Source organism: Pinus tabuliformis, chromosome 5_2 (genome assembly GCF_031772625.1).
Source record: "Pinus tabuliformis cultivar Carrire ecotype Pingquan chromosome 5_2, CPIR1, whole genome shotgun sequence".
Lineage (NCBI taxonomy): Eukaryota > Viridiplantae > Streptophyta > Pinopsida > Pinales > Pinaceae > Pinus > Pinus tabuliformis.
The window spans coordinates 929,309,483-929,381,571 of record NC_142306.1 but is presented as its reverse complement, the minus strand read 5'-3'; positions in this window follow the sequence as shown (position 1 = coordinate 929,381,571).

Sequence of the window (72,089 nt, the reverse complement as noted above, 5' to 3'; positions counted from 1 at the left end):
ATCTGCATCAACTGATCACTAAAACTCAAACATCACTTTTTGAATCAATCACTTTGACAGTCAATCTGATACTGTCACTAGATCCCAAATCAGAACCCAGAACTCTGCAACAGTAAACAGAAACAACTAAAACATACTTTATAAGGTATACGCTACTTCCATATGTCAAACCTGTGTGTACGCGCTTTTACCAAAGTGAACTAGCATACAGATCTGCAAATCAAATTTATCATGTATACACTGCTTTGGTATGCAAAACCAACGTGTATACGCTCCTTTTCTAAAGTGAACCTGCGTATAGATATGTAAATGATGATTTAAACATTACAACTATTCCAGACTCCAGTCATACCTAGATCATCACATTTACAGACTACAACATGCGTCAGTTATTTAGATACATGATCAAACCACATAAAGATAATTCATTTCAAGCCTTAAGATCCCGATACATCCATGGAAAATTTTAGGGGCAAATGTTCGCCCTTTGGCGAAATTAAGGGGTTTTAAATTTTTAGTGGGCAAATATTTTGTGTCATAGTACATTTTTACAAATCACCTCAAATAGCCCACCTTATTTTAAGGGAGAGGGTAAAAAAAGGTAAATTTAGCCCTTGAAATTAGGAGTTACAACCTTCCATTCACCATAATTTTCAAGAATAGGTTTTATTTAAGTGAATCCTATGGGCCAAATACCATATTTATAAAAGAGGTATGGTAAATTAATAAAAATATAAATAAATGAGAGGTATGGTAAATAAATAAAACATCTTTTTATACTTACTCGAAAGGTATGGTAAATAAATAAAAATATAAATAAACTAGACGTATGGTAAATAAATAAAACCTCTTTTTATATTTAGTCCATAACCCTCGTTCTATTTATGAAGGCTCAAAAAAGAGGCTTTATTTAAGTGAATCCTATGGGCCAAATACCATATTTGTAAAATAGGTATGGTAAATTAATAAAAATATAAATAAACGAGAGGTATGGTAAACAAATAAAACATTTTTTTATATTTACGAACACTCAAAAAATGTCATTATATTTAGGTGAAACCTATGGGCAAAATACTATGGGACAAATACCATGGGCTAGATTATTATTAATACCATGCAAAAAAACATTATTAACCCTAATATTAGTATTAATAAAAATAAAAATGGCACACGGTATTGACCCATGGTATTCACCAAAATGGCACATGGTATTCGAATGTAGCCTATTTAAATTGGGAAATTAAACCAGCATAGATCCATCTTTACTCTGGATCTACTAACCCCCGAGAGGTATCAAATATCGTGATATGCGAACTATAGCATAGAGTGAAAAAATATTTGATCCCTCTCGGGGCTTGGTGGATCAAGAGTACAAATGAATGTTGTAATTTACCGTATGTTAAACATTTTAGCTTAGTTAAAATAAAAAATAAAATAAAAATCAACTATTAATTTTATTAATTTTTATAAATTACTAATAGTAATTTTTAAGCTCCAGGTTTATGATAACCCATGGTATTGACCCATGGTAATACCATGGTATTCATGTGAGCATAGACTATTTAAAGGGGAAATTCTATCATCTTAGATCCATCTTAATTCTGGGTCTACCAAGTGCTTGGAGGGATAAATAGATTTCATCCCCCTAAGAGTGGTAGATGTGGAGTTAAGATGGATATAGGTTGGTTTTTATGATAATGAAGATATTAAATAGACTTAGGAAGTTATATTGTAAAAACATCTTAAGGTGAATGGTTAAAGCATAGAGATTAGACAAGTATATTTGTATACTTCTATTTTAAACTGAAACAAATCTAGGGCTAAAAGGAATGGATTGATGACACTAGTCATCCTTCTATAACTTTCCAACATAGGCTGGAGTATACAGATTGTAATTTGAGTAATTTTTCTAACTGCAAACAGGAACATACTTGTGTATTGGCAGGGTGGTTATGAGGTCCCTAGAAGTGATGAATTTGATTTTTTTTTGGTTTTATATATAGTATTAGGTTTTTTCTCATGCTTTCTGTGAATGACACGGATGAATTTTATCCTACACCCACTAGGTTATCGATATGTAATTTTGGTAATTTTGATTTCAAAAGATATTTTAAAAAAATGCAATGATTTCATTTGTGTATTCAATAAACACAACATTCTAATGGAATTCTGCATTTGTGGTTTACCTATACAGATTCCATGGAGAAGTATTAGTGGTGTGACATCAATTGTCCTCAAGCAGAGGCTTTAGTTTTATTCTTTTCTGGAAGCAAATACTTTCTTCCAACATTTTTGAGTTCCATGAAAAATTTGAAAGTCCTAATAGTATTCAATTATGGGTTCAATAGAGACATAGTATTCAATTATGGGTTAAAGAGATCCACATTGAATGATCTATCGGCCTTATCTTCACTTATTTTAAGGCTATTCACTTGGAGAGGTTGCATGTGCCCCCACTTCAAGAGCATAGTAAAGTCACGTAGAACTTAGAGAAGCTATCGTTAAGCTTTTAGTGAAGATTGGAAAAATGTCTGGGTTCAATAACACCCAGTCGAGCATTAAGCTTCCAATAATGCTAGATTTTAACCTGGAGCACTTTTGTGATTTGGAGGAGATGCCCCCTCATATTTGTGACACATTTTCAGTTGTGAATTGGACTATTACTAACTGTCATTTCCTTCGAAAGTTACCTGATGACTTGGGGAACCTCAACTCTTTAAGAATGATAAGGAAGGAAAGAAAGTACATTATGCTAAGTTCTCTTATGCTTTTGAAGTTTTTCTTGGATATCTACAACGTTTCGGGGAGGAAATTACATTCTGTTAATGAAAATTTGTCTTGATAGAAAGGCCCAATTTCAAATTCTAATGCTTTCAAAAAACATTGTATAACTGTAATGTTTCTAAAAGGAAATCATATTTTTCAATTTAAGTATCATGATCCCATATTCCAACTTATTTTTTAGTAACCCATTAGGCTTTGTAGCTTTGAATAAATCCATGTCTTTTGATAAGATCCTCTTCCAAATTAGAACGCAGATTCCTTTTGGCAATAACCACATACAATGTTTTGATTTTGTTATTGATAAAATAGAGGTTGTGAAACAAGCCTGTGCCATACAAGGACTTGATTCATTGATTATGTATCAATTATGGCTCTTGATGTAATAATTTCTTGATTTTGTTGCTTGAAAATATAGGTTATGCTTTACTATGTCACAGAATTTCTTACAATCTTTCCATAAGTATTTTTTCGTAATCTCAGTCACTGAGGGATGACAGTAATGACAAAGGTAATATTCCATGGTTTGAAGTTCCCCTCTTACTAAATATTTAAATATATCACCACAATTTAACTGTTAGTTAAAGGAATTGTATTTGATTTGTAAACAATTCATTGCTTGATTTATAGATTTTGATTTTTTCCCTCTTTTATTTTTTTCTCAGATTTGGTATGAGATATCTTCCAAGATTTGTGTTCCCTAGTTTCCCCACCATAGCTATGAGGTTCAGATGCTATCATTAAATATTCTCGGAACGTTACAACTTTTCCAGTAAGTGTGCTTTGAAACATTGTTGTTGTTTTTCCATGGTGTTAATGCAAATAAGCACAGCAACTAGTGCCATTATTGAGATTAAGGGCCGAAATCTAGGTGGTCCTGTAATGATGGAGTGATTTTTTTATATCTACTAAGGCCATATGCATTTTTAACTCTTATGTTGTCCTAAGATATTCAAATTCAGAATAAAAATTGAGGTCTCGTTTCCACTGTAGATTGCAGTCAGTTTCTTGAACATAATATATAGTAGATTATCTTTTACTAATCAACTGTGGATGTGATCCCTCGCAGGAAAGGAAATTCAAAGTGACTTTGATTTCACATTGATTTGTCAAAACATCCACACAGGAAAGGAGATTCAAAGTGACACTGATTTCACACTGATTTGTCAAAATGGAGGCAAGAGAAAAGGAAACTTTCTATTCAACAATGCTCTTAATTTCATATGTACATGCAAAGACATATTAGTAGAAAATATTGAAGGGTTGCCTAAGTAATATTTTCCATTCCACTACATTCTTTACAGGTAGTAAATAAATAACTCGGAACAATTCATTACACTACTTGTTATTCTTTATTAATCAGTGGTTAAGATTTTGATATTGAACTGGCTAAGATTTTTGTTCCTTCTATGAAATTGTGTGTTCTATAATGCTTCTTTTCCATTCACTTTGTATAGCATATAAAGTGTGTCTAATGGAGTAGGAAGATTGGAAAGTCTTGTGATCCTTGAACTATCTTACAAGGCAGAAACCCAATGGGGCAGGGTGGGTGCATCCCCACAAAGGGGTCACAAATACCAAAGTTGGTATTGGCTAGTGCCTTGAGTTAGAAAATTTCATTTGGACCTTTACCCTTGTATTAATAGTGAATCTGGAGAGGATTCTAATAGTATCTTTATAAGATTTATATCAGTTAAGATTAATGAATAAAATTCATGAGACATGAGCTAGGATGTCCTTGCATGGTGGTTGTTGATTATTGGAAGCTATGATGGCCATTATGTCAGGCCAGGTGGTCGCACTCCCTTGATCGTGAGCGCGATTGTGATCAAGATGGAAGACTTCATAGTCTAGATTGATTGTTTAGAAGTGATAGTTAGTGGGCTCATTCACAAAAGCTTCTATTTCACTAATCCTTTTGATAGAGTTGTCAGATTCAATTTCCAAAGGTTTTAATTACACTATAGAGTTGAGTTCTGAGAGATTTGTGATTCACAGTGTTAAGTATAGCAGCTATGACACTTGAATGAAGACAAGCATAGTAGAGGTATCAAACTCTGTTATAAGCTTACCTGAATATTATAAAGGACTTGGTTGGCTTTTTTATAATTTTATAAACAAGTTCCATGTCGTGGAAATGTGAAAAAAAACAGTGATATTGCCACCATGTGGCTCTTGTCATATACGGTTTTATACTTTTTCAAAAAATTATCTAAGAGTTCACAATTCTAAGATTCACTAGGACCTTACAAAGTTCTTTTATTTAGTGAAAGACTCGCCAAGATCTTACAAAATTTTATAATTGAGTAAAATATTTTCCATGCCTGGTGAGAGATTCGAAAAAAAATTATATATACATATTATATTATTGATAAAATCACCTTCCATTTTTCCTATATACCATGGAGATTCACCCATTTATTATACATATAAATTTAGGGGGGGTTCTTAAAATTTGCCCTGTGAATCATGGGTCTGGGTGGGCGAACTATTAATTCTTGGGACGAGATGAAAACCTCCTTCCTCAAAAGATACTAGGACTTTTATAAGACTAGGGAACTGAAAGATGAAATTTTTAAGATGACTTCAAAAGATAATGAAACACTAGAATAATATGTAGAACGATTTAAATATAATTTGTAGAGGTCTCCACACACTACCTTACCGAAAGAAGTCCTAAGAGCTATCTTAATTAAAGGAATGAAAAAGGAATGAGTAGAAACTCTAAATTTAATGGGAAAATCAGATATTTCTCAAGAAGATTATGGTGAAATCATTCGCTTGTGTATCAGTTGTTCACAAGGAAGCACACGTATAGGAATAGGAAGTTGAGATCCCATGAGTATGGGAAGAAAACCACACACTGGAGGCATAAAGCGAATGGAAATCAGTAACATTCTGGAAGATTTTAAGACGGACATCCTGAGCACTCTCACAATGTAGTTGGACATCTTACAGGATAAACAAAAACAAGCCTTAGCATAACAAAACTTGGCCATCCTCTGTCCACATTTTTGAAAGAAGCACAGCCAATGGGAATTCCCATTATACATGGTGCAGACATGCACTATATGTACTAAAGAAAATGCCATTGAAAAATGTCCATCATTTTCAGGGCTGAAGGCAGTATTCAAGGAAGCAGAAGAAGAAACAGAGTTGGCATATCAGATGAACCAGTGTCGAGAGTGGCAGGCTAAACCTACATGTATGTCACAAGATGCATCCTAGTTCTTTCCTTCTTCATAGTTTAATTAGCAACAGAACCTTGGGGTAGCATGGTAGGACCAATCACCCTACCCAAATTGGAAAATCCAGCCATTCCCTATGACATCCTGGCCAACACAATATTTTCCAGGTAATGGCTGGCCAAATTCTCCTTTTACTCCTGTTTGACAAGGCAATCCCTATCAATCCTAGTGGCTTGCCTCCACCTCTCAAAATTTGTATTGATCTACAAATTGGAAGTGACCTCTAGGGATATCTAATGCACCTATGGGGGCAGGTCCTTAGCCTCAACCTGCAATATCAGCACCATATACATTACGACAAAATCCCCAACCTCTTCTACGGCCTCAATTTCCAGCTCAAACGAATCCAAATCCTAATAACAGACCAGTCCAGTTGGTGCAGATTATTGAAAGCTCAGATTATGAGGTTGAGCAAAAAGAATGTAATGAACTCAGATTGAGGTCAAGGCATATCATCACCCCTGAGGAAAACAAGGTTCAATCTTCAACCAAAATTGAAACCCCACCTGTACATATACCACCACCTGTAATTAATACCAAACTAAAACAAGAAGAAGGGACAAATTAGCATGAAGACCACGAAAAATTTACAGTCACTTCTCCCCATTCCCCGAAAGGTTAACAATACCCAAACATATTGTTTATCTAGATTTCGATCTTGTAGGGGAACTAAAAAAAAATTGTATTAAAATCCCTCTCCTCCAAAGCATTCAAGACATACCCATATATGCTAAAACAATTAAAAAGTTATGTGTAAAGAAGCCTGCGAGGAAAGCAAAAACCTCACCCACCATTCACATTGTAGGGACCTTATCTGATTTACTCTTGGGAGGGGAAACTCCAATAAAGTATGAAGATCCTATAAATCCCATAGTGACAGTTCAGATATATGGCCGCTCTTTTCCCAATACTCTAGTTGATCTGGGTGCAGCCATTAATATTTTAACAGAATAAACCTGTCGAGCACTTGGTATTATAGCCTTGGAACCAACCACCACTTTATTAGAACTTGTTGATCATTCGGTGGTAAGGCTAGAAGGAAACTTACAATATATTACAGTTTATATTGATTTGTGGGAATATCCAATAGATTTTCTTGTCATAAACCCAAAGGGTATATTAGATGGGCACCCTCTGATTCTGGGCCGACCTTGGCTTACAACAGCTAATGCTTATATTGGCTTCCGAGAAGGCAGCATGACTATTTCAAATGGGGATGTTGTAAAAAATCTTTTGTTGTATCCTCCTGCTAAGCCAAGTCTGCCCATTATAAAAATATGTAAACAACCACCAGCGTACCTAGAGGAAAGCATCCGTTCACCACTCATAGTAGTAGAGGCACTAGAATTTCAATATCATATTAAAGATGAAATTACCAGTAATTTTATAAATCAGCCTCCTAATGTGAGCAATGCAAACTGTCAAATGATGAAAGAAATCCTATATAATGAAGCCATGGAGGATACTCTGAAGGATACCGACAATCAGCACATTCAGACGATTATTTTTCATAACAACAAACCTGTTGAGATCGAACTCGACAAAATTCTAAATATTAATGATGGTATGGATAGCGATCAGTAGAAAAAACTCATACAGGTCCTGCAGAAATATAAAGGGGCTTTGGCATGGAATTATCTTGATATGAAAGGAATAGACCCACAGCTATGTACATGCCACATCTATACTGAGAGGGATGCTCGACCCATCCGGTAGCCTCAACGAAGATTGAATCCGCATCTCATATACGTTGTGAAAGAAGAGTTACAGAAGTTTTTGGATGTAAACTTTATTTATCCTATCTCAGACAGTAAATGGGTCTCTCCATTGGTGGTCGTCCCTAAGAAAAATGGGAAGTTGCATATTTGTGTAGACTATAGGGAGTTGAACAAGGCAACATAGAAAGATCATTTCCGCCTCCCATTCATTGATCAAGTCCTTGATACTTTGGCATGGAAGTAGTTCTTTTCCTTCTTAGATGGTTTCGGCGGCTACAATCAGATTTAGGTTTCCCTTGAAGACCAAGACAAAACAACCTTCACATGTCCCTGGTGTACATTCGTGTACAGAGTATTACCATTTGGCTTATGTAATGCCCCAGCTACATTCTAAATGGATATACTTGACATCTTTGCTAATTTAATAAATGAAGGACTTGAGGTGTATATGGATGATTTTACTCCATATGGGGATGACTTTGACCAAGCATTTCAAACATTAGAAAAATTCTTAGACCGATGCATTGCTACCAGGTTATTTTTAAGCAATTTCAAGTGCCACATGATGATGATTGAGGGCGTAATCTTGGGACACTATATCTCTACAACAGGAATACAGGTAGACCCAACAAAAATTCACATAATTCTTTTACTTCCTACCCCCTGCACTTAGACATAGGTCGTAGCTTCCTAGGATATGTAGGCTATTATTGTAGTTTTATTAAAAAAATTTCACAAATTGTTGCGCCTCTATATTCTTTGACTAGAAATGTTGATTTCAGTTGGTTTGAAAAATGCGACACAACTTTTATAGGTTTAAAGAAACTAGTCTCAACAACACCAGTATTACGTGGACTAAATTGGGAGTTGCCATTTCACATATCCACAGACGCATTAGATGTAGCCATAGGCACTGTCCTTGGCCAGGACGATGACAAGAAACCTTATGATATATATTATATTAGCAAAAATCTCACTTCTGCAGAACTTAATTATACAGTGACAAAAGAAGAATTCTTATTGTTATCTATGCAATAAATCGATTTAGAGACTATATAATTGGTTACCTAGTCTTTCTGTACACTGATCACTCTGCCATTTGGTATCTAGCTAATAATGATCCAGGTGGATGTTGGTGGCCACCCACCTATCCCACTTGGACCCCCACAACTATCTCATTCAGTTTTTCAGTTTCCTTAATTGTAGCATAATTTACTATTTTTAGCATTTTTTCGGGTCCTGAACTTTCGAAGTCGTTTTGAGGCCCTAAACGACATTTTTTGGGAAATATGGAAGCAAAATGGGTCCATGAACCAATATTTATCTTTCCAAAGTTGTAGTACTCGGATAGATATTTCTAACAAGATATTGTTCACGTCAAACGGATATTGTATGCCAAAGTTACGACCCCGTAAAGTTAATGTACCAATTTACCCAAATGGGGCCCACAGTTTAGTGTTTCATCTTCTAGGGTTAGGTTTTTGAATGTTTATGGCTTTCCATTGTTTCCAAACAATAAATAGGCCTTCGAGCCTCATTGTAACATAGTTCAAAGGCATTTAGCCGCCACATTTCTTCTCAGAGATAAGCTACCATCGCCCTAGCTGGTTTATTTCCATTTCTATTTGTAAGCATATTTCATTATTTTACATGGTTATTTCTGTAATTTTTTGTGTTCCTATTTAAATCCGGATCAGTGGTATCAGAGTGGTTTGTTTCTTCTCTATTTCTATTTGCATGTCCCCAACAAGGTTGGGATATAAGGAGTTAGGGCTTGAACTGGTCGAACCTTTGCAAGACCAGCGTTGCAAATCCCGACGGCCTCCCATGGCGAACGAAAAGAAAGACGAGGGGGCAGGAGATCCTATCAAAATCTTGCTCGAGGAAGCCCTTGAGTGGAAAAGGAATGCGATGATGGACAACTTTTCCCAAATTCTTCAGCGGCTACCCAGAGGCGACACATCAGCTTCCAACAGCTACTCTGGAAACGTCACACCCTTTAAGGTATAAGTTAATTTTGAAATCCCCATCTTTGAGGGTCAAATAGACGTAGATGTCATAGATAAATGGTTAAATCTGCTAGAAGGGTATTTTCTTGTTCATTATTTTTCGAGTTGGGAAAAGATTATTTTCACTCTTCTCAAAGGAGCCCCCCACATCAAGGACTAGTGGGAAACCTACTGCGAGCAGAAGGATGAAAGTAAAGGCTCACTATTTTCAATTGCACCCACTTGGAATTCATTCCGGGATGCCATCAAGGAATAGTACTACCCTGCCAAAAGCTACGAGGACAAATACATAAAGTGGACCACACTGTGGCAGGGAAGGGATCAAGATGTGCAGGAGTTCACAAACCTTTTTCATACCCTTCACACATAGTTGGGTGCCAATGATTCCAAGCTGCATTTGGTACTCAAATACTGTGGCTGCCTATACAGGTACATCCAGGAAGAGATGGAGTTCCTGAACATCTCCTCACTCGGCATGGCGTACCGATACGCTGTCAAAATAGAGCAGAAGTTTAAACAGAAGAAACGAGACTTTGGATCTGCAAATCCAAAGCAAGGGAAAGGTTTCCCCAAGTCGCAAAACCAAGGACAAATCCAAGATGGGGCAACCCAAGACAACCCATCCAAGCCACAGGAAAATAACAACACCACGAAGTCAAAGAAGGACACTGGAAAGTGGTGTGAGTTCCACAAGAGTCCCACTCATAACACAAGTGAGTGTCAGACCAAGTAGTCCCTGGTGGTCGAGTTGAAGGCCTCAGAATCAGATGCATGTTCTGACCATGAGTCAGAACTCGAGAAGGGGAATGGAAAAGGGAAGCAGATCATTGATGCGGAGCCTAGCGCCACTATTTCCACCACCAAGATCCAAAAGAATAAGCTCGAAGGTCCAAAGGAGGGGGAGCATATTTTCCACTCACAAGTGTGGGTTAAGGGTTCGCCGCTACAATTCATTGTCGACAGTGGCAGCCAAAAGAACCTCATTTCATCAGATTTCATGAAGCGGTTGGGCCTACTGACTACACCACACCCGCAGGCATACAGTATCGCGTGGCTTCAAGAAGGACGAGATATTCGAGTCCGCCAGCAATGTCGCCTTCCCTACAGCATCAAGCCCTTCACAGATGAGGTATTGTGTGATGTTTCACTGCTTGATGTTTGTGATGTCTTATTAGGCCAACAATACTTATGGAGGAAACATATTGTGTATGATTCAAGGCCTCGCACTATTATTATTTCTTTGGTTAATTCATTATATAGTATACCGGAGGTAGCCCCACCTACCCCCACCTCTTTTGGCACTGCTAAGAAATGCAGCAAGCTCATCTCCCAGACTAGGAAATTCATTTTCTGTCTGGTTCGCTCCGAAAGTAAGGGGAAGATCATTACCACATCCATGACCCCCGTGAAGGGTTCCTCCATGTAGCAGCAATAGAGGGATACATTCATGAAAGAACACAGGAACAACTTCTCCTCACCCATAGGGGCACCACACAAGTTTCAGGTGGGAGACAAAGTTTGGTTACATATGCAAAAAGAATGCCTTACAAGAGCCCATCAAAAGCTCAGACCACTCCAATATGGTCCTTACAACATTACCAAGGTTGTGGGAAAAAATTCTTTGGAGAAAATCATTCCTCCATTCCTTCACCTGCACCAAGTGTTCAATGTGTACCACCCTCGACCATGCTTCCCACCATTACTGGACACATTCGAGATTGCAGAATAGGTCACCATGGACCAAGTTCAGCAAATGGAGGAACTGAATGCAATGGGGAACATTACTTCCTAAGGGGGAAGGAATGATCCAGGTGGATATTTGTGGCCACCCACCTATCCCAATTGGACCCCCACAACTGTCTCATTCAATATTTCAGTTTCCTTAATTGTAGCACAATTTACTATTTTTAGCAGTTTTTCGGGTCTTGAACTTTCAGAGCCATTTTGAGGCCCGAAACGATGTTTTTTGGGAAATATGAAAGCAAAATGGGTCCATGGACCGATGTTTCTCCTCCCAAAGTTGTATTACTCGAATAGATCTTTCTAACGAGATATTGTGTTCTTTAAACGAGGATTGTATGCCAAAGTTACAACCCCGGGAAGTTGATGTATTAATTTACCCAAATGGGGCCCACAGTTTGGCGTTTCATCTTCTAGGGCTAGGTTTTTGGATGTTTAGAGTTTTCCATTGTTTCTCAACAATAAATAGGCCTTCGAGCCTCATTGTAACACAATTTAGAGGCATGTAGCTGCCACATCTCTTCTCAGAGATAAACTACCATCGCCCTATCTAGTTTATTTCCATTTCTGTTTGTAAGCATATTTCAGTATTTTACATTAATGAAAAGAAGTATTATTTCCGCTGCATATCTATATTTATGGTTATTTTTTTAATTTTTTTCATTCCTTTTTAAATATGGATAAAATAAACCTATCATAAATGGTCGAGTAACCCAATGGCTATTGCTTTTGCAGGAGTTCGATATTACTATAAAGGATCGTTCGGGGAAGGAAAACCTGGTTGCTGACTTTTTATCACGAATCCTGAAGGTGAATGATCCACTGGTAGTAGATAATGAATTTCCAGATGAACATCTATTTGTCATGGCAGTTAAGACGCCATGGTACGCAGATGTGGCAAATTATTTGGCAGTCAGGAAGCTACCTAGGCATTTGGCAGTAAGAGAAAGGAAGTTGATCATTCAGCGCGGCGCTCGATTCTCTTGGATAGGCAGATATCTTTTTCACATAGGGGCTGACATGTGTATATGGAGATGAATTCACAAGGATGAGATTCATGACATCCTGAAAGCTTGCCATGACGAGCCTTGCGGGGGGCATTTTGCAGATCGAAGGACAGGGCATAAGGTATTACAAATGGGCTATTTTTGGTCCACCATTTTTAAGGATGCTAAGAAATATGCCCAGGCTTACGATAGCTATCAAAGGATGGGTAGGCCTGGCCGATCTAATGAAATGCCTCTGCAACCCCAGCCCTTCAAAAGGTGAGAATTAGACTTCGCTGGCCCATTCCATCCACCATCCAATCATAAGGCCTACATACTGGTTTCCATAGATTATGTGACGAAATGGTTGGAAATAGTGGATTTACCAAGAGCCATAGAGGAAGTTGTGATTAGCTTCCTTTTTGGACTGTTTGTGCAGTATGGGTTACCACGAGAAGTGATCACAGATGGGGGAGGGAAATATACAGGACATAAGATTACTGCCACTCTCAGGAATCATCATATTACGCATAGGATAACTTCCCCATATCACTCACAGGTGAACGGGTAGGTCAAAAGCACCAATAAGGTCATTGAAGCAATTCTGACCAAGACAGTCTCAACACACCAGCGAGACTGGGCTGCTAGACTTCCAGAGGCCTTGTGGGCTTATTGCACGACTTGGAGGAATACTACTGAATACTCTCCATAACAGCTCGTATTTGGAAAAGCACCTATTTTTCCATTCAAATTCGAAATAAAGACTCTAAGGAGTAGAAAAAAGCCCAGACCAAGCGACTCCGGTAAATTAACAAACTAGACGAGACTCGACTGCTTGCTTTGCAACAGATTGCAATTATTCAACAACAAAGGGAAAAATGGCATGATAGCCTTATCAAGAAGAAAATGTTTCAAAAATGACATTGGGCACAGATTTATGACTCCAGATTCCAAGATTTCTAGGGCAAGTTGCAAACAATATGGCTCGGCCCTTATGAGATTCAAGAAGTGCATAACAATGGTACTCTTACCTTGGCTACCATTGACAGATCTGGCTATTCTTTTAAGGTGAACAGACACCGAGTATGCCTCTATCACAAACTGCTCACCAAGGAATCTTTCTGTGAGCAGGTATGCGAGGACCCCTCCATGCAAATCTTAGCTGTAGTGAGTGATGACCCAACAACTTTTCTTTCAAAAAATTGAGATTTCATTAGAAATTGTAAATAAAGTATATACTCATTTTGATTGGTTGCAATTAAGAATAGGCATTACCATGTAAATATGAGAACTTTTATGCCTTGTGTGCTTGATAAGTGTTATTCAATCGATTGAACAACATTTTTTCATTTTGATTTTGTTGTTCGAATGATTGAACAATTGTCGTTCAATCGATTGAACAAAACATTTTCGTTTTTCTATTTTTTTGTTCATACAATTGAACAATTTCCATTCAATTGATTGAACAACACATTTTCATTTTTTTATTTTACTATTCAAATGATTGAAAGATTGTCATTCAATCGATTGAACAACACATTTTCATTTTTTTATTTTTATTTTGTTGTTCAAACGATTGAACGATTGTTGTTCAATTGATTGAACAACACTTTTGCATTTTGATTTTTCTGTTCAAATGATTGAATGATTTCCTTTTAATCGATTGAACAACACATTTTCGTTTTTTGATTTTGCTGTTCAAACGATTGAACGATTGTCATTCAATCAATTGAACAACACATTTTCATTTTTTTTTTTTTTTGTTCAAACGATTGAACGATTGTCGTTCAATCGATTGAACAACACATTTTCATTTTTTTTATTTTGTTGTTCAAACGATTGAACGATTGCTGTTCAACCGATTGAACGATTGTTGTTCAACCAATTGAACAACACTTTTGCATTTTGATTTTGTTGTTCAAACGATTGAATGATTATCGTTCAATCGATTGAACAAGCACTTTCGTATTTATTTTTTTTTCTATTTAAACGATTGAACGATTGTTATTCAATCGAATGAACAACACTTTTGTTTGCAATTTTTGTTGTTCAAACGATTGAACGATTGTTTTTCAATTGATTGAACAACACTTTTGTTTTCGATTTTTGCTATTCAAACGATTGAAAGATTGTTGTTCAATCAAGTAAACAACACTTTTGTTTGTGATTTTTGTTGTTCAAGTGATTGAACGATTGTTGTTCAATTGATTGAACATCACTTTTGTTTGCGATTTTTTTTTGTTCAAACGATTGAACGATTTATGTTCAATCGATTGAACAACACTTTTGTTTGTGATTTTTGTTGTTCAAATGATTGAACAATTGTTGTTCAATCAATTGAACAACACTTTTGTTTGTGATTTTTGTTGTTCAAACAATTGAACAATTGTTTCTCAATGGAGTGAACAACACTTTTGTTTGCGATTTTTGCTCTTCAAATGATTGAATGATTGTTGTTCAATCGATTGAACAACACTTTTTGTCTTTTTAATAGAATAAATTGTGAATTTTTCTTAATGGTCATGATGCCATATTTTCTTTCTTTTCTCCTTTGTATTGTGAATAAGAACCATTTGAATGGATTTGTGCTTGAAATAAAAAATAAAAAGTAATGACAATACCATTATGACTCACGAAGCCTTTTGATGGTTATCTTTGTTCAAAAGCTAATACGGTGTATATTTATAATGATTGACTAAACATCTCTTCTTTGGACACATCATAAAATTATTCATTATTTTCAAACCATGTTGGCTTATGTTTTACGTTGTCAACTAGATAAATCTCATTGACATGATGATATGGGGGTAAGAATATAACCTTTCATTGGCATCTTCTTACTTCTTACACCATACTTGACTCTTAAGGAGAAAATGAGCCTCCCTCTTTTTAACAAATAAAAATTTCACCAAAAAATGGACATAATGAGATGTGAAAATGAATCAAACATTGTCTTAAAAAGGATAGGGGGTCTCATCACGAACCAGCCTACCATGATCATAAGGATCTAACAAGTGACATTCCAATTTGGCTACCAATCTAAGGTAATGACCTTCTTAATGCTTAAAACTGTCAGAAGGGAAGGGGGTCTCATCACGAGCCAGCCTAATCACTTTGTTATATCTTGGTGAATGGCACTATGATCATTTGGTCACCATGCCAGCATAGTGGTCTCTTTATGACAAGAAAAAGAAGAACCATCTATATCCTAAAAGGAGGACTCTGGCTCAATTGTGGAGTTAAAAAGAAACCATTTCGAGGCTATGAACGCCTGCTGGTAGCAGCGGCTCTACTTATCGTATTGAGGTATCATCTTACACTGCCAAATGTTCTTAAAGCGCTTATCACCTGTGGATTTGTTTCTAAAGGGGGTTTCCATTTGAATAACCCTCTTACAAGCTGATCCGCATGGTAGCTTCTATCATATATTCATTATATTCTAAATTGTCCAACCATTTTACATACGTCATTAATATATACCATCGATTATGCATTTGTCACTAATACTACTTACGATGAAAATCTTTTGACATAATGCATTAAAATCTCTGTTTTAATTTCTTTTCGGCCATTTCACATCCGATGACGTGTATTGCTTTAATTTCTTTATTGATTAACACGTTGTTTTTGGGATTGGTTGCCGACATTTATGTATTTTTAATGCTTTCTCTTGCTTTTCACATCCTGAAAGGATGTGGACGCCCTTTTCTCGTTAAAGGGGGGATGGCCTACATACACAGGACATGTGTGACAGTTATGAACAATTATGTGATAATCATTTGAATTAACTTCCGGGGAAGGACTGTATGATGATTATGAATGAGTAATAATTAGCAAGTATTTCTGATTGGGGAAAGGATGGAAACCATTATGGCTAGCATGTAGACTCATGATCCTGCATTAAGTTTGATTGACGGGACTAATGACTTAACTAAATATGATATTAATTCCCAAAACATCATCATTTCTCTGTTAATTGTTGTAACGTTTTCTACTGTTGTTCTGAATTGTGGAAGTGTAAAACAATTGCATACAAGTGAACTGGTTACAGGTACAACAACCATGGGAGGAAGATCTATCTGGAATGAACCGCTAGGGCTTATGGTATCAGATCAAGCTCGTGAAATTCTCGAGCATGTAAGATGGCTGCAATATATGAATAGGTTGGAGGATTTTCATGAGAAGCTGACGTTGGAATTTCTGCAAAATTTGCAGAATGGCAACACCACAGTCAGAGGCAGAAGTATAACAGTCTCTAAAGTACTCATAGTCAAAGTCACTTGGGCTTTCGACTAAAGGAACCAAATGGACAAAAAAACATGTCCTTCTTCACAATGCGATTGAAGTATTCTAGGATTCAGGAGAGCAACTGGTGCGAACAGGAAAAAGGATCCATCCTTCGGCGTTAAGGCAACAATGGAAATAATTGGCTATCATCATGCAAAGATACATTACCTGTGACGGTCGACATGATATGGTAAAGCCCCGCCAACTGAAACTTCTAGCCATTTTAAAATAAAAAAATTTAGCTAATTTGTTGTTTTATCTGAATTCCCTATTACATGATGTCACCTGTCCAGTTAGGACAGCTAAGGACCCACAAAAAGTAATCAGTCATCACTAATTGATTAAACTAATTATTATGAATGGACTGGCCCAGTAGCAGTTAACTTGGGATAATGTTGTAAATCCTACTTTAGCTCCACCCCAAGAAAACACAGTAACAGAGCAACAAGGGCCAAGAACCCAAGATCCGAGAAGGACACTAAAAAGAAAGAATTCCTCCATGCCCCTGAACCCAAGAAAACACAGTAACAGAGCAACAAGGGCCAAGAACCCAAGATCCGAGAAGGACACTAAAAAGAAAGAATTCCTCCATGCCCCTGAACCCAACAAAACGTAGACACTCTATGCGAGTGAGACTCGAACGAAGTATCCCAATTCAAGTAGATGAGGTTGGACCATCCCGCACACCACCTGCAAGTCCGCAAAATTCCCCTTTGCAAGACTATGAGGAGGAAGTGGCCAGGGTATTGGAAAACATGGGAATATTTGGAGACGGTAAAGAACAATCTGGGAATGCTGAAGAACAGATACACCCCCAACCATTCTGTCCCTGTTGACAGCCTTGGTCATGAGCAAACCCTACCATTGATTGATTCCATGGAAGAATAGAGGGAACTAATTCCTTCTGTGGAAAAACCCCTTAAAGTGGAGGTACATGAAGAATATGTCACTGGAGGAGGAAATTAGGTAGTAGACACTAATTCATTGGACCCCCCAGTTGAAGAAAACCATGTAGATGAAACCTTGGTAGATGAAATTCAACCAAGTAATAGTATTTTTTCTAAGTCCCTTAAGGATGAGGCCTACCCTGAAGAAAACCCAGAGAATGACAATTGTTCAGGAGACACTGTTGTATTGGGATCTCCTGAAAGAAAAATCCATTATAAAGCAGAGCTAGAAGGTGAAGCTCCATCAAGATATACAATTCCGGATGGAACCCTCCTTGATGCTGACACATTACCACCTGTACAGGAACCAGAGGACAATGCAACTAACCCATCACGGGTTGGAAGTCCCAAGATAAAGAATTCCTATAGGGACAGGCTCAGAAAAGTGCTTAAGAAGTATAGGAAACAGAAGTGGATAATTGGGCAACTAAGGCAGTGGTTAAAGGAGGCCAATAGAGCTAAGAATTTGAAAGTAGAAAAATATACCACAGGCACACAAACAGAACATTGTTTTGGAAAGGATGTTGAGACCCAAATTGAGGATAATTTGGCTTGTCCAAGGGAAACTCAGACAGAGTTGTGCCTTGTAGAAGACACTTAAATGCAAACCGAGGACCCCTGTGTTTTCTCTTGGGAGACCCAAAAAGACCACCCTACCATGGATATTATTGTTCAAATAGATGTTGAAGAGGACATTCCAATTAGTCATTGCGTGATTCAAGAGGTAGCTGAAGTTGTTGTTCAGACTGATCCCATGGAGACCCAGGAAGGAGAAACCCAAATAGAAGAGACACCTACTTATATTCCCCTAATCAGAGAGGCATTTATTAGCAAACTGTACAATGAACTGCTGAAGGTTCAGTAGGAATTAGCCTAGCACAAGGAGGAGGTAGTACCCTCGAGGATACATCAGGAATTAAATAAAATGTTTACGACACTAACCATAACTAACGATGAAACCTTTTCTCAGTTCAGGGATGAACATAAAAAGGTTGAGAAGCCACGAGAGAAATTACAGAGGGCTAAAGAGCAGTTGGAAACTGTTTGCTCTCTTTATTCAGATACCTTGTCATGTAGAGCCCCTGCTACAAATTTTTTCCTATTCCTCTGGGAAAGGTTCATCCTGCTAAAAATCAAAGTTGCTAAGGCCGATAAGCCTCTGGAAATCAAAACCACCCTATATTTTGTCAAATGCTTTAGAGAACAGAATGAGTAGGTATAGCTCCTCCTCTGTGAACTTTATATGCACAATTTCTTTCTGGAAGACGACAGGGACATAAACATTGGCCCCTTTATAGGCGATCTACAACTCCAGGCATTTCTCTCTTTCACTACTAATCAACTCAAGTGGGCCAAGGCCCAAAATAATTTTAGGAGGCATGAAGAAGGAATTGACCTATGGGTGAGAAGGGAACCAACCAACCCCTTGCAGCTCTTGAGTAAACACAAGAAATTCATGAAGTGAGACGGTGTTATAGGCCAACTGGGGCCATTTAATACAGATGTTATACAAGTTGGAAAGGAGTACTTCCAAGAGATTAAGGAGGAATCCTTGTCTACAGCTAGACAAAGGTGGGAAGCCTCTAACATTACTGTTAGAAATCGAGAACCGTTTGGATATTAGAACTTTAAAGCCACCTCCTCTCGTTTCTATAAATACAGTAACATGATTTTGACTATGGGACCTGAATGGATAGGATGTCGGTATAGGACTCCAATCATATGGTATCCTCCAGATAAGTATCGTTGTGATTACACCTTGAAGGATCAAGATGTTACCCAAGATTTTGCTATATTAAAGAAGAAAAATGGCTTCAGACATTATAAGGAGGAGGTATATCCTACCTACTCCCTAACTCAGCTACACATCAACTATTTAATTGCATGAGGACATGCAACAAGGTAAGCTGGGGAGTATGTTGGGTCAAGAAAAAGGTATATTTTCTCCTCAGTAATTTCTTTATTTCGTATTTATCCTTACACGATGTTATAGACATTTTTGTGCCTCGCAACATGAAGCATGAAATGACAATAATTACAGGGATCCTCAGTCCCTAATCATGTTGTTCTTACCCCTAGAAGAACAAGGTCAGCAAACCACAGCACTTCCCATCAGTTCTCGACCTGAAAACACTCAAAAACAGGCTATTTTTGGATCATGTCAGCTGCTCCACTGAGCAACTGCGCTGAATGTCAACTGCTCCTCCTTGTACCTGCGCTAAAAGTCAACTCCAATGAAGGCTACCTGCGCTGGGTGAGATTGGCCAAGTGGCACAGTCATTCTGCAAGGTGTCAACTGCCCAGGAAGCTTCCAAACTGACACTTGGTTCAAGGGATTCTCCCTGTGATGAGTAAGAAGGTCTTGATCTCCAAGTGGAAGCAAGATTCTCCAAGTGGACTCAAGAACTGAAGATTAACTAAAGTGGGAGAGGACACTAGTCAGCTTTATGCCAGCCTCAAGCTGACTCATCCTTTCTCCAAATCTCCTATATATAGAGCTCTCTCTTGAGGTCTAAGGAGGCTGGAATTTTGTGCAAAGCAAGGAAGTGCTGTTGGTTTACAGTTAGAGCTATTGGGTGATTGCTTTATAGAGGAGAAGAGGAGATTTCTTGCTGCTAGGGAGGTGCTGCTGGATTGGAGCCATTGATGGTTGTAACCTTCTCAGAACCCTTTTACTTCTATCAATAAAGCTTTGAATGTTCTCCTATATACTTGTATTACATTGATGTATTGTATTTACTTGTATATCTGATTCACTCTAATCCATGCATCAGTTATGAGTACATGTTTCTTGTAGTTTCCCTCTCTTGTTTGTGCAGGATCTTTGTGTAGCTGGGCTGGCAAGGGAACAAGGAGCTGGGAGCAAGGGACGAAGAGAGAAGGCAAGATCGACAAAAGCGAAGGATATCGGTTGGTCAATCTTTTCTTCCTTCTCTGTACTTTCATAAAGGAAAATATCAAAGCTTTACTTTCAGTTGTTGCTAAGGAACTATCGCCCTTAGAGTAGGGATAGGGTCATTTCGAGTCGGATACTTTTCCCCACAACAAACTGGCGACTCCACTGGGGAGCCTAGTATCTTTTTGGTGTTTGTAGTATCTTTGCTATTCATTTCCTGAACCAAAGAGTACCAAATCGAAAAGCTTTTGACTATATCAAAAGCGAAGTAGAGGGGCTGCTACTCTTGCTCATTTTCTGAGCAGATTCATGATTTGAAGAGCTGATCTACAAAAGACTCTTGTACTCTTTGTGATAGCTTTTCATCTTCTTGATCATCCCTTAGCTTGTACTTGACCTATATCTTTTTATTTCAGCAAAAACAGTGCATTTTTGAGCTTTTTATGACCCGGAAATCCTTGTAAACGCAACTCTCGTGTCTCAGTGCAGGCTGTCCACAGGCAGTCTGCATTTCAGCGCAGGTACTCCCTTCGGGAACTGCGCTGAGAGTCAATTTGACAGACCAGAGCCTGCGCTGATCCAGTTAGGCTATGTCTTCCTGAGGTTTCCCACTGTGTCTTAGCCCTGTTTTCACTGTTATTTTGCTGCTGATTGCTTGTCATTGTACTTGCTGTAAACCAACTTTCCTTCACATTATTCCGCCTCAGTTGTGTGATGAAACTGTGATTGTTCTTTCAGTATTTCTTGCTTCAATTACAGTTTCCCATTGTGAAAAGCGAACCAGTATAGCTGTGGCCTCTTAGATCCTGAACTGTAAAAGTGTCTTTGTGATCTTAAGAGCTAGTTTTATTACTGTTCATGGCTGTTTGAGTTTGTTTGTTTTTCATTTTATGGTTTGAATCTATACATTTCCAGTGTCTAAACAAGTCGATCTTAAGGTGTCTTTTGATTTTGGACAAGCTTGTTTACTTCTGCTTGAAATTAGATTCAAAGTTATACAACAGTTTCCTTTCTGTCTTACATCAACATTAAGGATAACGAAAAGAAATACATGCATTGTGCATTTTGCATTTGACTGTGTGCTTGACGATTTAGGAAAATTTGCATTTTAGTGTGTGTTCTATGATTTGTGAGAAAAGTTGATATCCTCTTTTCCCTCAGTAGATTAAGGTTTTCAAAGTTGAAAGATTGAAAAGCTTTGCTTCTCATCTTAGATTGCATTTAGGAAGTTGTATATATACATCTCGTGGTGATCCTTAAAGGCAAACTGCTAAGCAAGATCAACATTAAAATAAACCCAATTTACATAACAACGCTTTGTAACATAACACAAACATCTAGAGGTCTAGGTAGAGACGTGTTCCGGCGTTGTTAAACATAGTGACTGTCGATCTCTACGAAGGTGGGTGATTCCTCCTGAGAGTCGGTGGCACTAATACGGATTTGTGCTCCCGCGTACCATCGCGTATATTGGGAGACCCCTATAGGCATTTATCCTTTATCCTTAGGAAGCCGTGTCGGCCGCCCTACTGATCGCGATGCAGTGAACACAGCATTCACGAAGATCGACCACCCGTACCGTAAAACGTATTCTGTGGTTTCGCGAAAGGTTTGGCACACCCTCTGCCTAGATCTCCAGAGCAGTTTCTTTTGGCCTTTTTCAAACTCTATAACTGAAAAAGTCCAACCGAGCATTTGCCACTTCGGGCTCGTTAATACATCGAAGGCGACTAGAGTCATCTTTAGCTTTTTTCGACTCTTAAAACATGAAAAAACAAGTTTGTGTCTAAAAGTGTCGTTAATAAAATTTATTTTAAGCGGAACAAAATCACCTGTTATTCCCACGTTGATCTTTCAGTTGAAAAGTATGGAGCCCACCAACCAAGGAGGCAACCTTGGCGGAAGTCCAAATCCCTTCTCCTCTTGGGGAGATGTTGGTGTGCCTCATATGGCAACATTGTCACTTCCAGGATTGACAATTGGCCTACCTGTATGGCTCTTTTCAACTAACGTAGTCCAGATCGCCACTAATCCTGAGCAGTCGAATCAACAGTCAGAATAGTCTAGAACTACCCACCAGCCTTCCACTTCTTACAATACTTCCTCTGATCCTTCATCTTCGCAAGGTAGAGCTAGCAAAAGTCAACATCCCAAGGAGAAGAAGGAAAAGAAGAAGAAAGAAAAGAAGCAGAAGGAGCCTATGGCGAAGGCAACTGGGGGCAAGCAGAAGACAGCTGACAAAAACCCACACACTGCACCGATCGGACCTAAATCGCCATGTGTCATTTGCAAAGGGACCCACTTCCATCGTGATTGTCCTTGTATTCCCCGGATACTGAGGGACTGGTCCCCAAGGTTGCACAATCTGGTAGCATCAACCTCTGATAGTCATGTTGATTGCAGTCCGTCAACTAGCGAGAGTGAAGGACGAAGAGGGAGACCAAGATCACCCTGTGTATTGTGTGAAGGCAAGCATGCCATCCACAAATGTCCATTCTTAGATGAGGCAAAGAGAGTTTTGGAAGATCGTCCGGTTTCACCATTACGACTTCCTCCTGGATACCAAAAACTCGCGCCTAATCCCTTGGTAGTTGAAAATCCAGCTGACCCGTCCAAGTGGTCAGCTGAAGTGTCGGTCATTGAGAATGAACCTACTGAATCCAGGCCAGACGAAAGTCTAAAGGTCGAAACGGCAGTTGACCCGGTTCTTCCTTCAGAGGTTCCATCATCCAATGACTCTGTCATTGAAGACCCATCTTCAAATGACACCGTCGCCGAAGAGGCATCTTCATGCGACACCCTCACTGAAGAGAATAAGGATGACACCATCCAAGTTCTTTTCATTAGCACCGACTCTGATGAGCGTCAGGGCAATGCGCCCATTCCTTTATCGCAGGAAGGAACATCATCAGGGTCATACCCGGCCGTATATTCGGTCCCACCACCAAGCAACCTGGTTGTATCCTTTGATTGGAATCAACTAGGCAGACCCCGGTTACCAGCCAGTATACCATTCAGAATCATTGTCCAGATCTATAGAATGATTATGGCTGGTACTATCATTGATGAAGGGGCGTCTGTGAGTATCCTTTCCTCTGTTGCTTGGAAAGCACTGGGTTCCCCGGCGCTTTTACCTGAGTTAAGAAATCTCTCAGGTTTTGATAAAGGAACCAGTCGACCATTAGGAATCCTCCCCAATGTACCTGTTACATTGAAAGGGAAGACCGTTAATATGAACGTGTTGGTCATCCAAGGACCCTTGGATTATAACCTACTCCTTGGACGCGACTATATTTATTGCATGGGAGCGATAGTCTCCTCACTCTTTAGAGTAATGTGTTTTCCACACGAAGGAAGGATGGTCAAGCTCGTAGACCAACTTTCGTTTCCAGGATCTCGCATCGCAAATAGTCAAATACCAATCCTAAATGGTCTGTTCACTCAAGATACGCCTCCACCCCCAGTCCTCCTTCCCGATGAGTGCGAGTGATTCGGAAAGAAAGACTAGGACCCAGGGGGCATGCACCCTGGTCTGCTTCGGGCAGAAGAAACCCTGGATATAAGGTAGAATTTCCGCAGAAGAATATGACTAGTCTTTACCCCATCCGTGGATGGAAGAGGGGTTGTTCTGGAATAGTATTCTTTTGTTAAATTTATGTGTTTGGCAAAAGAGTCATTCACCTTTGTCTAAAGAAGTGGGCAATGCCCAAGTAGGAATTCCCTTATTGCAACAAGTAGTAACCATCTTTAGGGAAAAGCAAGCCTCACCCATTAAAACAAATGTTTTGAAGGATAAGTAGGGGCAGCCTCCAAAGAAGGAGATTCTATTGTTGTGACAGAGGGTAACCATCTTTGAGTAACCCAATGATAGACATCGTCGAAGAAAGAGATTGATTTGCGGCAGCAAATAGAACCCTCTTCGGATAATAAGTAAGAGATGGCGGTATCTCGAAATTATACTTTATACCTGGGGGCATGCAAACTTTTGGAATGTGAGCGAGGGACGACTATTTATTTTTTAAATTTTTAGGTCCTCCCTTTAAACCTGTAGGTCTAACCCTTTAAACTCATAGGATTAGCCGATTCCGACCTTGCATGAAGAAAGCCTGTGGGGCAAAGGTAAAAACTTGCCAAAATTGGAGCATAGCTTCGTGAGATAAAGCTCCTTAAAAAATAGCTATCTCACAGGAGGCGTTCTTATTCGACGACTGGTATATCGAGCAGTTTTAGCACATAGTTCATGCTCGTTAAAAAATAAACGCAAGATCCGAGCAGTTTTAGCACATAGTTCATGCTCGTTAAAAAATAAACATAAGTTTATGAGCAGGCTTTCCTTTAGAGTTCAAGCTCATTCAAAAAAAATGAACCGGTAAATAACCTTTTGAGATCATAAATTCATCAGCCATAAAAGCCTTGGTCGTGTTTGTGCACCGTCACCTCCACTTTTCATTTGGCCGATCATTCACCTCCATTTGTGTGTTTACCTCTTTTGAGAAACAGCTGCGAAGAGTGATTTCACCTAGCCATCCTTGTGACACTGCCGTGATTGGGAAATTCCAACCTGTACCTGGAATCTGTTGCTATCCCTGTTCATCACTCGTTCCTCAAAAGACGAGTCTTCTTTGAGCTCTTTTCACTGACTCGTAAAATATGAAAAGTTTGCCGAGTTTTGGCCTTCCAGCTCGTTAAAGCGACCGGAACGCTATCCCTCCTCTAGATTTTAATCTTTTTGGACCTGAGGGATTATTGCACAAAAAGATCGAGCGCTTGTTTGTTCGGCTCGTTAAAAGTACCGAACACCCATCCCTTCTGTATTGTTTTATACTTTTTCGGACTTAAGGGATTAGATGACGAAAAAGGAATCATGGAGTTAACTTTTTGTACCTTTTCAAACTCTCTAAAAATGAAAAGGACCGAGTTTTCCTTGTCGTTAGACTCGTTAAATTCATTAAATAGCGACAAACTTGTCTTTAGACGAGAACGAGTTTCCCTATCGCTAAGCTCGTTAAATCATAGTGATGGGCTTGCCCGAAGGGCAGGTTATAGAACAAGCATATGTTATCCTCCTCAAGCTTGACAAAAATAAAGAGGTACTGGTCAGAAATGACTGGGGAAAAATTGGGAGAACATCAAAGTTTAATGGTAGCAAGTCGCTCTTGAACATGACACTTTTCCTCCGTACCACATCGGGTTGGGTTGTTTCATTCACCGGTCTCATTACCATGGTCTTCGCCAAACCATCCACATTTGGGGTAATGCTACCGATCCATCGCATCAGTGTCGTTATATGTTCAAGAGAGGTCATTCTGAAAGTGTCAACCGTGTCCCATCCACTGCCATACATTATCCTTCATCCATTCATGATCACCACCCTGAATCATATGTCACAGTTTGTTTTCACCTCCACTAAAATCATTAGCTTCGTTCCGTGTCATTGATGTGGGATTCATTAAGGCCCTCCTTTGACGGATCGCTTCTTGTCGACTTCAGCTCATTATCCAAGAAGTTGATCTAGGAACACCCCCATCAGTACTTTGAAGCTTGCATGCCTCAATGGCAAGTTTCTCACTTCCGGCGACAGGTATACATCAATGACCTTCGACCAGAAGATTTTGCGTGGCGTTCAACGCCAAGTCCTTTATTCACGCCACGTGAATTGTACTGCAGTACCTTGAGGGTCATTATCATTATCGGTGATTCCTCTCGCGCTTGTTAACGGTTTTTCATTATTGGCCGGTAATCAAGCGATGTCTTTCCATGTTCGACTTCAGCGCAATTCTCACATGGATCGACTTGTACTTAGAGTGAAGATCGAGCGAGTTTGAAGACCCCGGATCTAGTTTCATCCATCCGGGCTGCGATATATATTCAGGAAATATAAAAGCATTTGTCATGTACATCATTGCAGCAGATGATCATCCTATTCAAAGGATGATAATTTCAGCAGAGAATTATCAGTCTACCATCAGACAATCGTCTGTTCTATGTACCAAAATGTATTTATAAAGCTGAGCATGGGAATGCCCGCCTCAGCTAGATCATGAAAACAGAATGAAAAATAATGTATTGTATTGTATTGTATTACAGGGCACCTCCTCAGCACTGGAATGAACTTCGGACCCTCTAGATAAATCATTTCACCCGATAAACGGCCTCATACTTTAGGGGGCAACTGTTATAGACATTTTTGTGCCTCGCAACATGGAGCATGAAATGACAATAATTACAGGGATCCTCAGTCCCTAAACATGTTGTTCTTACCCCTAGAAGAACAAGGTCAGCAAACCACAGCACTTCCCATCAGTTCTCCACCTGAAAACACTCAAAAACAGGCTATTTTTGGATCATGTCAGCTGCTCCACTGAGCAACTGCGCTGAATGTCAACTGCTCCTCCTTGTACCTGCGCTGAAAGTCAACTCCAATGAAGGCTACCTGCGCTGGGCGAGATTGGCCAAGTGGCACAGTCATTCTGCAAGGTGTCAACTGCCCAGGAAGCTTCCAAACTGACACTTGGTTCAAGGGATTCGCCCTGTGATGAGTAAGAAGGTCTTGATCTCCAAGTGGAAGCAAGATTCTCCAAGTGGACTCAAGAACTGAAGATTAACTAAAGTGGGAGAGGACACTAGTCAGCTTTATGCCAGCCTCAAGCTGACTCATCCTTTCTCCAAATCTCCTATATATAGAGCTCTCTCTTGAGGTCTAAGGAGGCTGGAATTTTGTGCAAAGCAAGGAAGTGCTGTTGGTTTACAGTTAGAGCTATTGGGTGATTGCTTTATAGAGGAGAAGATGAGATTTCTTGCTGCTGGGGAGGTGCTGCTGGATTGGAGCCATTGATGGTTGTAACCTTCTCAGAACCCTTTTACTTCTATCAATAAAGCTTTGAATGTTCTCCTATATACTTGTATTACATTGATGTATTGTATTTACTTGTATATCTGATTCACTCTAATCCATGCATCAGTTATGAGTACATGTTTCTTATAGTTTCCCTCTCTTGTTTGTGCAGGATCTTTGTGTAGCTGGGCCGGCAAGGGAACAAGGAGCTGGGAGCAAGGGACGAAGAGAGAAGGCAAGATCGACAAAAGCGAAGGATATCGGTTGGTCAATCTTTTCTTCCTTCTCTGTACTTTCATAAAGGAAAATATCAAAGCTTTACTTTCAGTTGTTGCTAAGGAACTATCGCCCTTAGAGTAGGGATAGGGTCATTCCGAGTCGGATACTTTTCCCCACAACACACGATTATCTCTGTTTATGGATTGAAATAAAGGAAATTACAGTTAACGTTGGATGAAAGCACTTGGTAACAAATTAGATAAATCTAGCACAGGGAAGTGACTTTTTACTATCCTTGTGTGCAGAAGACATGGATTGGTCAATAGTCGTTCACTTGACAGAGTAGCACCAGGCCGTAAAAGGGAAAGACGACGTATAAAGAAGGAAAGGCAGTGAGAGACCAGGAAGACCAATACTATTTCATGATAGAATTAGATTATGTGTTGCGAAATCCTCAGGATCCCCCTGATCCTGAGGATTCACTTTTATCTAGTTTACTCTTTTACTATTATATATAAGGCTGAAAGGCAAATGAAATTCAGTTCAGACTTATGTAATTTATAATTATTCTTTTTGATACATATAATACTATTATCTCATTGAAGCTATAATCTGGTTACTTATATTAATGAAGAAATATGCATTTGATCTTCACTTATATTCTGAGTATTCCTTAGCGGGGACTTCTGGCGACTCTGGGCCTGGTCAAGAGAATTTCTATTGCTTTCTTGTGTTATAATCTTTACATTTGAATCTTTATTGATTATTAATGTTTAGTTAATATTATTTCACTTATTGTGAGGATTGACGATTCCAATTCATATTGCTATTCATTTCGATTCATACTTAGTCGTGTGATGTATCTGAGTAATGCTTTGATTTGATTGGTTATATTACTTTTAGTAGTAGATTGCTTTTCATTTTGAGTTATTATATCATAGATCTTAGAGACAGTATTAATTGATTTCCATAATCTTCTTACAGATAACAGTTGTTGTTTAGAAATCATTTATCGTATTTGTTTGCTTCCCTTTAAATTAGGAATTGTCGTTCAATCGAGATTGTCATTCAACTAGGATTTGTTGTTCAATTATTATTTTATGTAGATTAACATTTTTTTTTCAGTTGTTATATTTCTCTTTCTTGATTGAGTGAGTTAGTTTTAATTCTATTTGAAGGTTGTTGGGCGTGATTCTTTGCACTCGCATTCAGATTCATTTGATTTTGGAATAAGTAGACAGAATTGCAGATTGTGTTAAGAGTTCTTTCAGTTTCATTTCTTCCTTAGTTATTTATTTAAGAGTTGTGTGAATTGAGTTGAAGAGATAGTTATTAGTGATTGCAACGATTTTCCTTTAGCTAACCTCTGAATTCACTACGTAGATTATGGTGACACTCTTGAGATAAAAATACTTACCCTGGGTTAACAATTAATGTAGGAATTAATATTTCCTGTAAAAATACATCTTAGTGCACCAATAGCAGCTTTCGAACCAAATTCTAAGCTCTGAATACTCCTCCAGCTGATAGATCCTCCTGATGTAGGATTTATGTAATTTCGTCTTTTACCTGTTGTTAGTGTGTATAGCTGGTCTAGCATTCCTGGCTCATCCCTGTCATCTATAGGTTCTATGAACCTGGGTCCTTGATATGGGTCCAAGGGTTATATCACCCTCATTCCTTCTGCTTCTAAGATCATTAATTATTTCTGCAATTCAATGACAACATAGTTTTCATCGCCCAGTCGATCCCAAGGAGTGTTGGATATGGGTCCTTATCACCCATTATCTCAATTACTTCAAATTCAGTGTACATCCTTACTCCCACCACATCCACCTCTACATTTTCCAACCTTTAAATGAGTAAGATACAATACTGGTTCACCATTCTCAATTGTATCGGTGAATACTTCAGTTGTGGCTTCCCCACTGCCTACAATGTTTTCCTAGGGAGGATGTTTACATCCGATCCTAGGTCTAGCATTGTGTCCTTGATTTGGAATCCTACAACTTGAGCATTGATTCGTAATTCCTTTCCACTTCTCTTCTTATTCCACCTCACTCTTCTTGTATTCCTTTCTGGTAAGTTGGTAGATGGTTGTTCCACTTCCTCTTCCTCCTCTGGCAATGATGCTTTTAAAATTTTGCGCAATTCTTTCAACATGTTCTCATCCTCAACGATTTGCACAAATAACTTAAACCATTCTTCTATAGGATGAGCATTGTTGAGCACATGGTTATTCTGTTTTTGGTTTTCCTTTAACTCAGTCATCCCTTCAAACAATTTAGCTGCCTCATGATAATATTGTTTTTGTTGCACAAGCTTGTATGATTTCTTCGGGGATGTTTCCTTAACGAACAAGGGTGGGTCCACCGCACCTCGATCTTCCCCCATCTTATTTCCCCCTATTGTAACTATATTTATATTAGTTAGGGGAAGAGCATCATACATACGAGGTTCAGCGTTAACTAGGTTCTCCCTTCTCTGTCTAATCCTTTCCTCCCACTTTGCGGTGACTTCTGGGCAATCCTCCATGGCGTGTGTATCGATTCTGCATTGTGAACACCACGACCTCCTAGGGAGCAGACATTCCCTGGAAACATTCCCCTCTTAGCCACATTTGTAGCAAATTATGGGACCTCTTCCTCCCACTCTTCCTCCTCTCCCATTTCCTCCTCGTCCTCCCCTGTTGGACTCATTGATTCTGAATGTTGACCTATCCCACCATTCTTATAAAGCATCCAATGCCCTGCATTGGTCAGTGTGATGCGTCGTAGATGCACAAAACTCACAATATATGTTATTAGGGATGTTGGAGTACTTCTGTAGTATTGGTCACATCCATGTTAGATGTCCATACATCCTACAAATTTCACAGTATTCTTGATTTTTCCTTCTGAGGAAAGCTCCTTGCGCTCCTACTATTGCAACTCCTATTGTTGGTGGGGTTCCTAATGATCCTGAAATCCCCCCCGAATGGTTAATTCCCCACAACCTTAGAAATTCTGTCATGACATGTCCCTCCACCATGCATTGTGTGCACCGTACATTGGGTCTAACTCGCTAAATTGGTTGTAGATCCTTCAATTTCTCCATTAAGGTGGAAACCTAATTTTGAAGGCCCATAATTGAAGGATCCTGCAATCCCGCACCCCCGCCCCCAATATTCATGCGGGTATCTAGCCATAGCCTCTATTCGTGATGCTTAATCTAAAGCATCCTAGAGAGTCTCGATCTTGTGTTGTGTCAATGACGTTCTTGTAATGGGCAAGAGTGCCTTAATGAACCATTCTCTCTGATGATTAGGATATAGGGTGTAACTAAACTAGCAATAGCATCCTTAAACCTTTGCATTAGTTCCCAAGCAGTTTCACCTTCCTTTTGCTTGATTTTCCATAGCTCTGATAGTCCCTGCTAGCCAGTCTGAGGTACTTTAACTTCCTACAAGAACCCTCTCTTGATATCTTCTACAGTGGGATTCTGGTCTTGTTCTGCCCATTTTATTAACCAATGTAGAGCTCTCTCCCTCAGCGTGGTTTGGAATTCAATCGATTTAGCATTGTCTGGTGTCTGTCATGCTCTCCATATAGCTCCGTAGAGATGCCAGTGTTGTTCTACGTCTTCATTTCCTCTACCCACAAACTTTGGGTATCTAGTGAAAGACCCCACCATGTTTATTTGAGTATGTGCCAACAACACAAATCCCTTGGTTCTAGGCTGCTGAGATCCTTGTAGTCCCAGATTAGTAATACCACTAATTCCCCTATTATTTACTGTATTGAAACTGGCCTTATATTTCTTGTGTACGTTATGTACTCATATTTCTTTGGATAATTTAATAACAAATTTCTCTGGATTATAGTAGGCACCAGGGGAAGGTCGGGAGTAATACTACTTTTACCTTGGGGATATGGATACTGACCTCTTGTGGATGTTTCTCCTTCGGTAAATAACCTTCTCATGATGCTACCCATTTCCTCTTAGTGACTGCTTGGCATCTGTTCCTCTGTTATCCTTCTCGCAACCTGTAAGGAAGGATCCTCTTTATTATTCTGGCTCCTGTCTTTCCGATTGCCATTATTATCTTGTCCTACATATTATTTTACTCTCCCTTCCTCTTCTTTGTTCCCCAACACTGCTCCTACTTAGTGGGGTCCCATATTTCTCTTCTTTAGAGTCTGAACCACTCTCGCCTGCCACTTGTCATCTAACAACGCTCTCTTCTATGCCCTACCATCTTTGGCTTTCCAAAATCATTCTACATCCATTCCTTCAGTAGCATCTCTATTCCCCAACCGGTAGCATTCTCCCCTTAGGTCCTTCCCCAGTAGTGGGGTTTTATGCTACCATTGTCTTGGTAGGTGAGAGCAGTAGTCCTTCTTCTACCATTAACATCTTAATCCACAATGGCACTTCCCTCACCAACCTTCCTCGTAACCCAGACTTGAACATCACTTCCTAGCTTGAAAAGGATTGATAATTTTCTATGGAAAACTTGACTATGTACCCCTCTACTGTAATCTGTACCCAAAATTCAACTGCCCTTGTGTTGTGCCCTACAACAACCCCCCATTTCATATCATTCTTATTTACAAAAAATTAACATATGGAATGGGTCCCTTTTAAAAAATTTGGCATCAATGCTTGTATGTTCAAAAAGGCCGGATAATCAAACGAGTTTTCATGTATTTAAGCCTTTTTGGGATATTAATGTTTCAAATAATAAATAATCTTTTGTTATTGCGATAAAGCGATCGCAAGATCGCATATCGCAACAACATGAAAGATGCATTCAAATGGCATTTTGATCTCCGTCGCTGCGATATCGCTATCGGCGATCGGCAATGTTACATGCACACCACTAACGGCACATGACTCATGCCCCGACGCGACGTGATATCGGCAATCGGCTATCGGCGATACCTCATATGGAACCACTTTATTTTATAAATCCCGACCCGATGCGATATCACTATCGGCCGTCGGCATAATTCCATACACTTCAATAAGGCACCCAGTTCCTACCCCCAATGCGATGCGATATCGCTTATCGGCTGTCGGCAGGATCTTTTGGTGATAATTGTGCAGCACTTATTTCCCGAGGTGATGCGATATCGCTCATCAGTGGTCAGCATTCTTAAAAGCCATTACTTAAAGCTCTAATTTTATATTCATATCCGGTTGACAGAGCGCGAATCCCAAAATGCCGTTAAATGCAAGGGATAAGGTAATGCGTGCGTATTTAAAATATTTTGCCCCTTCGATTAACGAATACCTGAGCTTAACCTCCAGGATATCTGTTGCATGCTTAAGGGGGTCATTCAGCCGGATAATGGTGTGATATTCATTTAATGAGTAGTAGCCCTTAAATCGCCATTAATGCATCTGCAATATCTGCCCACTAATTGGATCCGCAACCACTTTTGGGAATTAATCTCCCCACACTTCAAATGATATATCTTTCCCGTTATGGATTGTCATCGTCATTTCTGTTGTTATGATTTCTCTTGCAATTGTGTAGAATTCGTCTTTTGAGAGAAGCTTAAGCATGATGGGGAAAAGATCCAAGAGGACTACGGGCTCTGTTGTTACACCTGTAGCAGGTCAAGCTGCCGCAGATAAGAAAAAAGGCCTCATTTCAGATACTACGTGCACTGGTCTTAACAAGACTACATGGCAGGGCACATATAATTTACTAGAAGCTGAGCAACCGGAAGTTTCAGTGACAGTGGCTACTGCAGACTCACTCAAAAAGTCTGATGCAACTCTCAAAGAGTTGGCTGATTCCTTTCTTCACAGAATAGCGGCTAGAGAGCAAGTCCTTCCCTACACTGATGTAGTGCGATGGGCAATCGGGGAAATTCCAATCATTGACAGAACATTCCACACAAGAGACGGACGGATTTTCGGGTCGTTTAAGCCAGAGCACCTAAGGCAAATGTATCATCTGCCTGAGCCAGAGAAAATCTACAACAAAGACTTTGTGGAGAAGTTTGTAGCTGAAAATGAAGTACCATCCGAGCCTATTCGGGATTGGAGGCAGAACTCGGCCAAACACAAGCACGAGAGCTCGGGTAAGTACTCCGTTGATTCTTTGGCTTCTCCCTATTGCTATGCGGGAATTATGATGTGTAGGCTATGGGGATTACATGATTCTGCCAACTTCGATATAGAAATGGTTCCCCTGATGGAGGCCGCTGTTAATAGTATAATCATGGATTGGGCCACCATTCTTTCTGATAAGTTGACTGTAGCTGTTCGGGATTTTAGAGCCAAATCTGTAGTCACCGAAAGGAAAATCCCCCCATTTTATTATAGTGCCTACATTATGGACACATTGTGTTTTAACTCTGAGTTTCCCATCCTCGGTTGGAAATGGACCACCCAAGACCCTTCGCCCATTCATTTGTATCATCGGAAATTGTGGAAGTCCTCTTATAAGGACCATTTGTATCAAATTTGCAATGGTTTTATGGTTCCCATTCATTATTCCATTTTTGATCAGCCTATTCCCAAAATTTCCTATCTCGCTTCCTTCGACTTACCTGTTGTCGCAAGTTGGTTTGGAGAGGAGCATTTTACCTATATTAGAGTTTATGGAAGCCAATCCAAGCCGCATGTTCTCCCTCTATATGTTCCAGACAAACTGTTAGCCCGAGAGATATCCTACCAAATTATGGCCGAGAGTGTAACCCAAACTCTCAAGAAAGAGAAGAAGAGGGGCTGGCCCCCTTTTCCCTTGAGGATGGGTGTTTTTACTCTGCATAATCTTCAGCATGCAGAAAAGGAGGCTATAAAGATGCAAGCTTTATCCCTGCCCACTATGCCAGCCAGACTCTATGATCCAAGGAAGACTGCTTTCATTGCCCTAGAACAGGCCAAACTGACAAAGATTGACCATCAAGAGGATGAGTTTGATGACCTGTTCGCAGCTGCCGATACAATAAGCCAAACCAAGCAGCTTGCCAAGATGAGATACAATGATGAGAATTTAACTGAGTTCAATAAACTTAGAGAGCAGAGGTTGCAAACTCTGCCTCTAGATTTATCGTCATTAACCTCAGCGTCCTCCTCAAGTGAGCATGGTCAGCAACAGACAAACCAACCTCCTGTTACAACTAATGATCAAAAGAAACAGTAGGAGGAGAGGCAAAAGAAGCAGCAGGCAGAGAAGCAGAGGAAGGAGCAAATAGAAAAGCAGCAGAAAGAGCAGAAGGAACAAGAACAGAGAAAGCAGAAGCAGATGGAGGAACAGCGGAAGAAGGAAGAAGAAGAAAAACAAAAGAAAGAACTGGCAGATAGGCAGAAAAAGGAATTGGCAGATAGGCAGAAAAGGGAGCAAGAAGAGAAACAGAGAAAGGAGTTAGAGGAGCAGCAGCGGAAAGAGCTGGAGGAGCAAAAGAGGTTGGAACAAGAAAAAGAAAAGAGTAAATCCCAAATGGAGCAACACAAACAGACCTCCATAGATCCTGAATTGCTTAAACAATGGAATCAATTCGATTCCATTATCAGTGGAAAGGAAGGCTCCAAAGACACAGACACCTCTAAGACAAGCGACGCACCAGACACCACTTCTTCTCAGGTTCTAAGCGGAACCAGCGGCCCACCCACTTCAAAGGAGATCGAGGTAATCACCAAAGACCCTTCCGATCAGATTGTGCTCCAGGTGGAAGATATTCCTCCCCTGGATGTTTTCTACAGCCCTAGGCACAAAGCAGTTGTTAAGCGCTCAAGGAAAAGACGAAGGCTTGATCAACCTTCCATCTTTCCTGAGCAAACAATCACGGGGAATGTAGTCTGGAAGGAGGAATTGGACCCCTCCGATGATCTGACAAAGCTGTCGCAGTATGCGGGAGCTTATTCCGCAGCGACTATTGATAAAGCATCGGAGGTAAGTCTTTTGTTAAAGACTAAGGACCAGGAGATTTGTGCATTGCAAGCAGAAGTAGCAGAGGCGCGAAACAAGGCAGCACAGGTAGAAGAGCAGTTGCTGGCGCAACATCAAGCAAACAATGTATTAACCTAGCAACTGCAGACTGAAAAACAGAGGATTGATCAGAGTGCAATCCAGAAGCAGAAAGAATTAACGGAGGCATTGGCACAATTGAGAGCGGCAAACGAGCTAATGACGAAGTCAAAGGATGAGCAAATCGCTCAACTGTTAGCACAGCTCGAAGATATCAAAGGCACTAAGAAAGTCGAAGATTTCAGAGCAGAGGCAGCTCAAATAAATAGTGCATTAATCTCTCTGGTTAGACTCCTATGCCGACAACTTACCGAGGTTGAGCCATTATGTGAAGTATCTACAGCAGTATGTCAGCAGATAGAAAAAGCCAGAAATGAGCTAGATCAGGCCGAAGAAACCATAGCCTCATATCTTGATTGGCAAGATACTGATGTGGGGAAAGCAGCAAATTTGCCTAGGATCTATGAGCCATTCAAGGACATACTCTTCACGGAATGGAACACTCAGATGATGAAAGCGGAGAGGGCAGCTTCAAGGTGTAAATTGATTACTAGCAATATTGTTGATTTAGTCAACAATACACTCTATTTGGCCAACATGATCTCTCAGTGCACACCTGGAAGCATGACCACGGCGAACATGATTGAACAAACAAGTTATCATGAACTGGAGGAAAAGAGAAAGTTAATCGCTGGAGTAAATACTTTAACCTCCGACGCATATTGGCTCTTTCTAATCAAGCCGCACACTCAAAGGTCGGCTCTTAAGTGTTTAACAGATGCTCTCGGATGCCTAATCCCCGACATTCAGGATGCCACATATGATGCCCAGCTCACGTCGCGTCTCAACACTCCACCGGAAGTAGAGCCAATGCTGGCGATATGTCAGCTGAGTGTTAAAGGCAAAGAGCCCACCGAATGAAGCATTGCTGCCGACTGCCAGATCGCCAAAAAAGATGGAAAATATTTATTGATGCCAATTTAATAGCTTTTCAGTTTTTTCTTAGATATTTAGATTAGATTAGTATTTATAGACCCTTTCATTGTTTTGGAAAGGGTCGTAAAATTTTGTAATAGACTTAAAGGCTGAAGTTTGCACTACTGTGCTTCAGCCTATATTCTTTTGTGAAACTCGACCGATAGTCCTTAATTTGATAAGAAGGTTGTTTTATGCAATTGCGCACTATTGTCTCTTGTTTGGAATGCTTTCTGGTTTGAAGGAAGGACTGCGACATAGCGATTAATACATCGGATTGTTAAACAACTTACATGGTACTTTTATCTGCATCTGTTTTCTTTCCTCTTATATGAATTGCTGTGTTATTATTTTTGCTATTGTTGAATACATGTATGCGCTGTAACAACAAATCTTCATTTCATTCCACTATTGGATGTTTTGTGATATGCCTTTTCTTTTAATCATGCATGTAGCAATGATATGAATGATAATGTGTAGTAATTCACTATTATCGCTCTGCATAACTAATTATGCAGAGCAATTTTAAATGATTTAAACGTCTATGCTTTAGTGTTAGAGTCATCTATATGCCTGCCTTAAAGCACAGATTATCAAACGCTACGCTTTGAAAGATTGATAAGTCCCAGGATTAGATTATAGTTAATATATATTTCGCCGATAGTTTTAGTTGTTTACTTATCACTATCATACCTCATAGGTTACTCATCCATCCCACTTTTATCCATTATTGGGAAACTGGTCCCATTATCCCCAGTCAGAGCCACTATTCCAAACGGAAAAGGAGCTGTACCAAGGTCCGGACCGGGTGGTTTCCCCTTTGTTGTGGCAGCGATTTTCGAGGCCTCAACACCTTGTTAGATCATTGTCTAACTATTGAAGCGATACAAGGTCTAAAGGAGTCAACCTATAGTGAGCTGACATTGTTCCCTTTGATCGATTCTGCACTTTTAGCCTTCCTATCCAATTATACAAGTCTTCTGGGAACTTGCACCAGAAGATCTCGTATTGGTCACTAACATCCTCAGCATACAAAGTCTCCGTACTAAATTTGGCAATTAGTTGACCCCTTTGAGTAGCTTGTTCTACTATAAACTGATCTACTCTGTTATTCCAACAATCTCTAATCTCTTTCTTGAATATCCTCGACACCATGTTCTGAATCAGTTCTTATAAATTTGGGTCTCGGCAATGGAACCATTTGTTGGAATAAAAGTGTCATCAGGGGAAGACCCTGGGTTCAGGTGCAGAGGGCACACAATGGCTCATTGTAGTCTAGGACAACGTCGGCACTTTCACCTTACCCAATTGGTAACGAGTCTCACTCGAGGCGTGCCACGACCAGAAATAAGAGGGGTTCAACATGGGGTCAAGGTTATATCAACCATTAGTATGTAAGCAACATTATACATAGACTTAAGATAAGAGCATATCATTCTGTACAATGAATCTACCACATACATAGACCTGCAGTACATTTAAAATTTTAGTAGGTCTGTGTATCATAATTAATTACATACATCATACCAAGAAACCAGTCCAGATCTGCATTCATCTTAAGTCAACTAGAGAAAAATACATAATACATTGGCCTTAGCCACAAGTAACTACATGAAATACCCAATTACATGATCTAACTTCCTATGACAGACTCAACGTGCTTCTCGGCTACTGGTTCAGTTCTTCAATCTAGATGTTCTGAACAACTGCATCTTCCTCTTTGCTCGTTATGACTAGAAGCTGCTACCAATCCATCAAAATGCAACCAACTCCTTTCTCCTTACGCCTTTCTCCTTTTTTATTCCTTCTGTCGCTTGCACTGCTAATTCCCGCTTAGTTGTTCCTTTCGTTGGCTACCTCTCATTCGTCTTGTTCGCTTGATTTCCCCTGCCTTCTGCTGACACCTTTCCACAACCATCCTGCAACTACCTGTTCCTGCATTCCGCCCTAGCTGTCTTCGCCGCAACCTAACCATTGCTGCCACCACCCGTATCCTCTTCTTCATATCTTCAAAATCTTAAAAAATATTTTAAAATGAAAATGAAGGCTCCAACATCCTAGTAAAGAGCTAGGTTCAAATCTAATTAGCCTCCAAATATTTTATTTTTCCAATGGCTGCTTAAAAATATGTGTATTTCAAATCACCAGAAAATTGACCACTCTTCAATTAAAAAATTAATTTGAACCACCAAAAATATATATATCCTTCATTTTAAGTTTCCTTCAAAAATGTATTTTAATGTAATTAACTCCGGTTTGCAGCAGTAAATTTAAATACTATCCTTCAGAAATTTTGTTGTCATTAAACTCTTGTTTACTGTTATAAATCTTTTAGAAATTCACTGTAAGTAAATGTAATATCCCCAGCGGATTGGCCATTGGAACAAATAATATTAATAATAATAGTAGTAATAAATAAATAAGCAACATTAACCCATGGTTTTTGTTTTTGACCTCAAGTATTGGCCCATAGTTTCATTTGAGCAGCCCAACTATAAAAGGAGGAAGATCGAGGGAAAGATATGGAATTTGGCTTTCTCTTCATCGAAAGTGTGAGAGTTTAAGTGAGTTTTCAAGTGAGGATTTTTAGGTGAGGTCCCCAGCCTCTCTTTGGTGTAATCAAATCTCTCACCCTACTAGGAAACCCAACTTCGGTGGTTCCTCGAACCCCCTAGTTAGTCAAATATATTTTATCTTCTTTTTTTTCCTTTTAATTCAAGAGAGGGTTTATGCATCGCATATCCAACGGATCAAGAGTATAAGTCTGAATCGTCTCTACAATATTATCTATGATTCATGGGGAGCGCACCAACAACATTCTGATAATTTGAGGATTGAACCTAGGCTAGTTAGTCATTCTACATGTAATGTTTTCTTATCATTCCATGTGCAACCGAAAGGGGATCACTACTTCGTTGTCTCTATTTGTAGCAGGAGAAGTTGGTCTCTGTTGAAATCATGGCCTATTGTAATCATCACAGTTGTTGGGTCAAATATCCACCATCGCTGGAGTTTGGGATTTTTGAGTTCACAGAAGAGAGGAATCACTACTTTGTTGTCTCTGTCTGTAGCAGGAGAAGTTGGTCTCTACTGAAATCATGGTCTGCTGAAATTATCACAACCATTGGGTCAAATAACTAGCATCGCTGGAGTCTGGGCTTGTTGAGTTAGCAGGAGAGACCAAGTGTGTACCCAGATAGGTAGCGTGTGACCATTGCAACAATGCAACAGTGGAGAGGTCAACCATTGCGTCATCTATTGAGGAACGTGTTACTCTGTCACACATTAGTGGAAATTGTGAACCTCTATTACTCTATCATGCGTTGGTGGAAATTGTAAGCCTCCTAATAAGCAGCTAGTCCGATTGTTTTTTTTTTCGTTGTGTAAAATAACTTAGTAAATTATTTTGTTGTGTCATTGAAGTATTTAGCAACCGATTACATCTATGGCATCTTTCTATTAAGTGTAACGAGCCAACATATTGTTAGAGATATCTTTAATAATAAGAAAATGATTTTTTTGTCTTAAATGGTGATTATGATTATTTTTGGTATGTTGTTTACGGAATTTTCAATGATTGAGGAATCCATTCTCTAAATATTAGCTAAAGGTAATATCACAGCGGTATCGGAATCACTATCTTGTTTAGCTGTGGGATGCCAAGGAAGGTGAAGAAAAAGGGGATCACCATCAATTGGAAAGGGAAAAGGGCCCGAAGTCAAGGCAAAAATGAAAACCAAGGAGAGTCAGAAGAAGGAAGGACAATGGGTGATCACGAAAGTACTAAACTTAAAGATGCATTGAAAAATATTGTTGCCACTCGAAATACAATTGTGGAACTTCTTAAATTACACATCAAACAACCAATATGGAAAGAAATAATGGAGAAGGTGAAATAAACTCCACAATGAAAGAGCATCGTATTAATGGTAAAATTACTTATTTATACATGTGCAATATAGGTATGAGAGAATTGTGTATAGGTAACTTATTAACTGTAAAAATGGAATGCAAATCTAATTATGTATTGTATTTGAAAAGTATAAGTTTTAAACATCTTACTCACATTATTTTATTTTTTCTTTTTTATTATAGAGGAAATTGTTTTCTATTTAGAGAATATTTTATTTTTATTTTAAGAGGGACGAACATACTTACACATAGCGAGCCTTCACACTGGGTTGTAGAATGAGTCTCTTGACTCAATAAATTTTTAATGTCCACGAGGAGCCTCTCGACTCAATAATTATGTTAATGTCCATGGGGTTTTGGATAGATGGTGGTACATTGTTAAGGAATTCCTAAATTTTAAGTGAGTTATTGAATTCCGTTGAAATTAATGGAGAATGTATTATTGGAGAAATTCGGTTCATTTTTTATGTGTGGGTCTTAGTTTAGGAATTAGTTCCTACATTCTAGGTGATTGTTCTAACTCTCCTATTTGCATGTAAACTATATATTCTTGCTGATTAATTATGAATGTGTAGAATGTTCTTCCATAGGCAGTCTCGAGGTGAAGTTCCTCATCTGTGAGCTACACAGTTTCTTGAATATATCTGTGTCTTCCATTTTTTAACATGGTATCAAAACGTCAGGGTTGAGTTGAATCAGAGCCAGTATGATTTGGTGATTTGGTGAGTGCCTAACAAGGAGAATTGTGACCCTTAGTGGTGATATGAAGGATGCGTGGCGAGGAGGAAAAGTGTTGAGAGAAACAAAAATAAAAAAATCCTAAGGATAAATTGATCAACATGTTGTTTTCTCTAATAGACACGTTTCTCTATGTTGTGATCATTGTGTGGCTTGGAGGGATATGTGCATTGTTAATCCCTTACTCTACATAATTTCCCTCAGCACAGCCAATCAACATCAGAAGGTTGTGGACACACTCGCGCTGCACTTGGTCGAAGTGTTGGCTGCCTATTGGTTGACGTGTTGGTTGTGTGTTTGACTTCAACATCTTTAGGCACGTTATGTGGTGGTCCACTCTGTCTGATCTGTCGACCAGCGTGGTGGATGTGAATACGTGGTGCATGAATCATCTACGTGGAGCTTGTGGAGGTCGGGAAAACAAAGTTTCAATTGCATGTGATCGTGGAGAAGATGCATGTCGAGGTATTTTTTTTGGATGTTACCGAGGTGTTGTCCCACTGAATGTATAAATTATTAGTATCGTGGAGCAAATGCATGCCATCAGGGTCCCGTTAATTTCTGCGGGTCATGGAGCAGCATTGTGAATTGTTGAAGGTCATGGTGTTGATCGATCTGATCTATTGGTGCATGTATCAATTAGGATCTGCTGGTACGTGGATCTTGCAGATTGAAGGATCATACCCTGTGGTGATCAACGTGTATCATTCTTAAAGGGTGCTCAGGGGAGAAAATTCATTGTGTGGTCCTTGCACGGGGTCATTGATCTGCGTAGCAGAAGCATGGTGGTTGTGGAGATTTGTCAGAGGTAGGATCCGACCCGTAGAGACCTGTCGGTTATTGTTGGTGGATCTATAACAGTGGATGTATAGTTTGTGTGTGGATTTATCTTTGCTAGAGAGACATCGAGCCTTGAGGCATCTACATTGAGAAGAGGAGGCATCAAAATCGAAGGTATTGTTAGAATCATTTTTTTTTCTTTGAATATTTTTTTTAGAGGGAAAACTGTTTTTTTTGTTTGGGGCGCCCATTTGAAAGGGGTTCTTATTTTGTAAGGGGGTTTCTATATCCTTAAAAACGATTTTTTTTAAGAATCCATCTGAAGGGGTTGTATTTTAAAGTTTTTTGTATTAAGAGAGCACTAATTTTTTTTTGAGATTGCTCCTCTGGATCTGGAGATAGATCCATTTTTTGAATAATTGTTGGAAGTTGAATTTTTTTATGAGGTAGACCTATCAAGATGAATAATCAAATGGCAGAGGCATACTTGAATGAGAGCAATAAGCTCGATGGATCCAATTATTATAATTGGAAATTCAGGTTGTAGACTATGCTTAAGGGGAAAAGTGCATGGGCGATTGCAAATGGAGATGAATTGAAGTTGATAGTAGTAGGAGGCGGAACAACTACAGAAATCCAGGATTGGGAGAGTAAGGAGAACAGGGAAAAAGTGATGTTGAAATTGTCAGTGAAATATTGCATTGTCCCTCACATCAGAGAGTGTAAATTAGCAAATGAGATCTGGAAAACTCTCAAGCATTTGAATGAGATAAAAAATACAAATTTCTTATTGTTCCTGAAGAGTAAGATTCTCTCCATTGAAATGGAGGAGAATGAATCAGTCGCTGCATTCATCTCTCCAATCAAGGAGCTGAGAAATAAGTTGGCCGATATAGGGGAGACAATGTCAAACATTGATCTTGTCGCGTTTACCATGAATGGTATGATTGATGACCATCAGATGTTTATTATAGGCCTGACGCGAGGGAGAAAGCCCCCAATTTTGAAGAATTGATAGAGATCCCGATGCAAGTAGAAGAAAGGTGGATGACTCTTAAAACCTAGAATTCAAATCTTGCATTAATGGCAAAGAAAAATCCTTTAATGGGAAAAGAAAGCATAGGATAGAAAGGTACTGGTACACCACAAAGAAGGCCACCTCAAGGTATGTCTTCGACCAAAAATGATTCAAGGATCAAATGTTTTTACTGTGGTGAATCTAGTCACGTTGCTAGGAATTGTCATAAGAAGAAGCTCGTTGAACGTCGACATAGACATAAGAAGCATGCAGGGCACTTTGCTGATGAAGATCAGAATCATAACCTTAGATTGTGTGTATCTAATTCTGCTTTCTCTGCTGAGAATGATGAAGCAGAAACTTGGTTTGTGGAATCAGGAGCTTCCACCCACATGACAGGTAACAGACATTAGTTTTAAAGTTTTAAAGAAACTAGCGGTGGTGATAATATATACCTTGGTGATGACAGAGCCTACCAGATCAAAGGACATGGAGACATTCCTATGATTTTTCCTGAAGGATCAGGAAAATCCATAATTTGATGTATGTACCAGGAATTAAAAATAATTTAATTTCTATTTCAACGATTGTAGATCAGAACTTGAAGGTAGAGTTTTTAAAAACATATTGTATCATTAAGGATTTGATGGAAGAACATAAACCAATTGCATTTGGAATTCGAGTTAGACACCTATACAAGTTGAGCGTCACAAGTGTATCGCACCAAGATTTGACTTCAACAACGATGACAACAAAGAATCTTTGGCACCAGAGATTCAGACACTTCAATCTTCCTAATTTAGTGCTGCTACAAAAACAAGGTATGGTCAATGGTCTCCCTGTCTTAAAAAATGTTCATGTTGATTATGAAGGATGTACCCTTAGGAAGATGCATAGGGATGATTTTCCCACAAGTTTACATAGAAAGAAGAGATATATACTAGAGCTTATGCACACTAATATATGTGGGTCGATGCAGACAAGGTCATTAGGAGGTGCATATTATTTTTTTATTGTTTGTTGATGATTGCACAAGATTTACCTAGGTATATTTTTTCATAAAGAAGAGTCATAATTTTTAATATTTTAAAGAGTTCAGAAGCATGGTTGAAAAACAAACAAGTAATTTCATCAAAATTATTCGCTCAAATCAAGGGGGAGAATACAAGCAGAGTGGCTTCATCAAATATTGCAAGGACCGTTGGATAGTTCAACAGTTCACAGTACCCCACTCTCCTCAACAGAATGGGGTTGTAGAGAAGAAGAACATAACCCTTATGGAGTGTGCACACAGCATGTTAAAAGGCAAGAACATGTTTAATGGTTTTTAGGCATAAGCAATAAATACTGTAGTGTATTTAATGTCCAACAAAAATTCTTGATCTTAAAACTCCATTCGAAGTTTTAATAGGTTTTAAGCCTGTAGTTAATCATTTAATATTTTTTGGCTTGAAATATTTTGCTGATATTCCAAAAGAGGATAGGAAGAAACTGGATTCAAAGGCTATTAAATGCATTTTCATAGGGTATTGTACAGAGTTTAAATCATATAAAATGTTTAATCCCTCTACTCATAAAGGGTTTGCGAGTAGAGATGTAGTATTCCATGAGCAGATTGATGATGGAAACCGTAAAGAAATGAAGAGTGGCACGTGCCTTTGCTAGTGGAATATGGAAGTGATGAAAAAGGGACATCCATGACCAGTAGCAGGATAAAAAGGGAGAATCAAGTGATGCAAGTACAATTAGCAAGCCAAGCCCACCAAGGAATGAGCAAGACAGATTTGAGGCAAGTTCACCATTAAGGAGATTAGGTAGGCAAACTCAATTACCACCAAGATATAAGGATCATGCTCTTATAACTATTTCTTTAAATATTGTTGATCCGTCAAATTATAAAGAAGAAACTCAATATGATGAATGGAGGGAAGCCATGGAAGAGGAATATGAGTCAATACTTAAGAACAAAACTTGGGATCTAGTTGAACTACCTGAAGGAAACAACCCATAGGTTGCAAATGGTTATACAGGCCTAAATTTAAAGAAAATGGTACTATAGACAAATATAAAGCTAGGTTGGTGGCAAAGGGATACTCACAAAAAGAAGGTATAGATTATGAGGAAACCTTCGCCTCTGTAGCTAAATTAAACACAATTAGAATGTTAATTGCTATAGCTACCAAACATTATTGGATTATACACCAGCTAGATGTGAAATATGCATTCTTAAATGGTGAATTAAAAGAAATTTATTTAATGAAACATGAAGGATTTATTAAATGGGGGGGAACATATAGTCTGTAGATTGAGAAAAACACTGTATGGATAAAAACATGTATCCAATTTATGGTTTGATAAAATTGATTTATTTTTCTTAGAGCATAGTTATAAAAGGAGAAAGAATAACCCTAATCTGTATACTATTGTTGATGGCATTGGACCCGCCAACATTCAAGGGATCTCCCATGTATGAAGTCTCAACTAGACCTCACATCGTTTGTTGTAGGAGTCCCATCTAGTATGATGGCCCGGTTTCCATTATATTAAAGATATGCCTTAGCTCTTGATTGTCAGCACATGAGAGTGGTATACTTAGTCTTCAAGTGGCAAGGTTTGTGCACCTAGTGAGTGCTTAGTGTAACTTGTGTCTAAGTTATTTCACTGCAAAGGGAGAGGGTGAGAGTGAGTCTCAAGTCGAAAGGGAATAGTCCCAACTCTGTTAGAGACACACAACACAACAGGATCTACGCAGCTTTCAGCGAAGTAGTCCACATGGATGCGGCAGTCACAAACACAAAGGTGAACATATATGTTTTGGATAATTTGGTATCTATGGATAAATACTAATTCCCTAGATAAATAGCCATATCTAGAACAATAGTTTAAAGCACTTTAGCCTTTCCCTATAAGCAATAGATAAGACAAAGAAGATGAGAAGACCTACGTGTAGTTCCACTTTCCTCTTGTCTCCTTCGTATCGATCCTGTCGCTCCTTCTCGTACTTAACATGCTTGAGAAGTACCTGTAAACACAACAGAAGACAAAGAACTGATCAAAGCAAAATATCTATTAAATGCAAGTGAATGGAATCATTTACATTTCACAAATATAAGCATCATAAGACAATACAAACATATGGGAGAAAGGGTTCATATACTTTATTGAATAGAAGAAGGAATTACAACAATTTGTGTCTGATTCAAAGTCATTCCTCCAACTTGGATCCCATCCACATCACATCAAAAGCATGACAAACTTGTAGCATTACAATACTTGCTTCAAAGCCAATTCTCATAGCAACATTATCTCCTTACAATTCAACATAGTCTAGCCCCTGATCACTTAGATGAGTGGTCAATTTATAGGGAGATGAAGGAGGTTTTCTCATAAATGGTGGCCTTGAAGGGCCTTCCATACTTATAATTAGTTCCATGGAGGAAGGGATGAGAGGATAGGATGCATCTTAACTCATTCCTCATCCATTTTCGAGCTCATAGGAGTTGATAAGTGAGGGAACCTTCTAGATGACTCCAAAAGATAAGAATATTCCCCAAACCCTATGTGAATTTCTCTCAAACTCACCCAACGCAGGTGAAAGGAAGCCTAAGTGCATTGTATAGCACACTGGCATGGGCTTAACTTCTCTACAGCGCACCCTTACATGGGTCTACCTGCACTGTTCCCTTATGAGGCCATTTTTGTAAGTCTTCAAGTCTTGAAACTGTTTGGGAAGGAGGCATTCAAAGGGGTGAATTGTTTAGGGCATGTAGCAACTAAATTTAGGGTTTGATGAGCCCTAATACACTGATCTAGATGATGGGATTGGTGTGCCCAAATGGATCTGTAACAGTTGCCCCCTAAAGCATGAAGTCGGAAAAATGCCAATGTCGAATGAAATTCTTTACGATGTGATGAGAAGGTATCGAAGTGGAAGGTGACCTGCATCAATTATAATACATATATCATGTTTTTGTTTTATTTTTACATGAATTGCTGAGGGAATGCATACCCATTCTCAGCTTATAAACTTTTATTACATGTACATAAAAAATCGTCTACAGATATAAACCCATGATCAGAATGACCATCAATGTAAATCCATTGTACATATGATTTAGTACTCTTCAAATCGCAGCCCAGATGGATGAAACTAGATCTAGGGTTTTTTATCTCGTTCAATCGTTCACTCAAGTATGAGTCTAACCATGTGAATATGTGATCTGAAGTCGAACATGGGAAGACACCATCTAATTACCAGCTGATGATGTCTACATGGTGTGAATGGTTGATTTGATGTCGAACACCATACAAAAGCTTTCAATCGAAGGCCATTGATGTCAACCTATTGCCAGAAGCGAGAAACCTGCCATTGATGTATGCAAACCTCAAGGTACAGGAAGGGTGTTTCTAGGTCAACTTCTTGGATAATGCGCTAATGTCGACAAGAAGTGACTCATCATGGGAGGGCCTTGATGTATCCCACATCAATGACACGAAATGAGTGTAATGATTTTGGAGATGGAATTTGACTGACGACACAAGGTTCAGGAATGGCGGTCATGAAAATGAAGGTTTATGGTATTACAAAGGATGAATTTTGACTGAATGACTTCTCTTGAACATGTTGGCGACACTAAAATGAATTGGTAGCATTGACCCAAAACAAAGTGATGGATGGTATGATAGACCAACAGTGTGATAACCATCAAGCTAATAACCCAACCCAAATAGTCACAGTGATGGAGTGAAAGTGTCATGTTCAAGAGCGACCTGCTACCATAAAGTGGTTTTCCCCTTTTTCCCATTTTCCCCAGTCATTGTTGACCAGTACCTCTTTATTTTTATCAAGCTTGAGGAGGATAACATATGCTTGTTGTATAATTCCACCCTTTAGGTGAATCCATCAATATTTGATGTTTTAACGAGTCTAGCGAAGGTGAAACTCGGTCTTGTCTAGATGGACAAGTTTGTAGCTATTTGATATTTTAATGAGTTTAACAACAAAGATAACTCATTCCTTTTCATGTTTAGAGAGTTTGAAAAGGGAAAAAAAGAAAAATCCACAAGTTCTTTTTGTAAATTAATCTCTCAAGCCGGAAAAAGCGTAAAATAGTACAAGAGAGATATTGTTTCCAACCTATTAACGAGATGGAAAGGACAAGCACTCGATAATCTTTTCATGTTTAGAGAGTCTGAAAAGATCTTAAAGAGGAATCTAAGGGGGTTCCTTTTTCGTTTTTAACAGAGATTGAAAAAGAGATGAAAGTGTGCTCTTTGTTTAAAGGTACAATTTGCAATTGAGCACGTCGAATTTTGTAGGTCAATTGCAAAACCTGCTCAAAACAACACCAAATGGATTAAAAACACCTGTTTCATAGGTAAAAAATAGGCAAATACTAATGTTTACTCGATTAATGAAAATGAAATAAACATAAAACAAGTTTTTACCATGACATTTTTACCATTTGGAACTTACCATTCAGTTTTGTGCTCTGAGCTATTTTTTTACCTCGAACTTCATCAGCTGATTGCGAGAGATTCTGTGGACCATTTCTCGAGTCGTCTAGACTAGGTAGGAGATTTACCTCTCTTCTTTCTTTTTAGGTCATTCTTTTGTCATTTCATGCAAGTTTTAGGGTTTTTTGGGGCCCCTGGGGTTTCATTCTTTTCACCCTGGGATCAACGCAGGCTTTCACATCGAAAAAAGCATTGAAGAGCACCTAGATAGAAGGTTTCATGCTCTGTGGTGCACTGTCCCTGTTCTTGGGCTATGCTGGGTGAGTTTTCCAAGTTTGATTTAGTTGTTTGCTCCAAAATTTGTTCTGTTTTTTGCATGGAAAGGATCCTAACTAAGCTTATGATTGTGTTTCAAGCTTTCATCGGATCATAATGTTGATTACATGGTGAGAAAGAGAGCATGAAGAACAAGAAATGGTTTCCCTAAACAATCCAGGTACAATTGAGGCCCTCAAAAACTGTGGGTTACTCAAATACTTCAAGTTGTCTAGAATGAGGCAACAAATAGAACTACTGTAGTTCCTTGTTCATGCATGGGATCTAACAAATTAGACTTTTCACATTAGGGACAAGATGGTCCCTATTACCATTGATGATATTTACTTTCTTACTAGACTTTTGATGCGAGGTGTCGCAATATCACTTTCTAGATTAGGACGTGGAGGTGAATCAGTGAGATATTATATTAGATAGTTTTGTCAGCCAGGTACATAGCCTAGTAGGGATGGGAAAATAAACATCAAGGATGTAGGTGATTTTCCTTTGAGAACGATCCTCTTCACAATCGAAAAATTATCTGGCAGTTTGACACTACATCTGGTGAACAAATCATATATGCAGTATGTACTAGAGTGTCTACAACCTAAAGTTTTCAAATGGTGTGAGGTTGTGCTTTCCTCACTGAAAGAACAACTGACTAAGGTAAAAAGTGGTAAGACAAAGAATTTCTGCTATGGTTTGATCTTAATCACTTTTACCTTAGAGAGAATCCCATTGATGCAACCACAACATGTATCACTAGGTGTAGTTAGTCCTAGAGATCCACATATACAGAGGTGGGTTGAATTGATGGCTCGACATGCAAGTCAGTCAACAATCATTTTTTCCACTGCATTATTCAGTTGGCTTGAGCGACAACACCTTGTCATCGAGGAGCATCCATACTCAGTAATGGATTTCTGTGGAGATTGGTGGGCTCCAGTATTGCAGCAATAATGTTGCAACTCCTGGGGCTTCCTTCTTTACTCTTATCAACCCGGTAATTCGTAACAAACTTGGAAGTGACGGTGTTGTATGCACAAGTACTAGCTCTTACTGCGGGCTGTCACTTGGTCAGCTGGTGCAAGTTCACTAGGAGCGTAAGCCAACTTCTATGAGTTCTCAGAAGAAGCTTTTAACTGTGATGAAAGGAATCTAACTCTACAGGGGCTATTCTACTTGTAGAAAGAGAAGGAAAGCTAAAATGAAACGCAAACCCTAGCAAACCCTAGTTTACCTACTAACCTTACTTTTGCAAGAAAAGAGATGTAAACTAATGAAATGAGTGCCATTGACTACTAAAAGGGTAAATTTTATTTATTCAGGCTACTTCTGAAAAGAAATGAGAAGAAATCATCTTTTTGTACTTTTGAGTGTTTTTATGTGCAATTATTATGCTTGTGATTTATCTGGTTGTGACTATGCAGAGTTTTGGTGGTAAATGAAGATGGAGTTGGCTTTTTCAGAGGGTGAGGAAGGTGTGGAGAGGTCCTAAGAAGCCCATAGTACCCTTCTGAAGACTTTCATAGCGATCAGACTTCGAAAAATCACTCACGGGAAGTTCTATAGGAGGCTGCAAGGGATCTACAAGGAGGAGGCCAAAAGCTGTTTTTGGAGTTTTGAAGGTGGAAAAATAATGGGAAAGGGGAAATGAAGGCTAGATGAAGGTGTTGAGGTGTCTAGAACTTTTCAAGGAAGATCAAGGATGAATGTGATGGTCGGATTTGTTCGAATGGCAAGAAAGCAATTTTATGAAAGAAAATGCCAAAATTAGGGCAGATTCGCGAAATGTTGCGAATGAGCTCGGAAATATATGAGAGGTGAGCTGGTGCTTGCTATTTTATGGAGGGATGGTGATCTGAGATGTCCTGCAAGAGATCTGCACATTTACGTATCAAATCTGACCAAAGAAAGAACTAAAAACAGAATTTTGTCTAGATTGACCTAATTTCTGACCTACAAATAGAAAATGTTGAACAATACCTTATGAACAGAAAAGCATGTGAGAGAACTATGGTAAAAGAAGAGGAAATGTTCCAAGCAATTGAATCTAAACCAATATCAACTTTTCCAAATCCAGTTATCACACTAGCAGTTGCATGGAAGAGCAAAAACTGTGTTTTTGGTTGCAGTAGTAGTGCCTTGACCTCAAATCATAGTCCCAGGAAGGGAGAAAGGAGATCAGGGCCTGTTGTTGGCCTTTTTGAATCTTTTTCTGTCACTACAGCAACCTACTTGAGCAACTGAAACAAAACAACTATACTAACCATCAAAAACAACCTAATCTAACAAAGTAAAATGAATCTATGCAACAAAAATTAACTCATGAATGGAAGAAAAAACATATAAGTACACAGAAGGAGGTGTTGGGCAGCTTGGGTTGGGCCCTAAGCCAAGAGCTTTAGCATTATAAAAGAGATCAGTGCTGGCTCAAAATTTGTTTCATCTTCATTATCAAAAATAGCAGTTACATTACATAAATTGTTATCAAAAAGGAACTTGAAAATGAGTTGAACACAATACTCCAAAAAAGTGAAAAAATCTACTAATAACTGGCTAGCCTACTGAGGCTCTAAGCCTCCTTATTTATACAGATGGGGACCTCCAACAATCCTCCTAAAATCAAGGAACTCGTCTTCCTAGAACTGAAGATAAATAGCAGTCCTACTTGACTTGCTCAATTGCCCCTTGGAATCATCAATGTGGAACTTTGTGCTCCGAGTTGCTGATGGAGGATTTGAGGAAAGGGGTCATGAATGAAGGAGACACCCCCCCTAAAATTCCTCTTCCCTGTTTTCCTCGAGTTTTGGCTGCTATTTTCTCATAAATTTCTTGACTTTGTCCAAAATTGTCCAAAAAAATTGCATAAAACACTCATTAGACTACATGGCAAAGTGACTAACCAAATTCACTCTATTAGCATAAATATATTAAAAAAACATGCGAAAAACTAATGAGAATGGTGGATTAAGTCGAAATAAGAGGCATAATGAGCCCATATAGTTACCCACTTCTGGGGCTCATCATCACCCCCTGCTGAATGGGTTGCTCATCCTCTGAGCAACTAATCTAACTCTTCATCCTTAATGGCTATGACAGATTCCCTGACATCCCAAACCTCTAATGTGATGTCTTCCTCCTTATCATGGAAACCTGCTTCCTTATCCACTTCTTCCCATTGTTTCTATTCTTCCTCCTCCTTAACTCCTTCCAACATTCCTAGTAGCAGTGGAGGACTGAATTTAAGACCAATCCTATTGGCTTTCAAATTTTGCATTGAGTGTTTATACAGGGGCACTGTCCTCATGGCTTCCCTCATCCTGTTTGGGGAGTGATACTCCCTGATCCTTAGGCTGTGTGGCAATGTATTCCACATTCTCATGCAGGAATGAATACAATCATCACCAAACAATCTCTCCATATCCTTGAAATGAGCAATAGTTGTGCTTGCTTGTCAACATAGTCAGGGAGAACTTGAGGATTAGCTGCAAGTTCTTCTGCCTTGTTTTCCAGTTTTTCAGTTTCTTTGAGCTTTGCCAATGTCTCCTGTAGAGAGGTTTTTTCCTCCTATAGGACTGCTTTAGATTCCATTAATTTGATCCTTTCCTTCCAGGTAGAGGTCTTAGGACTTCCTCTCTCGTAAGTGATGGAGATTTTGGAGGGAGATTCCTCCTTTGTTACAGTAGGTGCATCCTCAATGATGATGGGTTCTTTCGAAGATGGCTGAGGCTTGCCCATCTTGATTCTGGTGCTCTTTCGAGCTTTGAAATACATAGATGGATATCTTTTTCTTTTCCCTTTTTTCTTAGCTGGAGTACTAAGTGCAGCAAGAACAGTTTCTGCTTCTCTTGCTAGTGTCTCGGGAGACACTTCTTCTTGTTGTTTTTCTTCTTCTTCCTCTACGGTTTTGCCTGTGTCCATTGTTTCTGATTTTGTTTATGTTGTCTCTGGTGTTGTTTTCTCCTCTACTTGCTGAGTTTCTGCCTTTCTTGTGGCAATCTTTTTCTGAGCTGTCTTGGGCTTCTTCTTTTTAGTTGTTGTCCTCTTCCTTTTTTTTGTTGTGGTTTTCCCATTTTCTGCTTTTGATGTTGTTTTTCTTTAGGTTCAACTGTGGTTGTGTCATGTTTCTCCTCTTCTCTCTGTTTTTCTTCTTTTTCTTCTTCTAATTGAATATTCTGTGCTTCCTTATGGATTTCCTTCTTAAGTTCCTCTTTCTACTCCTCCTCTTCACTTCCAGATGGACTAAGGTCATCAGTGACAGTTTTTATGTCATCTTCTCTAGTCATGTTCCTGAAAGTTTCCCAGACTATAGGGATCGTGTATGTGTGGATGGCATCCTCTACTAGCAATTTAATGAGCCCATGGTGAGCTAGTTGGTTTGGAACCCCTGCATTCAATTTGGTGCCAAACTCTATCAAGGATTGGAGGAGAAAATATGGAAGACTAAGTTTTCTAGATGCAGGTAGGTCCATTCCATATCTTAGTTCATGCAATAATCTGAAGTGATAACCATAGACTATACTGTATCTTCCTTCACAGGAGATATATTTCATGATCTGGTAGTTGACCTCACCCCATGGATAAGGTATACTTGTCCTTCTGATCCCATTCTTATCCTCCACAGGATGTTCATCAGGCTGGAAAAAGGTCTTTTTAGCAACCTGTCCTAGTGGTTTTTCTTCTTTGCTCCAGGGGAGCCCAAGTGGAAGACTTGTAATTCTGTTGATGAATTCTAGTGTAAGTTCTATGGTTAGACGCCTGAAACTGACTATAACATGAGTTTCTGAATGGGGTCTTAAAGATATTAAAAATTCCTCTGTAACTTCCTCATCATACTCATGAAATTTCTCAAAGAAAGGCATCCAATTTTCCCTGGTAAAGAGGGCTACCACTTCTGGGTGTTCATGCAATTTGGTGGAATTCAGAGGCTCCTTTCTCATAAAACCCCCTATCATGATGTTTAGTGACTACTGGAAATTCTCAGGTGAGGAGGAAGGCAACAAATTTTCAAACCCAAAAACAGAGGAACAGCTGAGGTTTTTTTTTGGAACCAAAGAGAGTTTTTCGTGTTTCTTCTTTTTAACAAAAACAAATTTTAATTTCCCTACCCTTCAAACTCTGTTCTCAACCTTACTTTACTTCTTAGGCTATTGGAGGAAATCAATTGTTTTTCTTTTAAAAAAACACAGAGAGCGAGACAGTGTTTTTCTTTAACAGACCACCCAACGCAAATTCAGTGCTTTACAAGCTTAATTTCCTATGGTTACATCACCTCTTCATACAGGAGAATACCATGGAGGAGAAAGAGATAGACTTTTAGTGCAGAGAGTAAAATGGAGAGACTGTATATATTTCATAAAAACATAGGCAGACTTCTGTTCTCACTTTCCCTTTTTTTCAACTTAGTACTTTGTTTCAAATCCACCACCTTTTGTAGATAATCAACATGCAGAGTGGGTTGTCCGAGCCTACCCTTTTTCGAGCTCGAATTTGGCACAAAATCCTGAATTTTCCCTTTGCAGAGCTGCTCACTAGCCTTCTTGTAGAAAGGCTCCTGTAGACTGTGTTTCCGCTCCTGTAGAGTGCAATAATGCTCCTATAGAGCCCGATAAGCGAAAGGGTTTCGAAACTAGCAGAGAGTGATTGTTTCGAGGTTCTGAACGTGGTAGGTAAGTTGTTGCAGCTAAGAACGCATCGATGCAAATGAAAAAAAAGGTGGTGGAGGCTTCGACTATAGCGTACTTCAGCTTATGGCATGTTCTGCGGTGACAAAGTGAGGTGGCAGGAAGGGTATGTTATGCCCATCTGGACCGCTGGTCCCTACTTCAGTGCTATTATGATACTTCATGCCTCCTGCCCACAATCACTTCCATCATTCCCGTTATAAACCACCACCACTACCTATTTTGAGTTTTTCTTCCCAATTTGAGTGAACACACGTGCTGATTACACTCGTTGAACGCCGTTTGAATTGGACGAGGCTTGTTCAAACTAGATGAGGGTGGCCAGTTAGCTAGCCACCGATTTCATTTAATCGTGACCATCTCAATGGTTCATGCAGTTTCTAAATTATATTCATGCAACAGAGGAACGGGTTTAGCCACTTACCTATTAGTCGCTACCATGCTTTGCATGCTCAGACTTTGGCACTTTGTTCTTGGATTTCTGCTATTGTTGGTGCTCGTGGCTTCTAAATTCGTGGCTTCGCTACCTCATGCTAGTGATCTTTGATCAGGAACGGCTCCTTGCATGTTATATACACCTGTGGCTGCACTGACCCTGCCTCTGGAGCTTGTTTTTTAAAGGGATCAGCTGTTATGCTTTGTTTATGTCTGATGTGTGACTGTTTTTCTTGTGCAAGCATCCTCTGGCTGGATCTAAGCTACAAGAGTCTGCTTCAACCTTCAGATTTGCATGCTCATGCTACTAATGCTAGATTTTGATGGGACAGTGACTTGTTTTGTCGATATCTCCCAAACGGTAGACTGGATTGTCCTAAAATTTTCTGAGCATGTTTCCATTATCATTATGCACCTCCCATAGAAAAATTGTGGTCAATGGATGCACGGATTTCGAGAAAAAACTGAAAATGGCTGAAGGTGATGGAGGTCAATTTCTTGGAAATCGTGCACTTGAATTGGCTGATATTACTGGGGCATGTTGCCATCATCCCTATCCAACTCCCCATGAAACAGTTTTTTAAATGGATGCATGGTTTTCAAGTTAGGGAAAAAAACAAATTTATGCTCTATGTATTTTTGTATCAGAGCATCCTACAGTTTTTGGACAGTAAGAAAAATGAGCTTGGGGTGTGATGCAAGCTTGTAGATGATGGAAGAGAGGTTTGAAGACAGCAAGAGGATTTATAAACCCTTTATGAAGCTTACACATTCCTCAAACTGCTTTTAAAATCCATTTCTAGCTCATTGTAATTTTTACAGGAGCCTCCTATAGAAAACACAGTTTTCAGAAAAGAAGCACAGTGAGGTGGAAAGAATGTCAAGAATGATGGAGAAAGGTGAGGGAAGGTAGGATAGGTGCTATTATTGGTTTTAGAGCTTCGTTGGCACCTGCTGCTGCTTCCTAAAGTTCTCCTGCAAACCTGCAATACAACTGGAAATTCATTTCTCTTTTTCTTTTTCTCTTTCTTTTCTTTTTTTCTTGAAAACAACAAGGGCGCCTCAAGGAGGTTTTCACCCTAATTGCCTACCCTGGGCACCTCCAAGGGAGGTTTTCACCCAGGGATCTTATTCTCTTTTTCTTTTCTCTTCTTTCCAACCCATTGACCGCCTCATGGAGGTTTTCAATCAATGAGACAATCTGAGGTGCCTCTGAGGAGGTTTTCACCTTAGATTTTTATTTTTTCCTCTTATTTTTCAATTTTTTTTCTTTTTTTTTTTTTCTCTACCCTACCCTACTTGAAAAACAAAATCATTTTCAAGTATAAGAATACTTCCAATGGAGCCATGTGCACATAGAGATTATAAACAAAATGATGTGGAGGCTTCAAATGCATGCTTTGACAGGTATCTGGATTTCAGAGACCAAGTGATTTGACATTCAAGGGATCAAGCATAGTTGAGGAAGAGAGTACTACGACAACTTAAGGACTATCTGGAACCATATTTGAATATAATTGTGATGTCCTTGGTCCTTTTGCTGATCTGGATCATTCTTCATGTCTTCTTCTATCATGACCTTCACATCTTCCTCTTTCTGCTGATTTTTCTCTTGAATACATGGAGGATTTGATGGTAACCATGAGGGAGCTCTCTCGATCTCTAATTCTGATGTCTTCTCTTCATCAAGTGAAGCTCATGGTTCTTTGATCTTCTCTTTGGCATCTTCTTCTGCTGGACACGGTTCTTCAATGATATCAATATAATCTTTTTTTTGCAATACTCTTCCTGAGCTATGATGAAGATCATTGAGCTCAAGAGGAGTTGTTTGGAAGTGTTGTACCTCAGCATTGTAATTGGGTTGAGCTACTCCAATGTTTGGGTTTGGAAATGGTGGTTCCCCACTATATACTTGTTGGGCCTGTTTGTTGTTCAGGTTTGGGTTCGGTTGGGCAGGCATTTGGGGTTGCCTTGGAGGAGAAAGAGGCAATGGTTGTGGTTGAGCAGGTGGTGGAGGCAAAAGAGTGGGAGGAGAGTTGTACTGGGGCCTCCACCCCTGATGAGGTGCATTCCACTGAGGCTGTGGCTAAGCATAGGGGTGAAATGGATGAGCAGCTGGTTGGGCATGACATGGAGATGTGAAGGACCAAGGAGGAGGCGTGGACCAGGAAGGATGAGCAGGGGGGCCCTAAGAAGGTATAGAAGTGACTTGGTTGGGGTTGTAGTATGCCTGAGATGTCCCTTACATCCCCTGCTGATATGGTCTAGGTCCATGTGGCCTCCTTTGGTCTATGTAATAGGTCTGTTCAGTGACTTTTGTGGCCCCTTGGTATACAACTTTAAGTCTGGGCAAGGAAGGGCACTTGTCTGTAGAATGATTTTCTTCACAGATTGAACAAACCTCTGTAGATTTCCATGGGCATTCATTCCTAGGATGCCTCCTGGTGCACCTAGGAAAAAAAATGGCCAAATCCCTCTCTGCTTCCTCTTGTTTTCTTTTGATATGCATGGCAAGAATCTGCCTCATCTCACTCTTGAAATCTTCCAGCCGATTCTCAAATTCACTTCTAAGAGATGAGTTGGAAGACAAGGTACTGCTCCCAACATTTTTGTTTTCAGCCATTGGCTCCAGAGGAATGGGATTCTTCTTCTTCTTCCCCTATAGGTTCTTCAAATATGGTTGGTTGTTACCTAAGGGTGTTTCTTGATTGCAGCCACCAAAGAAGAGAGAAGGGGGTGTTGGGTAAACATTTTTTTGAATTATCTCTACTCCTACGAGGCATGAAAGGAAATCTCTTTTTGGGTGATTTTTGTTTTTTTTTTCTACTTGTACCTGCAAAACTGAAATGGATTGAACAACAAATTGCAACTAACTGAAATGAACTTGCTTAAATGAAATTGTAGAATTGAAATGAAAGCAAGGAAATGACTAATCTTCTTTTGTTGGAACAGAAATTGCAGAATTGAAATGAAAGCAAGGAAATGACTAATCTACTTTTGTTGAAACGGAAATTGCAGAATTGAAATGAAAGTAGGATTTGCCTAATCTACTTTGCTGAAATGGAAATTGCATAATTGAAATGAAAGAAGGAAATGCCTAATCTACTTTGTTGAAATGGAAATTGTAGAATTGAAATGAAAGCAGGAAATCCCTTATCTACTTTTGCAGAATTGAAATGAAACAACTACTCTACTCTTGCTTGTTGAAATAAACTACCTAGCTGAATGTTGCAGTAGAAAATAAAAGAAAAGCAGTAATCACAAAATACTCTGACGCTTCCTCGGAAACAGCGCCAAAAAGATGGTGGGCTCCAGTATTGCAGCAATAATGTTGCAACTCTTGGGGCTTCCTTCTTTACTTTTATCAAACCAGTAGTTCATAACAAACTTGGAAGCGACGATGATGTATGCACAAGTACTAGCTCTTACTACAGGCTGTCACTTGGTCAGCTGGCGCAACTTCGCTAGGAGCTTAAGCCAACTTCTATGAGTTCTTAGAAGAATCTTTTAACTGCGATGAAAGAAAACTAACTCTATAGGGGCTATTCTGCTTGCAAAAAGAGAAGGAAAACTGAAATGAAACACAAACCCTAGCAAACCCTAGTTTACCTACTAACCCTACTTTTGCAAGAAAAGAGATGGAAACTAATGAAATGAGTGCCATTGACTACTAAAAAGGTAAATTTCATTTATTCAGGCTACTTCTGAAAAGAAATGAGAAGAAATCATCTTTCTGTACTTTTGAGTGTTTTTATGTGTAATTATTATGCTTGTGATTTATCTGGTTGTGACTATGCAGAGGTTTGGTGGCAAAGGAAGATGGAATTCGATTTTTCATAGGGTGAGGAAGGTGTGGAGAGGTCCTAAGAAGCCCCTAGTATCCTTCTAAAGACTTTCATAGCGACCGGACTTCGAAAAATCACTCACAGGAAGTTCTACAGGAGGCTGTAGGGGATCTACAGGAGGATCTATAGGAGGACCTATAGGAGGAGGCCAAAAGCTGTTTTTGGAGCTTTGAAAATGGAAAAATGATGGGAAATGGGAAATGAAGGCAAGATGAAGGTGTTGAGGTGTCTAGAACTTGTCAAGGAAGATCACAGACGAATGTGATGGTCGGATTTGTTTGAATGGCAAGAAAGCAGTTTTATGAAAAAACGCAGAAATTAGGGCAAATTGGTGAAATGTTGCGAATGAGCTGGGAAATCTATGAGAAGTGAGCTGGTGTTGGTTGTTTTATGGAGGGATGGTGAGCTAAGATTTCCTGCAAGAGATCTGCACAATTACTTATCAAATCTGACCAAAGAAAGAACTAAAAACAGAATTTTGTCTAGCTTGACCTAATTTCTGACCTACAAACAGAAAATGTTGAACAATACCTTATGAAAAAAAAATCATGCGAGATAAATATGGTAAAAGAATAGGAAATGATGTAAGAAATTGAATCTTAACAACATCAACTTTTCCAAATCAAGTTATCACACTAGCAGTTGCATGGAAGCGCAAAAACTGTGTTTTTGGTGGAAGCAGTAGTGCCTTGACCTCAAATCATAGTCACAGGAAGGGGGAAAGGAGATAAGGGCTTGCTATTGGCCTTTTTGAATCTTTTTATGTCACTGCAGCAACCTACTTGAGCAACTGAAACAAAACAACTATACTAACCATCAAAACAACCCAACCTAACAAAGTAAAATGAATCTATGCAACAGAAATTAACTCATGAATGGAAGAAAAAACATATAAGTACATAGAATGAGGTGTTGGGCAGCTTGGGTTGGGCCCTAACCCAAGATTTTCAGCCCTCTGAAAGAGATTAGTGCTGGCTCAAAAGTTGTTTCATCTTCATTATCAAAAATAGTAGTTACATTACATAAATTGTTCTCAAAAAGGAACTCGAAAATGAGTTGAACACAATACTGCACAAAAGTGTGAAAATATACTAATAATTAGCTAACCTACTGAGGCTCTAAGCCTCCTTGTTTATGTAAATGGGGATCTCCAACATTCCTCCTAAAATCAAGGAAATCGGCTTCCTAGAACTGAAGATAAATAACAATCCTACTTGACTTGCTTGGCTACCCCTTGAATCATCAATGTGGACCTTTGTGCTCCGAGTTGCTGATGGAGGATTCAAGGAAAGCGGTAATTAATGAAGGAGAAACCCCCCCTACAAGTCCTCTTCCTATTTTCCTCGCGTTTTGGCTGCCATTTGCTCATAAATTCCTTGACTTTGTCCAAAATTGTCCAAAAAATCAGCATAAAACACTCATTAGACTACATGGAAAGTGATTAACCCAATTCACTCTATTAGCATAAATATATTCAAAAACATGCGAAAAAATAATGAGAATGGTGGATTAAGTTGAAATAAGAGGTAGAATGAGCCTATATAGTTACCCATTTTTGGGTTCATCAAAGATCCAGATTTGATTCTACCAGTTGGAGCATAGTGGGGTGCTATGGGTAAATTGTTTGACCAAAAGTGTTTTTTTTTATTTTTTCAAGTTTCTACATGTTTTTGTGTTTTTAATGTTTCCAAGACTAAACTAAAATCATTCTTATCAATGCAGATGTGGGTATTATTCGACCTGTGGGGCACCAACAGGGTGCAAGTGGGCCAACGTAGAGAAACATTGGGAGAGCAGTTCTCTAGGACTTGGATTTGGACGAGACAATAGCAGAGTTGTAGGATCACATAGATGGATTAACCCTTGGTCTTCTGGATGTCTGGATCGAGGAGTTGCCTATGAGGCTACAACACTACACTATTGGTGTTCCTGGCCACTAGTTGAGGCTTTTGCGCATGATAGCACAGGTTGTGACCTATTATCATGAGCATCACTAGATCTACTTAGGATGTTTTGCATGCATTTTGAGTTTTTGGGTCAGATGATCAAATGTTTCTTGGACCCAAATTTTGTAAAAACTTTTAAAACACCTATCTATTTTACTTTTAGAGTTTTCTATGGTTATATGAAATCCTATTCAGCTGATGATGTGAATTGAAAATATTACTTTTACATGTGTCACAAATGTCTATTTAACACATAATTTGTTAGAGAATTAGTTAATGTGTTAAGATTTCTGGAAATATGTTGATATTGAATGTGTTAAAAATGCCTTTCCAAAATACGAACTCTAAGGAATATACGAAAAATTGTTGGATTTTGCACAGTATAAATGTTTGTTAGTTGTAGTACAACGAGTTGCGAGTCTAGCCTAACGATGATTCAGTAGTGAAATGGCATCAGAGAGAAGTTCAATCAACGTTCTATACTCAACGATGTTGTTCGTCGATCGACTGATACAAATCCCTTGAAAACTCACTAACTTGCCACTTGGAGTGAAAATAGCCCATGCTGTAGAAGACAAGTTTTGCGTACTATGACTAGCACCATCGGCGTAACCAACAAAAGGTTCCAAATACTCCAACATCTGCAACAAATGCAAAGTGTATTACTAACCAAATAAAAACTCTAAAAAATACACACACACATGCAATGAAAGCATATATACAGTGATTTTTACTACACTCAATCAAGCATAGTAATGCTTGAGGTACAACCCGTTTCGGGGCTACTCCAATGGAATCCCATCATAATCTACTAACTCAGAGGCACCTTTTTCTAGAACCCTCTTGACAATATAAGGATCCATCCACATTGGTTTGAATTTCCCTGCTCCAAGCTTATCAGCTTCCTGATCATAAAGCAAGACCAAGTCTCCTTCTTAGAAGATACGAGGCTTGACATTTCTATCATATTGCACCTTGATTCATTTCTTATGCGCTTCATTAGAAAATGCAGCATCACGACTGGTTTCATCCAGATGGATTAATTCCAAGAAATATGCTTCTTCTTCAGAAGTGTCGGGTAACAGGTCAATTGTGAGTTTGAGAGATGAAATTTCGCATTGTATCAGTAAGATTGCGTCCAAACCATACACCAACTGAAAGGGTGTGAATCCAATTGCATTTCTCACTGAGGTTCGATATGCCCACAAGGCATAGTACAAGATTAAGTGCCAGTTTTTCTTATGAACCCCTATCATTCTATGCAACATCTTCTTGAGGACTTCGTTGATGGCCTCAACTTGGCCATTCACTTGCGAGTAATAAGGGGTAGAACTATCATGTGATAGTCCTAACTTAGCAATCAAGTCAGCTATCATGTGATTGTGAAAATGTGACCCATGATTTGTAACTATGGCTTGTGATACACTAAATCGGGCAACCACATGGTTAAAAAAGAAAAGAGCAGTTGTTTCGCCACTATTGTTCAATGTTGGCATCGCCTCGTCCCATTTGGTAAAATAGTCAACGACGACTATAATATACCCATGCCCCACGGCTGAGGTGGGGTTACATGTCATGAAGTCAATGCCCCATTTGGCAAATGGTCCAAAAACAATGATTGGATGCAATGATGTAGGTGGTAATCTGGTTTTTCAGTCATATATCTGGCATGCGTGACAGCTTCTAACAGTAATAATACAATCTTTGAATACAGTTGGCCAGAAGTAACCGACACGAAGAATTCTCTATGCAGTTGCATAGCCAGATAAGTGTCTACCATAGGAACCTAAATGGAAATCATTCATTTCTTTCTCGGCTTCCTCATGCATGAGGCACCTCCGTAAAATCATATCGACACCATGATGGTAAAGAGTGTCGCCAAAGATCAAATAATATTTGGCTTGGTATCGAATACGTCGTTGTTGCGAGTATGAGTATCATGTCGGAAAGTTTGGGTCTGTAGATAGATCAATATATCTCCATACCACGCATTAGATGATGATATCAAAAACAGAGACTCATCCAAAATTGATGGTTCAGATGTCAAATCAATGGATGTCAAGGGAAGGTCGCAAAGTAACTCTGCGAAAACTAGAGATTTCTTTGACTTGTACTTGATGAATTCCAGATCAAACTCCTGCAAAATGACTATCCATTTTGAGTATTTTCCCCACAGTAATTGACGTGACAAAATGTATGTCATAGGGTTGCAATCCAAAATGATAGTAGTTTCCTAGAGCAAGATGTAATGGTGAAATATTTGAACATCTTGCACAGCTGCCAAAGCTAGTTTCTCGACATAAGAGTACTTAATTTCTGTATCATTGAGATTACGGCTCAAATAATAAATCGGTGTTCAATCCCATTTTCCTCTTGGACTAAAACCATGCCAATGGTTGTATCTGCAGCAGTGAGATACAGGTAATAGTCATTTTGATAATTTGGAGAATACATTAATGAAGCTCTAATCAAGGTATCTTTAAGAGCATCAAACGAAGCTTGCACAATCTAATCCCAATGGAATGTTATCTCCTTTTGAAAAGACGTGTAAAACCTTTAGCCATATCAGCGTAATTAGGAATGAACCTCCTCAAAAAGTTAGCCTTCCCTTGGAGTCTTTGTAACTGTAAAAGATTTCAAGGTGGAGAAAAATTAAGAATTGCCTAAACCTTTAATGGATCGAATCGAATCCCCTCTCTAGACATTACAAATCCAAGCAATTGACCAGAACCAATACAAAACACACATTTGTGTGGATTGAGTCATATCTTGTAGTGTCGACACTGTAAAAATATTGCTCTCAAATGTTGCAGGTGATTAGTTCGCTTTCGTGAATGAGCAGGTAAATCGTTAAGGTAAGGTTGAACAATGTGCTTGATGTCATCTGAGGCATAGTTCATTTCCCTCTGAAATGTATCCCCTGCATTCTTCAAACCAAATGGGAGTTTCCTATACGTGAATGTGCCCCATGGACAAATAAAAGTTGTTTTAGATTGGTCCTGTGGGTAGATATTGATTTAATTGTAGCTAGAAAAACCATCCATAAATGAGAATATTTTGCATCCACCACATTCCTCAATAATATGGTCAATAAAAGGAGTAGGATAATTTTTCTTTGGACATGCCTGATTTACATCCCTATAATCGACGCACACTCGAATTGTCCCTTGTTTCTTCATGACAGGAACAATGTTAGAAACCTAGTCAGTAAGAGGTACAGGGTAAATGAAACCAACACGCAAAAGTTTTTCAACTTCTTCTTTAATTGCAATGCCCTTCTTTGGATGAACAAGTCCAAGACAATGTCATACTGGCTTGACATCAGAGTACATTTTAATTTTGTGTTCAACAATACTAGAGTCAGTTTCTAGCATCTCCTCATAAGAACATGAAAATATATCTCTAAATTCACGAAAGAGTGCACAGTAACTATCGAGTTTTGATTGAGAACAAGATTTTCTGACATGAATGTTCTCTACAACATTAGGCTTGGTCGGAATATTAATAGAAATCATTTCTTCGATATTTGATAGGTTTTGCTCAGATTCTACTGTGTCTATGAAAACTGAATTCGAAAGGAAATCAACAACTGAAGGGTGGTTTAGTTCATTTGAATAATCTTCGATGTCATCTAGAATATGGGAATGATGATGATAATCTTCCTAAGGTTCTTCTCCTATCATCATTGATTGGACGATTCCTTCATCTATATAATATATATTACGTGAAAAAGGATCCGAAGAAGTACCATATTCTAATGAACAATCTACCCATACAGTTGGTGAATGTGGATTTGGGTTTGCCTCACAAACCAGAAAAATTGATTGCGATGCTAGCTTAATGGGGCTAGGCGGAATAACCTTAGTATTACTATCAACCTCAGAATTGTTGGTAATCCTCCTTAAATCAGATGAGGTGGAGGAAATCATGTTGCAGGTATCTACTCTTGCCACTTCTGCCAAATCAGATGGTGACGGTAGTGTAAAAGTACCCATTAGGGAAGGATCTTTAAAGAGACCTACCCAACACTTTGAAGTGACAGCGGGGGTCCGAGTACCAACAGAATGCTTCCCATAGCCTGTGAACTATTGGCAAAGAAGGAAAGTTGATCGATAACTATGATTCCACCCTTATGATGGAATGCGATAGTATGAAAGTACGTGGAAACCACAACAATCATAGCATATACCCATGGCCTTCCCAGTAAAATGTTGTATTCGAGGGGTCTGTCAACTACCTCAACCTCAACAGTAACTATTTTCCCCCCTAGTTCGATTTGCAGGTTACTCAAAATCCCATAAGGAGTATATGTTCATCCATAAAAATATTTTAACATGGTTGGTGATCGTGACAACGATGGTGAACCAAGTGTTTTCCAGCAGCTCGTTGACATAATGCAAGTAGATTCCTCCTCATCAATAATAGTTCGGTGAACATTCTTATTGAGAGATTTTACTTGAAGTAGGAAAGCTAACTGTGCCGGTAACTGTGGTGTATATCTTGCGTGGTTAAAAACCACAAGATTGGAATCCATAGGGTCTATTCCTCTAATTTCTGACAGTAAAGCCTGCTTCTAGGAGGGACAGTTTTGTAACACCTCGAGTATCGACATAGCAGAAGGTGATTGATGCTCGAGCTCTAGGGTTAAGTGTCGATTTATGCACAACTCCCTTTGGTGGTTTTATTTTCAATTCTGGTGCAACAGGTGGTGGAATATTTTCATATGAAGTCGAAGTCGAAGGATTAGGTTGATCAGTGGCCTAGTTATTCGACAATGGTAGTGGATTTACATAATATTTATTTCTCGTTGACACCAAAACTTCGATTTGTGGCTTTATGATGGATTACATGAGTACTTGGGATGTGGAAGCATGGTCTGTCACAACCAAATGTTTCTCTGGGTTTGGAAATGGATCAGTCAACACTGCAGATGTGTTAGAAGTCTTTATAAGTTTAGAGACTTCTGAGCGGTGTGGACAATCTCTTGTAAAATGCTCGTCATTACAGATTAAACATGGATAATAAGGTTTCCTTACCGAAGTAGAGGAATCAGATGATTTCTCTTGAGGGGAATTATCTTGTTTCTTCTTGTTTTTCCCCTTCTTCTTGCCTCCTAGTTGCTTTTGATTTTTTCCTTTGTCAAATGATACTTCATTAACTTCGGAAGTAAGAGTGTTTTTTGATGTATTGGTAGTTTGATTGGCAATGGCAAGAGTTTGACCAGATGGTATTCCTTCCATTTGTGTGCTTGAATAACTGATCACACCGTCATCTACATGAGAGTCCTTACTCAATTGTGGAGGAGGAGGAACAGTGAAAGCTGGTCGGGGTGCATTGTGAATTTTGTTGTGGAGCATGCCAGATTGTGGGTAAATCAAATCCAAGTATTGGGCACGAGCAATTACTTTGTCTTCTGTGACAACTCCACCTTTTGCCACATCCTCAGTGATTGATGGCAACAAGGATTTTATGAACCACTCAACCAAAAGATGATCAGGAACATATGTCTTAACCGTTCGACGATGAAGATGCCACTCATGAATATGATCTAATATATGGGTAGCAGTAGTCTGTTTAAAGTTGGTTAGGAGTTCCATTCCAGTCTCGTATTTGATAGCTAACTAAAAGTGCGTCAGAAATGTGGTGGCTAAAGTGGTAAATTTGTCAAAAGAAGCTTGTGGTAACTCAATGTACCACTTAGCAGCCAGACCAGTAAGTGTTCTTTGGAAAAGACGAAGTCTAACTGAATCATCATTTAAGGAGTTTGATGAACACCACAAATCAAAGGTCATGACATTATTTGATGGTTACTCTCCAGGATTTCCACTGAATTTCGGAATGTCAGAAGGTAACTTATGCGGAATCACCGGCCACCAAGGAGCATATAAGATTGGATAATTAGTGAGCCGATTTAAATCTGGTAATTCTAAAGTTGCTATAAATGGCAACTGTCAATTCAAGTTAGGTTGAGCATACCCAAGATATGATGGAATTTCCTGAGAAATAGGTATTTGCATACCAACATAGGGAATTTGCATTTCGTAACCTTGATAAGGTTGTTGTTGAACAAATATAGCATAAGGTGGTTGTTGATAACTAGGTTGAATCTGCGGTTTTCCATAAACTGCAAAGCATTGTTGACTAGGACCTTGGTAAGCTTGATACTATCCAAACCCAGGTTGAGCCTCTTGGGAAAGTCCAAATTGGGGTTGGAATTGAGGCTGTTGAAGTTGGGGCTACCACGGTTGTTGAATCAACTGTTGTTGTTGTTGGTACAATTGTTGTTGATTTAACAGTTGTTGTTGCCCAGCAATGAAAGGTTGCCCAGGTTGTGAATAAACTATACCAGTGTATGCTTGAGTCAGTCCAGATAAGGGTATACTAACCTAACGTTGTTGAACCCCTGACACAAGTGGTTGTTGTACAATAGCCTAAGAAAATTGAACTTCTTGACCTGAAACTTGTGGTTGCAAGGTAGAAGGACCAGTTTGTATCGGTTGAGATACAATAGTTTGAACTTGTGACTATGGTACAATAGTAACAACAGGTGTAGTAGGAATAGTTGACACAGTTTGCATTGGTTGTGTTGGATACACAAGCCTTGGTTGAACTGACATTTTTGGTTTCCATTGACAAACTCGAATTCCACTGAGGGATACTACCATATGATGGTCCTCCATAGGGAGGATAAGGTGAATAAGCATATTGCTCTCCATATGGTGGCAATCCAATATTTAATGGATACATAGGTCTTTGTTGACTAGCTTGTCCAGCTTGATATTAATATGAAGGATTAAACTGTTGAGTTCCCGTTAAAGAATAACTAAGTAGAATTATGGTTGAGGACATGGGTGATGACCATGGTGTAGAAGCAACCCCTGAGTGGGTTCCAGATAAAGATTGGTAACCAACCGGGACGGACAATTCACCATATAGGTGCGACTCAGATGTGGTAGAAAACATCGAAGAGGTTGTAACAGAATATTCTTCTGCAGCTGCATCAGATGATACAGTCTGGAATGTTGAAGGTTGTTCATCCATAGTTAACTGACCCAAAAGTTATCTTAAAGAATCGATGGGTACTTGAAAATAAGCAGGATCAAATGGAGTAGTAAAATGAGGAGTATGAGGGTAAAGATAAAGCCCAGTTCCAAAGTGGAATGGGGTTCCAGGTGTAGAATCTTCTTCCAATTCTTCCTCGACAACAATTAAACCAAGTGGAAGAACTTCATCGTCTGGTCCGTAAAATATTTTTGGTGGTGATAAACTTGAAGTTTTAGTAGTTACTGATGTCTGAGGGGTAATCGGTTGATCGTCTTTCGATAAAGTAACAACTTCTGAATGTTCAAATTCGAAGTCCAAATGTTCGGGTAAAAGAACAATAGTTTCAGAAAGAGGTTCCTAAACAACTTCAAGTTTAGATGTAACTTCTGTTTGAACTGTGATAGGTTCTGGATTAACTTCTGGTTGAATAGATTCAAGTTCAGAAGTAATTTCTTGTTGAGCAACTTCAAGTTGAGGATCAACTTAGTGTTGAACAACTTCGGTTACTATTTCACTAGGATCAGTGCTAATGTCCTCAAGTAATTATGAAACATCTTCTTTAGAAACGGATGTACCAGAAATGGTTGGAGTAACTGGAGTCTTATTACTTACTGAAATAGATGATTCAGGTAATTCAGATGAAGAACTAGGATTTCTTGATGTACTTAACTCAGTTAAGCGAGACTACTTTGACCAAATATGTGTAGCTTCCGGCGGAAAAGGTAGTTTACTCACTGTTCTCCACGAACGATGGGGTAAGGGTTGATGTTCCTCCATAATTGTTGATTAATGTTATTATCAAAAAAGAAATAAACAAAAATGGGTAAGCTAGGCAAAAGGTTTACCAAGCAACTGTGAACTGCAGAATACCTCCTGGAAAACCAAGAATTACAGGCAGGCAATCTCCCTGAATGTTGTGTTCGATGTAGCACAGTGTACAAGGTAGCCGACTCAGTTACCTAAGGATGGATAGCATCCTAGTGTTGTCCTCCCATATATACCCGAAGGTACGTGGAGGCATAGTCCATGTAAGTGTTGTCTAATGCAAAACCGCACAGCGAGAGCATTCCCATATACTTTACATACTGTAACACCAACCTATATACTCGAAGGTATGTGGACGAGCTATGATATACTCACGTACGTGGAATGAGGTATCACACTCAAGATGTTTTGCAGACAAGTTAGCGACAGCTGCTTTGTTTTACCATGCTGGAACACGTCTCTAGCCTAGAACCACTAAATGTTTTCGTTAATGAAAATGCTCCATTAGGTAAATTGATGTTAATTTTAAGTTGATCTTGCTTAGGAATTTTCCACTCAAGTTCACCACGTGATGTATGCTAAAATTCCTAGGAATACAACTATCATGATAAGCATTATTTCCATTCAATTTAACGATGAAAATCCTAGCTACTTAGGGATAGAGCAATCATATTTCTTTCGATCAAAGAGAAAAGAGCGCAATCTAATGCAATTTCCCTACACTAATCCTATGAGCACACACAAAATTTTTCAATGCAACATGCATGTATTTCTTTTTTATTTTGTTAATGTGAATATGAACAAAAGGAAATAATGCACATACAATCAATTAATCTTTCATAAGAATGAATACTTTACGACAAATCTACTTCGAAGGAAAAGAAGACTTTAGGACACTTTATTTTGAACGAAGATTAATCAACTATACTCTAACTTTGACTATGGACTGATAATGACAAAGAAAACATTAAAGAAACATTAATCAATCCAATAAAAGTAGGGCTAGACAAGGAGATAGAAACTTCTTCTCTGAGACATAACATTCATTGATCAATCAGCAAACAAACAAACAGAGAAATGTTGGGAAAAACTCATTCCAAAGGTGGTAAACTGACCCTAGGAGGATTAGCACAGCCATGAATGGGGGACAATGCACTTTAGATTACTGTCCCTAAGCCAAGGGTGATCTGCAGCGCACTGTGTCGAGCACTGTCCCAAAGCCAGGGGTGCTCTGCAGTGCACGATGTCCCTCACAAGCCCGCGATGGTGACAGTGAGCCATTTCCAACCCCTGATCAATTAGATGATTGGTAAATTTATAGGGAGATGAAAGAGGTTTTGTCATAAATGGTGGCATTGAATGGTCTTCCATACTTAGAATTAGTTCCATGTAGGAAGGGATGAGATGATAGGATGCATCTTAACTAATTATCCATCCATTTTCGAGCTCATAGGAGTTGATAAGTGAGGTAACCTTCTAGATGACTCCAAAAGATAAGAATATTCCCCAAACCCTATGTGAATTTTTCTCAAACTCGGCCGGCACAGGTGAAAGGAAACCTAAGTGCTCTGCAGAGCACCTTGGCATGGACTTAACTGCTCTACAGTGCACCCTTACATGGGCCTACCTGTGCTGGTCCCTTTAGAGGCCATTTCTGGATGTCTTTAAGTCATGAAACTGTCTGGGAAGGAGGCATTCAAAGGGGTGACTTGTTTAGGGCACGTAGCAATTGAAATTAGGGTTTGATGAGCCCTAATACACTGATCTAGATGACGGGATTGATGTGCCCAAATGGATCTGTAACAAGATAGCATGTACAAAACCCAACGGAGTAGTCCACACGAGTGTGATGGTTGTTATAACAAGTTTACAAGAATGAATATGTTGATTTCCCAACAGAGTATTCCACATGGGCGACATAGTGATAATAACTGATACAACACATTTCCAACAGATTATGCACTAAAAAAACCGAAATAGTTCAATTATCTTAGTACAGTTTAAAGCAACATGCATTACAAGCGTCCAAAGAATAGTCTTACAAACGAAGACAATACATGCGTGAAAATGTGTTGGCCTGTTAATAGGCTTCTGAATTAAGCGAAAGTTCCAAGACACATTCATACAACATACATCACCAACTCTGATATTGGGGTGTTGGATCCACTACTTACTCCTCAAAGAAAAGACTACAGACTCTCAAGGCTATGTGGAAGGAACCAAGGTGAAAATTCCATTGCATGTACAAATAAGGGGTATATATAGCCAAAGGTGAAACTGACCCTTGTGACTGTTCAACTTCCCTCGTGACTGTTTGACTGACATGACTCTTTGACTTCATTCGTGGGTCTCTTGGACTTCCACATTACATTACATTGATTACACAAGTATGACCCAAAGTAATGATGTGGCTGAGATGACTCATGACACAACTCGACATGACACTATTGGTATGTGCATGTTGGTTGTGTTTTCCATGTTGAGTTGTTGTGTTACTAAGTGATGCGTGTGCTCATGGTGTACCATAGCTTCACCTCCGCATAGCAAAGTGCATGGAGTCATCAATGGTCTTGGCAGTTGCTTGATGGTTCAAGCATGTGCATGTGTCTCCTTCACTTGCTACTTCGCATGCTTCATGCATTCATCCAACCACAAGAAATCCTTCTAGCATGCACTCCTTGTTCATCGTGTTTGTTGTTGTGCCATGTATTATCCATGTACCTATTCTTGAAATTTCTCATGACAAGATGACATCGAATCCAGAAATCCCCTAGTCTACCATGATGCATTTCCTTTTGTTTCCGGGTGCAAGTGACCGGGAGAGAGGACAAGGCTCTGAAATAGCGCAAAGCACATGTCAAGCCATGATGCAAGGCTCTGGGGAAATGTTGGGAAAAAATGTATAGAGGTCACTAAGAGGCTGGGTTGAGAAGTTCGGGACAACAGTGACATTTGTGGGATCTAGTTCAGCTAGGAGGCAGAACTGCGCAATTTTCCTAGGGAGGGCAGTGTGGGAAATGTTAACACTCAGGTTGTTCCCTTTGACTCCCAAGGGAATATGGCCGAGGTAACCACTAACCAATCTTTTAGCCACAGGTCCTAGCCTACCTGCAACCATAGAGGGCTCTCTCTTGATGATTTAACTTTGTTTTGGTGTAATTTTAGGCTAGTTATGATGCACAGGGTTTTGTTTTGAGTTTGGTTGGATGATAATTTCAAATAGATTTGATATGCAGCTCTCAAAATAACTTAAACTATTGGGCAATGGAGTCAATGACTGTGTACTGTTGAAAGTGTTTGTTGGGAAAGAGGTAGTACTACAGGGCCAGATAGGTATCCATGAAACAAATCTTCAAATCTAGGAATCGATGGCGTGGAATCAGGGAATGAAAGGCAGTCAAGGATCTTTCACTATGCTGATAGAGGGAAAGGTGAGAATACTATCTAGGAGCAGTTAAGAATTCCTAAACAGCATTCATAATGAGAGAATCAGTGCAAATATAAGCAATTAAGAATTCATATTCATGACCAATTCTGCAG